General features: G+C 40.1%; 2 protein-coding genes and 3 long non-coding RNA genes across 10 annotated transcripts; 2 read left to right on the plus strand and 3 right to left on the minus strand.

The window, feature by feature from the left end:
• Positions 1 to 7,314: 7,314 nt before the first annotated feature.
• On the plus strand, positions 7,315 to 12,406 carry LOC149918868 (uncharacterized). Its single transcript, XR_016463998.1, has 3 exons — positions 7,315 to 8,102; positions 10,875 to 11,049; positions 12,019 to 12,406. It is a non-coding gene; the product is annotated as an uncharacterized LOC149918868 (long non-coding RNA).
• Positions 12,407 to 14,279: 1,873 nt separating this feature from the next.
• Positions 14,280 to 30,400, plus strand: LBR (lamin B receptor). 3 transcript variants are annotated; one of them, XM_031596455.2, is made up of 14 exons: positions 14,280 to 14,429; positions 17,912 to 18,091; positions 19,114 to 19,302; positions 20,231 to 20,314; positions 20,737 to 20,917; positions 21,402 to 21,598; positions 22,350 to 22,404; positions 23,804 to 23,998; positions 25,233 to 25,336; positions 25,708 to 25,833; positions 25,935 to 26,103; positions 26,602 to 26,682; positions 26,787 to 26,909; positions 27,991 to 30,400. In XM_031596455.2, exons 2-14 carry the CDS (start codon positions 17,927 to 17,929, stop codon positions 28,149 to 28,151), a joined length of 1,830 nt encoding a protein of 609 aa, XP_031452315.1. In that variant the 5' UTR covers positions 14,280 to 14,429; positions 17,912 to 17,926; the 3' UTR covers positions 28,152 to 30,400. The 3 variants fall into 3 exon arrangements, with proteins under 3 accessions (XP_031452315.1, XP_031452306.1, XP_089991116.1); XM_031596446.2 differs by having other exon boundaries at positions 20,740 to 20,917; XM_090134990.1 differs by lacking the exon at positions 14,280 to 14,429 and adding an exon at positions 14,775 to 15,036 and having other exon boundaries at positions 20,740 to 20,917.
• On the minus strand, positions 25,716 to 41,495 carry LOC149918869 (uncharacterized). Of its 3 annotated transcripts, XR_016464000.1 has the most exons (7): positions 41,041 to 41,495; positions 38,309 to 38,459; positions 36,414 to 36,565; positions 36,065 to 36,116; positions 34,771 to 34,897; positions 32,471 to 32,552; positions 25,716 to 25,853 (listed from the first exon to the last, which is right to left on the minus strand). It is a non-coding gene; the product is annotated as an uncharacterized LOC149918869 (long non-coding RNA). The 3 variants fall into 3 exon arrangements; XR_016464001.1 differs by lacking the exons at positions 25,716 to 25,853; positions 34,771 to 34,897 and adding an exon at positions 30,644 to 31,740; XR_016463999.1 differs by lacking the exons at positions 25,716 to 25,853; positions 34,771 to 34,897 and having other exon boundaries at positions 31,766 to 32,552.
• A 332-nt stretch (positions 41,496 to 41,827) lies between these two features.
• Positions 41,828 to 43,137, minus strand: LOC149918870 (uncharacterized). The gene is made up of 3 exons (XR_016464623.1): positions 42,792 to 43,137; positions 42,056 to 42,170; positions 41,828 to 41,930 (listed from the first exon to the last, which is right to left on the minus strand). It is a non-coding gene; the product is annotated as an uncharacterized LOC149918870 (long non-coding RNA).
• Positions 43,138 to 44,871: 1,734 nt separating this feature from the next.
• On the minus strand, positions 44,872 to 53,971 carry DNAH14 (dynein axonemal heavy chain 14). Of its 2 annotated transcripts, none has more exons than XM_031599781.2 (9): positions 53,823 to 53,971; positions 53,194 to 53,361; positions 52,176 to 52,288; positions 51,069 to 51,196; positions 49,968 to 50,096; positions 48,996 to 49,129; positions 48,121 to 48,285; positions 46,300 to 46,412; positions 44,872 to 45,026 (listed from the first exon to the last, which is right to left on the minus strand). In XM_031599781.2, the coding sequence occupies exons 1-9, from the start codon at positions 53,829 to 53,831 to the stop codon at positions 44,954 to 44,956; spliced, it is 1,032 nt and encodes a 343-aa protein (XP_031455641.2). In that variant the 5' UTR covers positions 53,832 to 53,971; the 3' UTR covers positions 44,872 to 44,953. The 2 variants fall into 2 exon arrangements, with proteins under 2 accessions (XP_031455641.2, XP_031455632.2); XM_031599772.2 differs by having other exon boundaries at positions 44,877 to 45,026; positions 51,042 to 51,196; positions 53,823 to 53,970.
• Between the last annotated feature and the right edge of the window lie 10,014 nt (positions 53,972 to 63,985).

The following is a 63,985-nucleotide window of genomic DNA, read 5'->3' on the forward strand; positions in this document are numbered from 1 at the left end:
GAAAAATGCATTGCGTAGGGCAGCTAATCTCATCGGTGTGTTTAGAGTCAAGATGTTAAGTGTTACCATCTTGGGTCAAGCCCAGTTGGATGCTGGTAAGGTAAAAAGCTTTGGGGCTCAGTAAAGTTGGTTGTTGCTTATAGGAGCCTAGCAGTGCTATTTGTTCAGCTGAATGCTGGGCCTAATCCACCTGTTGCTTAAACAGCAGGGTGTGCTGGGCACCTGTTGTATCAGCATCAACCCTTTTTGGCACAGACGTGGTCTGCAGTCTCCCTGAATGTCTCTCCATTTGTGAAACTGTCTTCAGAGTGGCAATGTGTTAATGCTGTGATTTGAAGGTCCAATTCCATTTGTCTTGTTACAGCACTGAACCCACAGCTCATCTCTCCTGATGTCTTTACATGTCCTTTGAAACTATTTTTCTTCTGAAAAGTGAAGTGCAGGAAGTCAGGGCATGGTGGAGTCTGTCTCACTGCTGTGGTGAGCTGCTCCTTGGATAAGTTACAGCCCACAGCTGCCAGGCCTCTGCACAACGTTTTGGGCCTTATCAAACTCCTCAGGAGCATAGCTGGCTGTAGGCAGAAATATTGCTGCAGCAGGGCTTCCTCTATCACCCACTAACTGTCTCTAGTATAGGCTAAGACGTTAAGATCAGTTCTTCCACCTTTTCCCCACAGGAAAAGATGCTGAGACACAGCAGGCTGCCCATGACTGAAGGAGCACAGGTGGTGGGATGCCACCAGTGTCCCTGCTTCCCAATGCTCTGCAATGTCTGGTGTTGTCCACTGAGCATCCTTCAGGGTGGATTAGAGGAAGTGCCTGGCATCTGCCACACACAGCATTTCTGCTGCCATCAGATGATACCTTCACTCTTTGCAATGCTGTGGTTTTGTTTCAGTGCTACACTTGAGAACATCTCAGTTTCTGAGAGGGTTGGTAATGCTGCAGGGTTTGGGGGATTTTATTCCACCGACCAATTGGTGATTTAGGTAATTTTGTAGAGTTTCTGGGTAGGTACTATGTCTAAGATGTGCTAGTTAACAAAAGGTCTTCCTTAATGACTCTGCTGTGTATTTTATAACAACTTGACTGCAGTGGCATCTGCTGGTAAGACCTACAACTGCAGGGTTTGCAGCGATAACAGATGGGATATCCACGTGTTAGTCCAGGCATTCAGGAATGTTTTCTTGAGCTATTTAAAATGCCATATCAAGGACATCTAAAGCTCTGAGTGAGCAGGCCTGGCTTTACAGCTCACAGGGCTGTCAGCTGCTGCTTGGGCTGGGCTCCCCAGCTCTGCTCAGCTGGAATAACCCAGTGATGCATTTACAAGTTCAAGCTTTTGTTTTAAAAATCATGCAATATGACATGCTTGCTATGTCTTTAATTACTTATTTGGGGGATTTGCTTTCCCTGAGATGGTGTCAGGGGTAGAACCCCTCACACCTGTTGAAATCATCTTTTCTCAAAGTCCAGCACAGATGGAAAATGTGCCCCATGTGTACGTGATTTCCTACTCAGGCTGGGTAATACTGGTGTCTTTCATTGCAATGCTCTCAAAGAACATAGTTTGTCCTCAGAGGGGAAATGCAGGCAGGAGGAAGAGCCTCAGGAAGTGGGGAGAAGGAGTGAAAGGACCTGAGGCCTGCTGAGGGTACGGCACATTGCTGGCTGTTTGTAAGCAGTTCCCTGGGCTTGTCAGTGCAGTGTGTGCAGCCTGTAGGTCACTGTATGTCATTGATACAGATGTGTAAAGGAGAGAACAGACATAGCACAAGGTACTCTTGAATTAATGTTGCTGTGAAGACCTGTCAAATACCACGCAAGGTTGAGGAATTCCTATTTTTCAGTTCAGCAGGGCACTGATCTCAGGCATTTCTACTTGGGTCTTTGCTAAATTTAGTGCTAAAAACGTCACTTTTTAGACAAACATTCGGTGAGACAAACAAAACAAGCAATTGTTTCTTCTTCTTCTTTCATTTCTTCCTCCCAAGATTCTCCTCCAGAAAAGATCTCAAATTCACTCTTCTGAAAGGACACAATGTAGTGTTGTTGTTTTTTTTAAAGCACAGAAGGGATTCAACCTTCTGAAGGTAATGCAAAAAGATATGTTCAGTTAAAACATATTTTTAAAAATGATGGCATTATATATAAACCTATAAATATTGCTGATAAGTATAGTGGTGAGAGACTCAAAAAGCTACATGCGCCTCCTCCTGTACTACGTGGTAACTCATCAAGAAAGCGCGTTGTTGGTGTGCAGATCAAAGGCATATAAAAAGAAATACTGTCAAACTCTTTTCTGTAGGTTTGCAAGAGCCACATGTACAAGCAACTTATTCTCTATGGTAGGAAACAATGGATAAATTAGGTACAGCAAAGATCTGCTCAAGCTTTCGGAAAGCTGTTGTGCTTAGTCTTGGTGCCATGTAAATGAAGCTGTTTTCTGAAGGGCTGTATTACATTTCAGAGCTACAACAACGTAAACCCAGAAAAACTGCTATGATTTTAACTGAGCGTAATTTGATCCTAAGTGGTGTTTGAGGTTTGGAGGAAACTCAATAAGATTGATGCTCTGATACAGTATATTCCACTCTGGGGATACTACAACGGTTTCTGTTTTTGAACAGTACAATGAAAGCCCTGCAGTGGTTTAATGCTGATCTAAACAGTCCGCTATATTATTTGAAAGCATGTTTTGCTGTACTGTCTGGGTGTGATTCCTGACTGCAGCTCCATTTGGTTTTGACCAAATGTTCACTTTGTTGTGAGCACTTCAGCAACAGCACAGAGAAATTAACGGGCTAAGGCAGCGAGCAGGAAATGATCTGAAGCACAGAAACCGCACTGCTGGGACAGTTATTTGTGTGTGCTGCTGAAGGCTTTCATTTGTCACGGTGGAAAAAAAAAAAAAAAAAAAAAAAGATGAAAAACAGAACAACCCCCTGCTGCTTCCTCCCCACCTTTCAGAAGGCGTTTGGCTTGTCTTGATGGCAAACAAGAACGGAATGGGGTTGGAAGTACTGCTGCAAGCCTTCACACCGTGTCGTAAGCATGTGCGTCTGCTTGGCATAGCTTCAGGAACCCAAACAAATTCATTTCCTTATGAAGGACTTGACCGTGGACCGTGTCTGGCTCCACGTGAAAATTTTAGTTGTGTTTTATATGAACTTTCATTGAACCCAAGCCATAGTTCTCCTGGTTACCATCTCCACCGCTTGCATCAGTAGACAAATCCTTCCGTCAGACAGAGCTCTGTGCAGAGGTCTGACTTGATGAAGCCCACGTGCAGAGATGGGTGTGCCAGGCCAGGATGCACAGCTGGCACACAGACACAGATTGTGTGCTCCTCTGCTACACACTGGGAGTCCTGCACACACCTTCCTGCTTCCAGACATGCCGAGAGTGGGAGATCTGGATTTCACCTGACTTGCTGAACTGGAATCTTGCTGTTCCTAGAGGCAAATTGAACCTCACTGGCTTCTCTGTAATGCTTTTCCTAAAACACTGCATGGTAACAGAGGAATAATGAAGAAGCTGAAGAATTCTGTCAAGAATTGTCTCCAAAAGTGACAGAAGTATTTGTTTTGCATACGTTAGATGTTTAGAAATTCAGATACATGACAATGAAGCGCATGCTACTTTTCTTGGGGGGGTGGCAGGGGGTTAGGAAAGACAGCAGTAAATCAAAAGCTTTCTACAGAGGACTGCAGGTGTACCTGGATCCAAAAAGTCAGAACTATTTTTTGTTCCTTTTTTCTAAGGAAGGAAAATACTGCAAAAGCTGATGTTGTTTTGCTGTTTATCTAGAAGTGTCCACTGTAAATGGGATGAAACAAGAACTGTCAGGTTTTAGCATAAAATGCTGTCTCACCCTGAAACCAAAGCTTGCCCCCGTGCTACCAAGCACAGCCAATGAGGCAGTAGGTGTAAAAATTAAAGAGATAACACTGGTTTGTTCATATAGAACTTCTGAAGTGTTCAAAACATTCATTTTCCAAAGACTGCCATTACTTCTGAAATCTCTTATAAATTCCAGTGTTCCATAATTCATAGTTTCAGTGACTTGTGGCAACTGAGGATGTGAGAGATGGATCAAGAATTAAATTAGTATTCTGCCCCTTGAGGCTAAGCCTCAATCAGAACCACTCTGAAATGTTTTGCTTCGCAAAAATGGCCCAAGAAATATTCACTTTTTGAACACTTTCTGCGTGTTATGGAATGTTGTATTTTAAAGTGTTTCTCCTGAAGTTGAGTTCTGAACTGAACTAAATCAGTTCTGCAGATGAAGTGTATGTGGGTGGGAGGTCCATTGGGATTTGAATTGGACCCAATCCTAAACATATAGATTATAGCTGATGTCGATCTTGAATCAAAAGAAATGCCAGTTTGATCCCCTCCCATCCCAGTTCTCTTCCTACTCCTTTAAACCTATTTCAGTAATACACTTGTTATTTCCCTCTGAGTTACTGTATGCTGGTATTGTTCTTATCTATATGTTCCCTTGATTACACGGCTGTGTGCTGAGCCTGTCATCGCTGTTGTGGTTCCATTATGTGTGTAATTATTTCTCGGTGGGCTGCCAGAACTGCTAATGATGCTGCATCAACTGCTGCTGCTGTGAGAGCCGACGGCTGCGTGTTAACTTCCACAGAGTGTAATTAAAGGTAGTGCCTGTATGGAAAGAGCAATGTGGGTCAGTGCATTCTCAGGATTCGCTTTGTTGAGGCACTGATGGAGTAGGGGGTTTTGCATCATGTTCCCAATAATGTGCTCCGTGAGGGATCTCTGAGTCTCCTGTGCTTACACAGCAAACATCTTCTTGGTAGCTTTTGGTTTGTGCATTGCATGTAGATTGAGAGTTGCTCCTTCAGTGTGATTGTGATGAGTAAACTCAGTTCTCCAGAGCCTAGCATTGATTGCTTTGCTTTTCTCTGGTCTAATTGTAGCACATAAACCAGAAGAAATGCCGAAAACTCACAGCACGTGCTCTGGCTTGCACCAGAGGTACCTGTAAATAGTCCCTTGTGTTTTGAGCCTGCTCTCTTTGTTGTTGTCCAGAGTTGCTGTGGAAGAGTGATCCTTTGGGTTTTTTAAGACCAAACTCCTTTAACATGGAGAAACGGAGTGGCTCCTTAAACATGGAGTGGTTCCTTTAACATGGACATACCCTTTAGGATATAATACAACACTAACACTGACCCAGGGTGGCCTTTTCAACTCGAGCCAGTGCTGCCGGCATCATCCCAGATGTGTGTGACAAATCCTCATTTCCACATCAACCATGGAAGTACAGGTTTGCTAAATATCACCCCTCGTGTGTCTGTCCGTGTGAAATGCTTGTTGTGCTTGAGATCACTTTCAAATGGCTTCCTCAAAGATCAGAAACAACAAATAGATGTACTGAGGAGGTGCTGGATGCGGGGCTCAAAAAGCAATTGCCTCATGCAATCATCTCATTCTGGTTCAGCTCACAGGTTAATTCTGCAGTCACTGGGCTGTGTTTCTAACCACCCCAGGGCACTGCCCTGCAATGAAAGAGCAATGAAAGCTCTTCAGGTGCCACTGAAGCTGTAACAGATTGAATTTGCAGCTGCAATTTCAACAGACAATGAGAATTTAGAAGGAACTCTGCATAAGCACTGGAAAAAATTTTTTCTTCTCACATTAGAGAGGTCTCTAGGTTTCATCAGTTCAGGCAGAGATCTTGCTCTAGTTAGCACATAAAGATTACTCCTTAATGTACTATGTGTTGTTAATTTTGCCCCCTAATACTTTTATTCTTCTGCATTGTATATGCCAGAAAGCAAAAGCATCCTAGGCTTGGTTATGTGGGTCAGACTGTAAAGATATTGGATCTGAGAATAAACAAGCTTAATGCTGTGTAAAAGATGTATAATTCACTGCAGAACTTCTATCTGCATCCTCCCATTTTTTTCCTAGTTACCTTGCAGCCAGCCAATGCCTGAAATAACAAAGTGATGGCCAGAGGCAGCTGAGCACAATGTTGTTGTGGGAGGCTTCCTTGAAACCGGCTCTGGAAATTTTTTTTTTTTTTTTTGAGCTAACAGATTGTGCATTAGTGAAATAAAAATCTCTTCTGTTCCAACTTGGGCATCTCCCAGGCTTTCTTCCTTCCCACTTTTTCCAGGTGTGGCCCTGTATGCTGTGTAGTAGAACTGTGAGAATGATCCCAGTTTAAAGCCACTTGATATTTTGGGCTGGAAACACATTTGTCGTGTTGCTGCTGTCACACTGCTATGGGGACAGCAGAGTGCTGCTTTTCCCTCGTGGTTTCCCTTGCTGCATGGTGCAGCCAAGCACCTACACCCAGAAGACAAAATCCAGTTCTATTGGCAGCAGCTTAGGAGAAGTGGCTGAAATAAGCAGAGCTCGTGAGGGAAGTATCCCAGAACTGCAGAAGTGGGGCGGATGCTGGAGATGCACAGCACAGGAGTTTTCCTGTTGGAGAAGCAAAATAACAAGGCATGGACATGTTGCTTCTGGAAATGCTCTCAGGGAAGGATCTTACTTGCTGAATGGGGTGAAGCTGTACAGTAGATGTTAATGGTGTTGTGCAGACTGCAAGCAAAAGCTGCTTTCCAAAATTCCTGTGAAAGCTCAGCCAGTTTTACCAGGTACAATTTAACTCTAAAATTTGTTTCTTTACATTACAGATATTTGCAATACATAAATGCATTATACAATAAGTTTAGATTAAATATATGCTAATTGTGCACATCTGTATGTGATTACCAATTCTATGCTAACTATATATTCAAAAGATGTGCAATATGTGGCATATATAAATCTATATTCATACATGTCTCAGGTAATTGTGTACACAACATCCTCATGTTTATAAACACAAGATGTTTATAGATAATTATTGCCAAAATCACTAATTTGCTTGGCACCGTTTGCCAACTACCAAGCCAGGTAAGACTTTGCTATGGTTTATGACTCAGCTCCTCTGGACCTTTGGGAGCTATGCTATCTTGTCTATCTTCATGCACCTTGCTACTGCTGTTCTTCTCTCTGATATTTGCATGTGTGCTAATAATAAAAACACATGGAAGAAATAGGGTAAGTATGCTGAAATCCACAAAGACAAAAAGGACTCTCAAATGAAGGTTGCTGGAAATCACTTTTGCTTATTCTCATCTCAGCACCGGAACTGAGGAGAAAAGCAAACCCAAAGCAGAGCTCCTGTTCCTCATCATACAACGAGGCCAAACAAATGACGATTTTGCTTTTTTTTTTTTTTTTTTTTGGTCTTAAACTTGTAAAAGTTTAAATAGAAAACCTGGACGATAAGACAGGCGTGCTGGGAGGCTCTCTGTAGTTCAAGAAGAGGAAATTCTCACAGGAAACTTGCAGCACTTGAGAAAGGTCATGAAGCTGCTGGCAGCTGTGTGCAGGAAGACAAAATCAACTCGTCTTGAACTTGAAAGCAAAACTTGATTTCAAATGAGAACAAAATCAGCAGTGGATTGGCCAAGCTTACAGCTCATGACCCATGCAGTTTGTTGATATAAAAGTTGGTATGTAGAAAAGAAAGCACTGAGAGAAAGATATTTCCCGGAGGTTTTCTTTTTGAAGTGATACAAGAAGCCTCTCCATGCATCGTGCATTCATGAAATAGATGTTTGTGAGATGAAGGGGGAAGGAAGGTGAGACTGCAGTGAGGGTGGTTCGATATCGGCCTCGGTGCCCTGAATGCCGTGTTTCTGGATACCCTGAGGGGGAAGTTTCTGCAGCTGCACCCTACCCCCCACCCCAAGTGTTTGTGAAGCAACAATAGCTAGTTTAAAGATGTGTTATTGAGTCAGGGCACTGAGTTTGCACAGAGAAAAAAAAAAAAAAGATTTCTACTCCAAATGAGGAAATGCTTTAAAACCCCAGCTTTGAAGCAAGGCTGAAGGATTCAGTGATAATCTCTTCGTGTCTGTTCAGCCTGGCCCAACAGCTATATGGCTTTTTTGGCCAAAGGCAGCTGCCCTGCTATTCCATCTGGGAGGCTGAAGAGTCCAAGCTGCCATTTTGCATCTTCACCAAGAGGATGGCTCAGTGGTGGTCGTAACTTGGGGAGAGGTGTCCAGGTAATGCTTTTGTAAACGGCTGATGGAAAAGGAGGATAGAAGGAAGGTAATCAGATGCCCTGCTGAGATCTGTGGGTCCTCCAGCCCAGGCAGGTGCTGGATGGGCAGCATCTGTTCTGGACAGCTTACAAGAACCATTCTGAAGGGAAAGAAAACTAAATGGAGTCATATTGACTGCTGGCAACAATGCAAAGCATGTCCGAGCAGGAAGCAGCTTTGTGTGCATGCAGAGGAGGGTGCTTTCGGGTCAGATTTGCACTCTCTGTGACCAGCAAAATGCTGGCTCGCCCCTGCTCCACCACTAAGGCTGGGGAGGAGCCTGGATTTCACACAGAGAAAGTGTTAGTTGTTGTTGTTTATTTGTTTGGTTTTGCATTTGACGCTGTATTTCCTTCTGGCCCTTCAATCCTCATCAAAGCTCCCTGAGACTGCACAGTTCAGTGTGGGCTGGGGGGAAGTATCTGTGGGCTGAACAACCCCCAGGACACCGAGCCAGCGTGCTGATGTCTGCACACTGCTATCTTAGAGAAAAAGTGTAGTTTCCCTTTGTGTGTATGTGATTAAGCAGCCCAGAACAAATAAGCATTGCGTGGGTTTACATAGTAACAGAAATCTTCTACTGGAGAGCTTGGAAATGCCTGGGGCTGCTCTTGGAAACATGAACATTACATATACATCCATGGTGGGTACAAGTGGCTGCTGCACTAACAGTCAGGGATGGTTCTGCTTTTAATGTTTAGCATAAAGAAGAAGTGTCTGAAAAGTAACAGTCTACCAAATGCCAGAGCTAATTATGAATTCACTGTTTAGAACAGCTTGGGCTGGAGAGCAGCCTAACTATCCTGTCTCCTTTGTTTAAAAGAGAAGTGTGGCAGTAGCTCTGCCTCTGGAGGTCACGTTTTGGGCTTGGCTCAGCTTGCCTTGCAACTGGGAGAACTGGGAAGGAATGGGGAGGGAGAGAGAGAAAAATAAACAGAAAAAACGAGAAGACTGCAAGTGAAGTCTGCAAGTATCATCAGCTCTTACTTCTTTCCAAGTTTCACTGAAACTTATCGTGTTATTTCATCACTTCTGTCCCAGAGGTTATTTGCTCAACACTCACTTAGCCAGAGCTGGGAATTCTGTTATAAAAGTCCCCATAGAAAGTGATGGCAGTAGGACAGATATAGTCTTTAAAGGGTAAGGAAGGAAAGTAAGAAAGATTTATGAAAACAAGGGAGGGGTAGGCAAGCCCTGAAGGGTTCTGATTCATTTACTGAAATTGTTCCTAATGAAACTAACTTTCTGTGGTTATTTTTATAACGATCTTAGAAGTTGAGCACTGAAAAGAGTATGGGAAGGATGACCTACATGCACTGAGCTCGGCTCTAATATTTATTAAATATAGCTTCTTACAGCTGCATGATGTTATGCGTGCTATGCCAGCTTGGTTTTTAGAAACAGTTTTTGTCCAGCTGGTTAGGGCAGTTTCAATGGCAGACACCAGAACAATGTGAAGTGAGCCCAGGTGTCATATGTGGGGTTTACAGTTTGGGTGGCCACGTTTGAATGAATCTCCCATATATTTTCTTCTGTTTGCTTCTTGCCAGCATTTCTCTTTAAACACTTTGTCTTGATTAAATACACAATGGAAAACCTATGTACATGTATAAATGCTAACATGTTAGTAGAAACATAGCTGTTGAAGTTTAAAGGTAATTAAGATTAAATCACTGTATTTTACAAAGTAACACACAGGACTAGTTGAACAGGTTTAAATCGAAGAAGTCAATTTAACTGAGAGCAGATATGCAGCAATAGCAGCTCATAAAGCCAAGGTGTGTGAGCTCACCTTCCGTGAGATACGCCAGGCTGACTTCTTTGCTTATTGTCTCTGGCTTGGCCTCCATGTTGCAGTGATTGGATTTTGTTTGGTTGTTTTACTGGAATAAGACGACGAGAGGCATGAGAAAAGTAGGAGCACCATAGAAAAGAGGCTGAATACCAGCACCATGTTAAATAGAACCAGTTGTTTGGTGTCTGTGGTCAAATATTCTGCTCCAGTATTTCTCTTCAGAAGTAGAATGCTTTCTCTTTTTAAATTATATTAAAAACATAAAAACCTATTTTTTACATTACTTTGAAAACTGTCACTGAGTGTAATGTCTGTTGCTTGGCCTGACTTGGTCTGCAGCCCTGCGTGGCTCAGCACAAGCAGCTTTGCAGACTGTCACTCTATTTGTTAGCTTGTTACCAGCAGGGCCTTAATGATTTGGGGATGTAACGTGATTAAGGTCTATAAGTGGGGACCAAGGCCAAATTTCTCCCTTCCTCCAGTACAGGTTGTCCCACAAGAACCAGAGGAAAGTCACTTCTGTCGCTACAGCATCTGCTGAAGTCACAGAATAATTGAGGCTGGAAAAGACCCCTAAGATCACTGAGTCCAACTGTCAACTCCTGCCCACTAACCCACATTCCTCAGTGCCACATCCACAGTTACTGAACACCTCCATGGATGGTGCCTCCACCACTTCCCTGGGCAGCCTGTGCCAGTGTGTCACCACTCTTTCTGTGAAGAAATGTTCCCTAATATCCAACCAGGACGTGCCCTGGTGCAGCTTGAGGCCATCAACTCACGTCCTAGTTGCTTTCTGCCTCGTGATGCCTTACTGAAAACTAGGGGGGTGTGGATTAAAATGTCAGAAGCCTTCTGTGAATCTGCTTGTGAGTCTTGGAACCCAAGAGTGCACTTAAGAATATCTTTAAGTAACTAAGTTTTCTACTTTATTCTAGAATTAAAACCACATTCTGCTTAAACGTTTACAACTCTTCATGCACACAACTCTGATGTGCCTTACAAATACTGGGAAATACTGCAGTATGTGTTTTTTTGCAATCCTTCAGAAATGGACAGTTTCAAGGGCTTACTGCTGGAGTAATTTAACAGTCATGCTGTGAAAATGGGAAGGTAAGCAGTTCAACAGAAGGCACGGTAGCCAAAACTCTTACCTCACAGCTTCGAGAATTGCATCAACTTCCCTTCAATAATGAACCTTATTTATAAATTCACCGACAATACAGAAAGGAAGTTCTTGAGATCAAAGTTTCAGTGTGCTTTTTTTCTGCTTCTCTTTAGAGAACTGCTGTTGGTATGCATGTACCTGTATTCCTCTCCTCACTGCTGAGCACTTGCAGATAGTTTTGAACACGTTCTAAAAGCTGTTTCTATAGATAAACACTGCAAAACTTCCCAGAATGCAAATGCTCAGCTTAATTTATTCCCATCTGTACCGTTTGTTAGTGTGCACTTCCTCTGCATGGCTTTAAATTCAAATTTGATGTACTATGAATTAATATATAATGAGAAACTTCTTCCACAATGACTGATACATAAACTGATCAAAACAAACCCAAAGTGCCTGTGCACATTCACATTCCTCAATTCTCACAAAAGCTTTAAAAAAATGGATTGATCTTAGTCTTTCAACAGCAGTTTGAGGTGCAGAGATGTTTAATTTTTTTGGCAATGCACAGAACAGAGTCTTTCTTTTTTATTTTTACTTTTTTTCCAAAACATACAGTGCACAATGTTCAGCTCTCTGATGCATGTTGTGAAGGCGGCAGTCATCAGGGACATCTCCTCCTCTACTGCAAACAGCAGAGATCTTCTCACAAGAACAAGCTGGGATGCTTTGGTCATATACACTGCTAGAGAAAGAGAAATAACATAGCAAGTAGATGACTTCTATAGTCTATATAATATATGCACATATATATAGTGCGTGTATGTATATAAATGAATATAAACATTTATGTATACAGTACATATTTTTCTATAAATGCATAGTATTTATAGTATTTCTATTAAATGCATAGTTTTTATAGTAAGGTGGGTTTTTTAATAATACAAGAGTGTTATGAATGTTTTCCTCCACAGAAGCAAATTGCTAATCAAGAGAGGAAATAGAAGCAAATTACCCCACCCACCTCCGAAGCCTCTGCTGACAGCATTTATCGTAATGTTTCTCAACCTGCTTAGGCTGGCAACAAGATAGAAGGTCTGTATTTTAGAACCTGTATTTTAAAAGTTTTGTTAATTCTCTACTCGTTGAATTTGGATAAGCATGCTCAGGAGGTAGGATTTATTTTGTAAGCCAGACACTTTTTTTGTGTGTGCAAGATGCAAAAATGCAAGATAGGCATTTTATATGTAAACACTATTATGTAGCAATGAAAAATAAAGGCCAAAGGATTTGTAGCAAAACTGTTTCAGGAAGTGTTTACAGATCATTAAATAAAGCAGACAGGTTTGGATACTACCTGAATTTAGTTCCACAGACTTGATTAACTCAAAGCCTCTACTGTAGGACTTGAGTTTTCATACAGCATTCAGAATAGATACATTTAGGAGCTTCCAGAGGTATTAAGCTTGATTATCAGCACATGCAGTAATATCAATAATTAAGAATATTACAGGCAGCAATAACCTGATTAATAATTCAGGAAATTCAAATGGGCACCAAGTTGGAGTTGTGAGTCTTGTATTAACATCTGTTAATATCTCCAGACTTAAATCTTTTGATAGATTAAACTACGGAATTAAAGAAAATACAACAGCTGAGATACTAAATTCCAGTCTTGGAGTCACTATTTGGACAGAGGTCCCCTATATGACCAAAACCAGCTGCTGTATCTCAACTTCCCAGGACTACATACGTAAGTAAAATCATGTAAGCATAGTATATGGAGGCCTTCATAGTTGATAGTCAAAGTTAATTTAGATTTCACTCCTGCAAATAATCTCAAATTCCCCATTCCTCTTCCCTCCTCCAGCTGAGGAACGTTTTAGGGATGACACTCAGGAGAAGAAAAGGTGGCAGATACCCTCCATGGGACATTCTCCAGCAGCAGCAGCAACCTCTCAGATCCCTCCTGTGTTTCTTAGTGAAATCAAAAGGTTGAAGTTTCAAAGGAATAAAAACTGAAGGGAACAGAGTTGTCTTGGTGTTTTCAGGTAGATGTGATACTGCAGTGCTTAATGTTTATTGTTAAGATGAAAAGCTGGAGAACCCTTTATTCAGTTTTATACTGTGAGATCAAGACGCTTTGTGTCGATGTACAAATTTCTCTGCTTCTGAGTTCTTTGTAGAGACATAGAAAACTTATAGCAGTGCAGAGGTGGTGTTTTCATAATTGTTCCATTTAACAGCTGATCCGAGATGGTTCAATCCATATATATCCATATTTCAACCCTGCCAGCGAACCTGTTGATAATAAACAGTTCTTAACGGCCCAACTGCTCTCTCATCCAGGCTCAGTAAACAATTCCAAAAGAAAACCACTACTCAGAGAGAATGTTTGTTCTCCAGATGAGATCACGGCTGAAAACCTTCATATTTAAGCATATTAATTGTAGGCCTGTGCCAACAGAATAAAGCAGACTCGTTCCAGGCATTAGCTGCTGCAATTAAGACGTTTACTGAAAACAGTTCTTAATGTTACAATTGTAAACTGTGCAATAATAAACCAACTGAAAGTTAGCTGGAGCCAAAACCATTCATTATTTGCAGCCAGAAATGAAGCTTCAGTTGCATTCTCACCTACAGCAAATTGTTACCTATCTCCCTGATAAAGGCTGATGCGTTCGCACAGCTGCAGAACAAACTCATTCTGACCGCACTTGTTTAGCTCTGCGCTTTAACCTGCCTCTGTTTTTACTGGGACTTTAACCTCGCTTAGATGCCTTTTTTTTCAGGCCTTGTCAGCCTGCGTCACAACACAGACAACGCGGAGGGCCTTTAAAGTCGGTACGGAAATAAAAGCGCGGGCAGTTTATCATTAAGGCTGGGCATTTTCCCGAGATCCGAACGCCGCGCACGGGGCGGTTATTCCACAGCTAAACTCCCACAGTCCCCGCCTCAGCGGGGCGCTCCCGCCGCCCAGGCCCTCCTTGTTTACGGACGGCGCCCGGCCCCGCGCGGAGGAGGCGGGCTGAGACGCGCCCCGCACCGCCATGGCGGCCGCGGCCCCGCATCCCCGCTCTTCCTGCCCGTTATCGGCCGCCGTCAGGGGGCGGGCTTCTCGTCAGCGGCACGGCGCCGGGCGCGAGGACCGCGCCATCGCCCGGCAGCCAATGGCGTGGGGCCGGCAGCGATTCAAACGGCCCCTCTCGGCCAATCGGCACGCTTGGCGCCGGGAAGGGGCGGGTCCGGGGGGCCGGACCGTCGCGCGGCCCTAACCGTCGCTCAGGGCGGTCGTTCCCGCGGCTGAGGAGCACCGCGCTCGGGGCCGGGACCCGCCGCACCGCGGAGGCGCCTCCTGCCAGGCCCGGGGGGGGGCGGGCGCCAGGTAAGGGATCGGCGGCCCCGGGGCCGGCGCCGAGCGGGACACACCCCCTCCGCGGCCTGCCCGGTGAAGAGCGCTCCGGCCAATCGCCGCCGGCGGGCCGCGGCCTCGCGGAGGCCCCGCTAAGGCGGCGGAGGGGCGGGCGGCCGCGCGCGGGGTGGGCCCGGGGGGCCGCGCTCCTCGCTTCGTTCGGGCCGCCGGAACGCCCGGCCGCCCCGGGGCCGAGCAGCCTCGGAGGTGCGGCCCGCCTCCGCCGGGCCCGCCGCGGCCCCTCCCTTCCCCTGCGGCGGGGGCCCCGCGCCAGGCCCGGGCCCGGAGAGCGGGAGGGCGGAGCGTGCGGCCTGCCCGCCCCTCCGGCGACTCCCTTCCTGTCAACAGCCCGCTGCGGCCCCGCGGGCGGCTCGCCGTGAGGTCTCGCTCTTTCCGTTGCAAACGCTGCCTGAAGGGAAGCGATTCGTTACCTTTGTGGTTTTGCTTTTTTCTTAGGACTTCGTACGCAGTTTCTCGTTTATTATTTTCGAGTGCCATATCTTTCCTTATAGCTAGTGAGAGCGTCGCTAAGGAAGGACAGAAATGGGTGTATGTCCAGGGCAGTGGGCAGTGCCCCGGGGTGAGTTCAAGGAGCGCTTGGACAGCTGCACTCTCAGACGTAGGGTTTGGGTGGTGCTTTGTGGAGCCCGGGGTTGGATTCAGTGGTTCTTGTGGCTCCCTTCCAAAGGGGATATAAGGTGTTTCTCTGATAGCTTTGTCTGCAGCATTCCTCTGATTGCTTAGTTTGTAGTTGAATCCTCTTAACAACCTTAAGATTCAGTTCTTTACAGAGAGAATGGTGAGGTGCTGGCACAGGCTGCCCAGAGAGGTTGTGATTGCCCCATCCCTAGAGGTGTTCAAGGCCAGGTTGGATGGGGCCCTGGGCAGCCTGGTCTAGTATTAAATGTGGAGGTTGGTGGCCCTGAATGTGGCAGAGCAGTTGGAGATTCATGATCCTTGAGGTCCCCTCCTACCCTGGCCATTCTGTGATTCTGTAAAGATTCATGGGAGTTCTCCGTGAATTGTCTCCAGCTTGGTGTAGGAGACAGGATCCTTTTCAGACATTTCCTTAAATCTCAAACTCCCTAAAGAAATACATAATTCCAAAATGCCATGAATTTCATATCAGGAGTAATTGAGGATACTTGCACGTGTGTATCTGTACAGTGCAGCATTCCTTGTATGAAAGAATTGCATTTTGAGGTAACACGAGATGTATTTTGAAGCCCTTTTGAGTTAAACAGTTTGCATAGGACTGCAGGGAATGGTAGGCTGATACCCACACTGAAAATCAGCAGGAATGTGTGTTGAACTTGAAGGAATGATCATTGAAAATGTAACTTCTAAGATGCCTGATTTATTTATTTATTTTTATAGTAGTATTATTTTTAAGTCATCCTGTTGTGGGTTTTTTTTTATGCTGGCAGTGATTTCTGCTACCTGAACAGATGAAGGCTGCCTTTAAAATGCGTAGGTTTTTTGAAGTGGGATATATGGAATGAAGATTGCAGATCTCCCTCACTGTGGTACACCAGTATAGAAGAAAGTGGTAGTTTTTTGACAGGATAACTTGTAATACATTTTGTTTAGTGTTTAAGACTTGTGCAGTTTTATTATTGAAGGAAAAATGGAAAAATAAGATCTTCCCATTACTAATACTCTTAATTGCTTTCAAGTCACAAAATAGTATGTGCTTAAATGTACCTATTAGACCATATCACTGACATCTACCTCAGGCTGAATAATGTAACACTTTGTCAGTTTCATCTCCTTCAGCCACATTTTCTAGCTTCTGCACCATTGGAGAGCAAGGCTGAAGGAGGTGAAGGTCATCCTATCTTGAAGAGTAATTGCATGTCCTTGGTCAGAACACAGTGAAAATGTGTTTCTCTTTTTTAAAAAGGAGTTAAGCACCAAGGATTCCATTCTTTGTAGCTTTGCTCTAGGATCTGGTATAGCTGAGTCCTGGTCGGACTCCTGAATTTACAGATGATGCCTGAGGTGTTCATGATGGAAAGAAGAAACAATAGGCTGAGGTATAGGAGCTACAGAAGCAAAAAAGGTATAGGTCAGGTTAGGACATCTGGTCAAAGCTGTGGCTGGGCTTGGTATACAGGTCTAGAGCTTTGTGTTTGGAAGAGGAGGAAGAAGCTGGAGCTGAGAGAGTCTGGGGGATGAGCAGCAGTTGGCATGGATCTCTGACCGAGCTGACTTCAGGGTGAGCAAACCAAACAAAATGATGTGGCACTGGGATTGGACCTGGAGTCCAGAGGTGGTGAGGAGGAACTGGAAGTAGTTCAGTGAGGAAGGGCAGAACAGGTAGAAAACCCCTAGGGAATTGAAGGGGGGCAAGGATAGAATGAAGAATTTAGGATGAAAATATGGACGTGGTATTTCATGAAATCACACACGGAGTGTGGATTTGAGGGGGGTTAAACTAGGAGGACAGAGGCTTGAATGAGTTGAAATTCATAAGGAATAAGAAAGTAACAAGAAACTAGGACAGGAAAATGTGGGTAAAAGATGGATGAGCTGGAAGAGCATGTGCCTAAAGGCATAGTGGAGAACTCTTTAGATTGTGTAGGTGGTCATTTTCCTAATTAGCAAGTGTCAGTGAAATTAAACGATTAAGCTTAATCTTTTCACTCCTTCAAATGTTATACAGGAAAGGAGATGGCCAAGTCCTTCTGTTGTGAAGCAGGAAGCAACACTAGCAATAAAATCCACTCAGGGCAATTTTGTTGAGATTTTTGTTTTCTCCCTTCTGTCTCAGAGAACTACACATGTAAAATGCAGCAGCAGCAGCATTAGGAAATGCCAGTTAAAGCTGATGGAACAGGCTGGTTTGGTTCTGTCCCTTACTGTGCTAGGCGGTCTGAATGCGTATTAACAGTAGTTTTTCTCTTTTTGCCAAAGATCCTCATTTTTTGTTGCAGGTTAGTTAATGTGTAATGTATAAATAGCTAGTTAAATATTTGTTTCAGTCTCCTTTTGTGTGGCTTCACATTTACAGCAAACAAGTTAAAATGCTTTGAAACAAAACTTGCTGATTTTTCCTATTCCAAGTTCCAATGTTCATCATACAAGTGTATGTGCATGTAAGTTTATGTGCATTTTACCAAAGACTTTTAAAATACCCTCACTCTATATATTGAGATCTGAGTCAGAACTTCAGGTGATGTGAATATCTTTTACTATGGTTACCTATTTTCAGATGGCAGTGGCTTAATATCTGACTCTTGTCAAAGTGCTGTGTAGGGCTTTACATTTAAAAGCATAACATTAAGTTGCAGTTGTCACTTCCTCGGTGCCTCAGTATCCTGGATCAAGGGTGGTGGTCACTTAAAGCATATTCTGCAAATATCGAGTAAATCTTCTGATGCTGACTGGGGTAAAATTCCAGGATCTAAGCCTAATACTTAGCTGTGATATCTATTAATTCATTTATTTTCTAGGTATTGTTTTGGAAAATGCCAAACCGGAAGTATGCTGATGGTGAGGTGGTGATGGGTCGTTGGCCAGGAAGTGTCCTGTACTATGAAGTACAAGTGACTAGTTACGATGATGCTTCTCATCTTTATACTGTGAAGTACAAAGATGGTACCGAACTTGCTTTGAAGGAAAGTGATATAAGGGTGAGTATGCCTGTTTATTTGGTGATGTAGGTAAGAATGCATCTTACAAATGGGTAGTCATTAACTATCTTCAAAGGTTGGTGCTAAATAATATCTTTTTGCTGTGTGACATCTCATAAGACATTCAGCATGCTGATTGTATTTATAAAGAGACCCCATTGTGTTCTTTAGGTTGAAAAAGCAGCGGTATGATTAGGGGGAAAAGAAGTGCTGTCTTTCAGAAGCTCTACAGCATGATTGTTTATAAAAAAAAATTGGTTTTGAGTAGCGTATAAAGCTGGTAATTGGAGGTATTAATTTATAGGAACTATGTTATACCTTTTTGGCAGCAATGTACATGACTGGCTTTTTCTTTTGGGACAAAATGTTTCTACCTTGAACTACAGGCATTTCATTGTTTTATGTTTAGCTTGTTTACTTTGTGCTCACAGGTCAGCTAACTCAAGCTGAAAAATTACCTTCTGTTGTAGTAAAGCATTTGTGTCTTATAAAAGTCATGTGTAAATTTTGAATGGGAAGGTTAGGATTGCAGGCTTCACAGAGAAATTAACATGTATACTTCCAGGGAAATTTTATGATGCCAGTTTTCACATCTAATTTAACAATTTAGCTCTTTTTTTTTTATGTTGATACAAGCTATACAAGCCTCATTGCACCTTGACATGCCAGATGTACAGATAAAGCCATGTAAATGAAATGGTAGGCTTTCTTTTAAGCCTCACGCTTAAGAGGATGTTAGGCTTATGAGCTCGGTGCTCACATTGGTGGCTTCCTGATTTCTGTAGCTTTGGCAGGAATTGTCTTCAGTTGAACTTGGAGCAGGATTATTTGGGTGCTACCTGCAAAATGAGTTTGCTGTAATTGCTCTTTGTTAACCAATCTCGTACAGCATCAGTAAAGAAACAGGAGGCAGTTGTGTGGTTTTTTGGGACGATGTCTCTGGCACACAGTTTCACGCATTTTCTAAAGCTGTTTTGAATGTTGAAGGTAAGATATTGTTTTTTTCCTCCTCTGTCTGCTAGTCACAATCATCATTCAAGCAAAGGAAAAGCCAGTCTTCTTCAAGTTCTCCTTCCAGAAGAAGTAGAAGCAGATCTCGATCCAGATCTCCTGGTCGGCCAGCAAAAGGCAGACGTCGCTCCTCTTCCCATAGCAGAGAGCACAAAGATGACAAAAAGAAAATTATTCAGGAAACCACTTTAGCTCTACCGGTATTGCTTTGTTTGTTCTTCGTTGCATCTTTTTGTTGTTTTTTTTGCCAGAAGTTGTTTTTTAATGGATACTGGGATTGTTATTGGAAGAGCCAGGTGTACTTCATATTTCCTGAGCAGCGTAATTAGCTGCGAGAAAGGCATCACAGAAACACCTTACTCCTTAGGAAATAGGCTTTGTAGCTTGCCAGTTTGAGAGGAGATTATTGAAATGTATTTTATGTTCTGTTTGAATATGGTGATGCTGTCAAGTTCTCAAATTAAATACTTGGGCTTAGTTTAGTAAATTACTTCTACTGAAAGCATCCTTTGGCACTGTGAAATTACTGTGGTTTCTGTTTTGCAGTGAACTGCTTTTAGCTGTGTGACCAATAGCCTGTGGACCATATGCTCATTTTAAGTAGTTTGTAGCCAGCAGTTACACTTAACTTTGGACAAAAAGGTTAACATATTTTTAATGCTCTTCTCCCGGCTTTTAGTTGAGGAATAGGATCGATCTGTTGGGTGTGGGGTTTTTTTTGTTAGTTTTTTTTTGTGAAGAGAATTTATTTCTTAGAAAACCAAACTTTCACAGTCCTGCAGAAAGTGTCATATATAGAACACTGAAATTTCCTCTGCTTTCACAAGTAGAATTACTAAATATGTGTGTACTTTGTACTTGGCACTTCCTACTGATGAGTTAAAAACAGAATAGTTTCCATGTTACCTCTTAATTTCACTGTTAAATTTAAGAAAAAAAAGGTTTTTTTCCCCTATTTTGAATGGGTTTTCCACCCTTCTTTTTGAGCAGAAACATACTTGTTTTCACGCAGAGAAGGCCAGAACAGCTGCAGTTGGAATAAATTAGTGTTTTTAGTTATTCATTATGTACTCACACTTAATGGAGATAGTATTTTCAGAAAGATAAAACTATGTCTCTTTTAACCAGAAACCAAGTGAGAACAACACCAAAAGGTACAATGGTGAACCTGACAGTACGGAAAGAAATGACACATCCAGCAAACTCTTGGAGGTATGACAACAGAATATTGTTGCATGTCTTAGTTTTGTGTTGTGTTCTACCTTAGCTTTCTCAGAAATCACTAGGAACAGGCAATACAGTAATCAAGGAGAAATTAGAATGCAACATAGAAAATACATTTACTGTTCAGCTGACTGGAGTTCAGGGGAGAAGAAGCTGTTGGAAGGTAGAGAACTGATGAGAGTTGCATGACATAGATTTTTCTTGCTTGTTTTCTCATCAGACCTTCACTGGTTACTTGTGTTCTACTGGTTTTTGGAGAGCCTTCATTTAAATGTATAAGTTTAAGAGCTGGGTAGAAGTAGAACACATATTGTTGATTATTTTATTTTATTTTTTTAATGTGAATAATGTCCAAAATAAATTAAAATTGCTCGGATTTTGTATTTTCTTTCTAAATGCTTTTTCTTTAGCAGCAAAAATTGAAACCAGATGTGGAAGTGGAGCGTGTGCTCGATCAGTACAGCTTGCGTTCAAGAAGAGAAGAAAAGAAAAAAGAAGAGATCTATGCAGAGAAAAAGATTTTTGAGACAATAAAAACTACAGAGAAACCATCATCAAAAACAAAGGAGCTTGAATTTGGTGGAAGATTTGGTATGTGTGCGCACATTCTTCCTGTTTGTGGATCCTACTTGCAGACTCCAGAACCATGTTGGTACTTAGAGTAGTCTGTGATGATGCTGGCAGAAGTCAAAGAAAAGCCCTATTGCGTATGCTTCTCCTGTGAAATGCAGTGGAGGTCTTGCACAGTGAGCTTGAAATGTTGCTTAAATTTTAGTTGGAAATAACTAGCAAAAGTTATGTTTTCAAGAGCTTGCTCAGAACTGAAGTATTCTTTATACAGTTTTTTGGGGGCAGTTTTAAAGTGTTAGATTCAGTCCTTCAGTTTGCTTCATTCCCCTCTGTAGAAGTGAGATGGCTCTGTATCCTCTGATGTGACTGGGAGACTGCTGCTGTTTTGCTGCAGGGATAGATAATGATCTCTTATTTCCTACTGATCCAGATTTATTGTTGGTAATGAAATGATTTTTTTATTTTCCACATTTGTCTTCTAATATTTCGTCATGTCTGTTTACAGGGACCTTCATGCTGATATTTCTCCTGCCTGCTACTGTATTGTACTTACTGCTAATGTGCAAACAGGATGACCCCAGCCTTATGAATTTCCCTCCTCCTCTCCCAACACTTGAAAGTCTTTGGGAAGCTAAAGTGTTTGGCGTCTTTCTTCTGTGGTTTTTCTTTCAAGCTCTGTTTTACTTACTGCCAATAGGAAAGGTAAGCTAGTTAGTAGCAATTAGGTCTTTGTGGATAATGAATTTGTGGGTCAGACTGAAAGGTGGGCTATGTTTTTAGTGCGGTGATGATGAAAGTAGATTAAATCCTTTGGTTATTGCTGATTTTTGTGAGCTTAAAATAACACAATTTGTTAAGATTTTAATGGCAGTGCATTCCATAGACCTACAGTGGAAAAGGCAGAAAACAGTGTATAGGAGTTCAAATCAAAGTATGGATAACATCTGCTTAATAGAAGTCTAGAAGAATTTCAGATATCTGACTTCTAAACCTGAAGATTTCTTAATACCCACTGTTCTGCTGATAACCAGTAGAAAAAATATTCCTTGCTTTACAATGCAACTTTCATTTCTGGGAAGTTGCTACTATTTATTCTAGCTGTACTGATCAGGTAAATGGCCTATTATACTTTTTTTGTGACTTGAAGGATACTGCCAGGTTCTGAAAGAATAATAGATTTGTCAATCAAACTGTTCTATTCTTACACTTTTAACATTAGTAAAACTTCTGTTTCCTTAATGCTGGTTAGGAAAAATGTTTTTTTATTTTAAACTGTTACCCTTTTGATATCCAAGATGTGCTTTTGAGAACCAAGTATAGTCTTCAGATTTCAGTGTGTCCAGCTAGTTAACATGGTTGAATGTCTTTGTGCTGGAGACATCCCAGATTTTTCTTCCATTCCAGTGCTCTTAGATAGTATTTCATTGAAACTTTAGTACTTTCTCCTCCCTAGGTTGTGGAAGGCCTGCCTCTTTCAAATGGAAGGAAGCTGCAGTACCGGATCAATGGTAAGTGTGTTGCAATTGCTCATTCAGAAGTACAGTACACCTACCACATTTGTGGTACTCAGAACCACAAATTAAAGATAACACATGAAGAAGGATGCACTCTGTGGTTAGACTAGGTATCTGCAGAAGCAGTGGATCATATTTATGTTGCCTGAAAACTTCTGTTTTTTGACTTGCATCTGTAGTAGTGGCATAGTCCTGCATTTATTTTTCAGTTTTTAGTAAAGGAAGGAAAGAAGCCATGTAGTTTGGATGGATCCAGAAAGCCATTTTCTTGCTTCTTCAAAGGCCAATTCACAAAGCAACTTTGAAAACATTTTTGAGAAAAGGAAGCTGACTAGTGACAGGGCAACACACAGAGGACGCTGAAAGACAGGACATTTTGTTTGAACATCAGGAAATATTTCTTAACTGTGAGAATGACTAAGCACTGTCAGTAGTTGCCAGAGAGGTGGAGGAATTTCTATCTTGAGATGTTCAAAAGTTATCTGTCTGGCTGTGGTCCTGGGCAGCCTGATCTTGGTGGCTCTGCTGAGCAGGTGGCTGCACAAGTTGTCCTCTAGAAATCCCTGCCATCCTCATCCAGGTCTGTGAAAGTGCTCATAGGAAGCACATGTGGAATATCTGTATGCAACCGCCTCCTTTTATTTGTGCATCGCTCTACTGCCTGTGGTTTTGTATTCTCAAAGTACAAAACTTCTGTGCTCAGATTGTGACTTGACAATTATTTTAGTGCTTTAATTACTGATAGCTGTATCAAGGCATAAGATAATATGAGGATAAATAAACACGGATAGAAGAAAAAGTGTTTCCTGAGCTGTCCCACAGAGGACTTTTGAGACCTCCTGCCATTATCCAGTAGTGGTGGTACTATCCATTGTTAGAGTAGGATTTGAAATGGAATCCTATGTTGTAAAAGTTAAGGACTGCTCAGAGCATTCTGCTGTTTAATTTTTTGAAAAGGAATGTCAGAAAATATATGGAATACCTAAAGTACACTGTGCTGCCCCAGAAATTTGAAGTCAAGAGCATGGGATGTGGAACAAATTATAGGAATATAGGATCATAGAATGGCTTGGGTTGGAAGGGATCTCAAGGATCATCAAGCTCCAATCTGCCCGGCTGCAGGCAGAGCTGCCAATCTCCATATCTAATACTAGACCAGGCTGCCCAGGACCCCATCCAATCTGGCCTTGAACACCTCCAGGGACGGGGCATCCACAACCTCTCTGGGCAGCCTGTTCCAGCACCTCACCACTCTCTTGGTAAAGAACTTCCCCCTGATATCAAACCTAAATCTTCCCTCCCTCAAAGTGAAAGTGTGGGAAGGCTGGACAGGGTAGGTTCTAAGAATGATATTTCTGTTTTAGCTAATATGTTTTTCTTCTGTATCCTTTAGGGTTTTATGCTTTTGTTTTGACTGCTGCAGCTATTGGAACCTTACTGTATTTTCAGTTCGAACTTCATTATTTGTATGATCACTTCATACAGTTTGCAGTGTCAGCTGCAGCTTTTTCTATGGTATTGAGCATTTATTTGTATATTCGGTCCTTGAAGGCACCTGAGGAAGACTTAGCACCAGGAGGAAATTCTGGTGAGTTATAATTATTTTGGATAATTTATTTACGGCTGTTTGCTACAGTTTGATGGTTATATTTAGGTTAGATTTAAGGAAGGTTGTTACAATATCTTGACTTTACTTTTACGTTTGGAGAAAGTAAATGTTGCAAGTTGTGGCTTTTTTTTGTTGTTTGTACACAGGTAGTGTAAAAAAAAAAAATGCTTAACGTTCTCTTTGGGTTATCTTGCATAGGTTAAACCCCAGTAGGCAGCTAAATGCCACACAGCCGGTAGGGTTGTATTCCTCCAGTGGGATGGGAGAGAAAATTGGAAGAATACTCAAGTGTTGAGATAAAGGCAGTTAACTTAAGAGGAAAAGAAAGACCAGATAAAATAAAACAAAGCAAAACCAGCATTTCAAAGGTAGTGTTTATTTTACTGCACACTTGTATATCTGGTTAGAGTTTTTAAAAGGTAGTTTTGATTCAGTCATAACCTGCAAGTCTGGAAGTTGTCAGCTGTACGCACATGTCTTTGTAGGACAATGGATATTGAGAAGAAGTCAGCACTAAACATTAAACAGTGTGCTTAGAAAGGGATCATAGATTAACTTAGAGAGTTCATAGACAGAATGTTTAGTTTGTTGGGAAGAAGTGTTCAAATATCCTTAGTTCTTTTGTCAGTGCAACATATATATGTGTGGAGGGAAATAATACAATGATTTTATTTTTTTCTTTCTTCAAAGCAGTTCTAGTCTTGAAGAGGCACAGTAACGTTCTGCTGCTGTTTGGCACACTGTTTTTTAGTTGCTAACCCAGCACGGGCTATCTACAAGTCAAGGCATTTCCTTCTTGGCCATCTCCTTTGATGGTGCCATTGCTAAAGGAATTCTTAGTCACAGAGAAGAGTAAAGTTGTAGGAGGAGAGGTGGAATTAGTATAAGATCATTATGTTCGTGGAAGCCATGATGAGAGCTTTTGGATAAAGCTGAAAAGAAGGACCAAAGTCAGAGAGAGATGAAACTACAGTAACTTGTGCAGTGTTTAGTCTTTCTAGTAACTAAAATATTTGGACTTCTTAAAATACAAACCATTTAGGTTTTGCTTCATATTTTGCATATACTTCCAATCTTTTTTTTTTCCCCAAGCTTAATGCTTTTTCATTTATAATGAGAGAACTTCAATAGGGAGTAGCAAGTGCCTTGCAGGGAATGTAGTTATGGATGAAAGGAATAGTAGTACTGACAAGGAATGTGTCTCATCTTGCAGGATACCTTGTTTATGACTTCTTTACTGGACATGAATTAAACCCTCGTATTGGCAATTTTGATCTCAAATACTTCTGTGAGTTACGTCCAGGATTAATTGGCTGGGTGAGTCAATAAGCTGAGCTACTTTACATTTTCTTCCACGAGTGGTGTTAAGGATACAAAAAGTACTTAAAATCAGTAAAAGAAAATAGATTTTTGTGTTGATAAACTTTTAAGGATCATTTTTTGTTTGCCTTAGAACAGTTCCTTCATTGTATCTTGTTTGGTTTGTGGGGAATGAAAACCCCTGTGAGAGTATGAATATGCTGATGCTACAGCTTTGGAAAAGTAGTTAGTACAAACTTGTTCATGAAACAGGATTTTTTACAAATCTTAAATATCATTCAGAACCATCCTTATTAAAATATTCTATAGCATAATAGGAAAAAAGTACTTGTTCAAGGAAAATTTATAATTAATTTATTCTTAATTAGGTTGTTATAAACTTGGCGATGCTCTTGGCTGAGATGAAGATACATAATCAAAGTATGCCATCGCTGTCAATGATACTCGTGAACAGCTTTCAGCTTCTGTATGTGGTGGATGCTCTTTGGAATGAGGTACAAGATATTCTTCAGCCCTGTGTAAAAATAGTTTCAGGTTAACTAAATTGTTTAAATAATGAAGTTTTGTAAATTCTTAATTCCTTTCTCATTTCTAGGAAGCTGTTTTGACTACAATGGATATTATCCATGATGGATTTGGATTCATGCTAGCGTTTGGAGATTTGGTGTGGGTTCCATTTGTCTACAGTCTGCAGGCCTTCTATTTAGTTGGACACCCTATTGCAATTTCTTGGCCCGTTGCAGCTGCAATTACTATTCTGAACTGTAAGTTACAGTAAATGTTATTGTTACTGATAGTAACAATATAGTAGTCTCTTCAGATCACTGTCTGGTTCGTTTAATGTTGTGTACTTGCAGTGAGTCAGTCAGTTCATGAAATATGCACTGGGTCAATAGAATAGGCACCTCAAAGTTCTGGGCTGCTAGCAGAGCTGTCAGCTGTGCCACATCACTTTACTTGGATTTCAAACTCAGTGCTACATAAATAAACTATAAGTCAGTTATAAATGGAAAGTTAGACGTGAAAATGCAGCTTCTCCAAAGTCTTAAAAGTTAGTCATTAACATGCAAGAGCATATGTGACAGTTCTCCAGTAGCATCTCTAGCTTGTTAGAGCTCTGGGAACTGGAGAGTGTCACTTCTTCAGAAACAGAGTTGATTTCAGTGCAGTAAGAGTGACAAGGAGCATGTGAGAGCTTTTGTTGAAGGACACAAAGCAGTAGAAAATACTGAAAATGCAAAATAAATAATATTTCTTTCTAGGTATTGGGTATTACATATTCCGTAGTGCAAATTCTCAGAAAAATAATTTCCGAAGGAATCCCGCAGATCCCAAGTTGTCCTGTAAGTGCATTTTTTAAAATTTATTCAATTACTTTACATCGTCCTTTTGAACTCGTGACATGCACATTTCTGTTGTTGTATTGACTGCAATGCTTCATTCACAGATCTGAAAGTTATACCCACTGCAACTGGAAAAGGGCTTCTTGTCACAGGTTGGTGGGGGTTCGTTCGTCACCCCAATTACCTTGGTGATATCATCATGGCACTTGCGTGGTCCCTACCCTGTGGTAAGTTGCTAAACTGAAGGGAGATTCTATCTAAAATGGTTGTATATTTGGGCATCTGACTTGATTTGAAATGTAAAGTGGTAAGTGTGACGATAAAAGGTTTAACTGAATTAATGGCAGATTTCTGAGTTGCAAGCTTGATGTGACTCCTATTTTCTCTTAAATCTGATCCTTTGTGTAATATAAACTTGATATTTATTTCTAACGCTTTATCATTTAGTAATGATGGGACTTGTTTGCTAACAAGTTCTTCCTTCCTTTTTCATTTTAAGGCTACTATCAGTGCTGTCATGTTTTCAAAGGCTGTTTCTATAAAGCTGGAAAACTCATGCAAATTAGAAAAATGGCTTTAGGCTCCTCTCTTGCCTGAAGAAGTTTCCTTTCGATACAGGCACACTAGTGAGAATGACAGATGTTCCAAGGCAGAGCTACTCAACCCCATGACACAGTTTGGCTTCTGCAGGCCGTGGGACATAGGGAATTGTGGCAGAATGGGTCTCTGACCAAATAGTTAAGGCCCTAAATATAGGCAGAGACCAGGAGTTGAAGTGAATGTGTAGGGATTTGGGATTTTAAATTGAAAGTAGACAATATTGGTTTGCAAAAACACTTGTAGGTAGTATCTTGGAAGAGGATTGCTGCAAAAAAATGAGGAACTTGAATCCTCTTTTGGTAGCCACATGGTGGGAGTGGGAGGGGATCGGGTAAGTGGTGCACTCTGAGTAGTTACCATCTACACCCAAATCAGAAATCCCTGTGTAGTCTGTGGGGCAGCTCAGAGCTGTGAAGACTTAAATATTGCTGTGGTTTTGGTAGCCAAAGAGCTTCAACATGTGCCAGCTTTGTATAAACAGAGTGAAGTTAGTTGGTTTGAGACTGAATATAAAGCTTATCTGGGGAGTCCCCATTTACACATAAACATGTCGTGTTATATGCGTGCTGTCCTGTTGAATATTTGATACTTTATTATGAGCAGAAAGTGTTTTAGTCTCTTAAATTCACGTCGCCACATGTTGTTAACAGCTAAAATTTTCAGAATTGTTCATGTATTAAAATTGATTTTCCACATTTTATTTTACAGGTTTTAATCACATTTTGCCGTATTTCTACGTGATTTATTTCATCTGCTTGCTTGTTCATCGAGAAGCTCGTGATGAACATCACTGTAAGAAAAAATATGGTTTGGCATGGGAAAGGTATTGTCAGCGTGTACCATACCGCATATTTCCTTACATCTACTAGAGCACTCCAGATACCTGATCTGCAAATTGAAATATACCTCTCACCTTTGCACTTGGTCTATTTGTTATCTAGGCTTTAAACATTAAATGTGACCAAATGATGGAGTGCTTCAACAAGTATTTGCAAGTAATCCTAAATACTTATGAGTTATGTGAACTGACTGTCTATGACCTCAATTTAAGAAAAAAAAAAAATTGTGAATTTTAAAAAGTCTTGGAGCCCTAATTTTTCAAGTTAAATTTTATCTAGAATTCTGAGTTTACATTTTTTTTTTTATTGCATTAATTAAGCACTGTGATGTAAAGTATATTATTTTCTTAATACAATAAATACAGGTGTTCCATCCAGTGAATTTTTTTGGTGTTACTTGTACCATCTAACTTCAGATGTCTGACTGAGCTGTCTGAGTGCAGAGAGCAGAGGCTCTGGGCAGTGGAGCTGTGAGCTGAGGATTCAGCTCTCCGTGCTGTTGTCCTGTGGCCCCTGGCTCTGGGTAGTGGGATTTTTGGTCAGGAGGGCTCTGAATGGCCCCTCCTGACCTGTCCTGCCAGAGGATGGACGGAGGGGAAGGAGGGCACAAATATCCCCTCCATCCTGCCTCCCTGAGGCAAGAGGGAGCTTGCTCTGCTTGAGCTGCTCTGTGCCCCAGCCCCCCTACAGGGGCTCAGACCCCTGAAGGTAGATGATACAAAGGCAGAGCTGTGGGAGCGGTGAATTCTAATCTGGCATCTTAACAGTGAGCACAGGAGTAGCAAAAGGTGCAAAGCATGCATATTTGACAGAAAAGAATAAAATGACCACAGTTGGCTTATTCTGATCTTTGTAAAATATGTCTTAATGTACCATAGCGTTTCCCAAGTATGTATAATAAAGCTTCCAGGTTTTTTGCTGTACAGTGTTTGGATTTGAAAACACGCTAACTTTTTTAGGAACAAGGAGAAATTTTTAACTAAATCCATTTCCAGTAATTTTTTAAAAATGTTCATTTAATAAAGATTTTTTGTAAATTAATGTATTAATTCTCAAAACAATTGAAGTGTTCATTTAAATATTTGTATTGACAGATATGCTATGAAAATGTGGTAAGTGCTCCTCTGTCCAAAGTGGGTTTTTTGTGGTTTTTTTTTCAATTTGGCATTGCTACCTCATATGTAGGTTTTGCCTTTTGTACTGTTGCAGATAGAGATAATAGCTATTTTTTTGCTACTGCTATTTAAACCAACATTTTTTACATGAGCCTGTGGTTCAACTCAGCCACGTTCTAATATATTTTTGTATATATTTGAATTTCTAACTAATGTATGTGTTCCAGGCATTAGTTCTTTTCTTTGTCTAACTGGCTGTAAATCGGATGCCACTTAAGTATTTTGCTTCATAAGTAGAATAACTTTATATTTTACTGAAATAACCTTGCGTTAACTAACTAGAGCTAGCATTTAATTCCATCTTCACCAGAGTTAACTTTTCACATACTTCCTATGTGAGATTTATAGCACAACTTCTCCCCAAGGTTTATTAGAGTCACATGTAGCAGGGAGGGAATTGCAAGTATGTCTGCAGCTGCTTGCAGGAAGATTACTAACAAATGAAAATGTTGCAATTGGTTAATTATGTTCAGTTCTTTTTAAATACTGATGTAATTGAAATCTAGCATGTGAAGGGGTTTTTGTTATTAATTAAAAACCCTCTATTTTGCACACATGCATTTTTAATGACAATTGTACATGTAAAGTGTATATAATGTAGCTTGCTGAGCTTGATTGTGAGTGTCTTCAGAAAAATCTGTATTTTGGTCTTGTAAGGAACACATGTTAGGACAAGTATTCTGATTTCTGCAACAAATAGCAGTGCCTGTAACAACACTGAACAGCATTCACTTGTGTGAAGCAGCAGATTAAACTGGGCTTTTTTTTATCTTTTTTTTCCTTTAATGATTGCTTATTGGATTAGTAGGAATAACAGTCGTTCAACTGTCCTGGCCTGGAGCTGGTGTTTTAAAATGTACTGAAGCTGGGGACAGTTTAACTCCTCAGCCCTTAAGCTCTGAGTTGCTACTGCTATCCCAGTTTTATCTGTTTCCCACACAAGATTGTTAAACCGTAATTCAGACCCTTTCTTTTCAGAAATGGGTCTTGATTGATAACTTCAGTTTTGTTTATATGCTGAATTTGATGTGAATTTGATTTTGAAGTAACTGTTTTTAATACAAACAAGCATACAAGCTAAAATAAAGCTCTTGCTTAAAATTATGTAGTGCATTTTTTTTTTTGATGGTTTAAGATGTTGTCTGATAAGAGTTCACATTGATTCATATTAGTAAGTAAAGACATCTGTTTGCCAGGGTTCCTTTCTCATTGGTGGTTGTGGGCTGAGTGTTATAAGGTCAGGGAAAAAAGACAGAGGTGAAGCATTGGAGACAGACTGCAGCTCCCATTCCTCATTTCACTATGCCTTTTGGGGGCAGGAGATAGAAGTGTGTGGGGGGGGGGGAAGGGTTGTTTAGTTGACTTTTAGTTTCTCTCTGCTCTCATCTTTAGTAAGAGGCAGTTAACTACATCGATCTCCCTCTGGTCAGCCTGTTTTGCCCATGATGGTAAGTTATCCTGTTATTATCTCAGCCCTTAAGCCTTTTTCATTCTATTTTCTCCCTGTGTTCCTCTGGGGAGAGAGAATGAGGGAGTGTTGTGGTAGAGCTGAGTTGGCCATCAGGGTGAAACTGCTGAAATACCCCTAATTAAAAACCTTGCCTGAGAACCATCAGGTGCCTGCTGTGCCAGCTCTGTGACTCATGTTGTGACCCAGTGACTTTATCTTGCTTGCTTCCTAGGTTGGCTGTTAACCTGTAAGTACTCTGGGATGTGAAGGAGTCCTGTAAAGTAAGCGAGGGTAATGCAGAGCCCTGCTGGACACACAGAGCTTGTGTTAATATGAAAGCAAAATTAATAGAGCCTAAGATACTACCAGGAAATAAAAATTGCCTTGATATGAACCAAACAGGTCAAAGTGAAATAGATAAGTAAGGAACAGTCATAGTTTTGACTGCAGAAAGCTATTTACTGTAAGTTATGCAAACGCTTACTTAGAGTGGCTCATAATCCAAAACAATTCACAAACCATCTCAGAAGCACAGTTCTTAGTTCTGTGCAGGGAAGGCAGGTTCAGGGAACGAAGCCTACCTGAAGGAAGGGTTCTTGTAAAGTCAGGAGTTTTGACCACATCTGTCCTAAATCAGTTCACAACTTACCATGAAAGTGTGGTGGATGTACTCATTGTGTAGTGCAACTAAATAGAATTGCATTATTTACAAACATTATAGGTAAGCCTATGTATATAAGAACAGGGAATCCTTACTGCTACAGGAAAAACTTAACAGCGTGCTATCATCTCAAATTTCACTTGGCAATAGGATTCTCATCGTGGAGTCAGTATTGCTGAGCATTTGTTGTTCTGCTTGGTTTGCTGCCAAAGGAGTCTGAGCAGAGTGGGTGCTGCCAGCACAGGGATGCACATCAGTCTGAAAAGGCTGCTGGAAATCTGAGCAGGCGTGTGACCTGAGCTCCATCATGGTAATGGTAGGTACAGACAATGGCTGCAAGTGAAGTTAATTTTTTTCTTGTTAGGCCAGAATTAAAACTTAATTTTCTGAATGAGAAAACCTTTACATTCAGCTTCAGAAAATGTGGATTGCTCTGTGAGGTACCACAGAATGGAGAGCTGTTGTTGAACATTGCATTTCAGGTGAGAAATGAGTTCCTCTGCAAAGGACATTCCTCACCACTACAGGAACTTAGGTTTGCATTTAATGTTGGGTTAATATTGAACACACAAGGGGAAATCTGCTCAAATTAACAATTAGTTCTTACTTTTAAATCATACTACAGAACACAGACAGGGAAAGGAAGTCAGAGCCTGAGTTAGACTACACAATGTAATGTTAAGGTATTTAATATCCTATTCTACTCTATGTCCAGGTGGCTTTCAATATCTCCAAGGGGACCCCAGAGCCTCTGGGCAGTATATGCAAGTGCTCAGATTGACCTGCCTGTGTTCCAGGTTCTGCCCACTGCCTATTGGCCTGGCACAGCCACTGAAAAAAGCCTGGCTCAGTCCTCTTTCATAGAATCAGAATCACTCAAGTTGGAAAAGACCTTAAAGATCATCGAGTCCAATCATGACCTAATCATACTACCAAACACCCCTCTGCTAAATCATGTCCCTGAGCACCACATCCAAATGGTTTTGAAACACATCCAGCGATGGTGACTCAACCACCACCCTAGTCCAGTGCTTAACAATCCTGATATCCAAACCAAACTTACCCTGGCAAGCTAAGTCCATTTCCTCTCATCCTGTCACCTGTCACCAGTGAGAAGAGGCCAGCCCCGCTCTTGCTGTAAGCACCTGTCAGATACAGGAAGAGATCAATAAGGTCTCCCCTCAGCTTCCTTTTCCCCTGACTGAACAGCCCCAGTTCCTTCAATCTCTCCTTATAGGGCACATTCTCCAAGCCCTTCACAAGCCTTGTTACCCTTCTTTGGACCTGCTCCAGCACCTCAATGTCCTTTCTGTACTGAGGTGCCCAAAACTGAACACAGTACTCGAGATGAGGCCTCACCAGGGCTGAGTACAGGGGCAAGATTACTTCCCTGCTCACCACACCATTCCTGATACAAGCCAGGATGCCACTGGCCTTCTTTGCCACAGGAGCACACTGCTGGCTCATATTCAGCTGACTGTCCATCATACACCAAGGTCACTTTCCATCAGGCAGCTTTTCAGCCACTTCTCCTCAAGCCTGTAGGGTTGCCTGGGGTTGTTGTGACCAAAATACAGGATCCAGCACTTGGCCTTTTTGAAACTCATGCAGTTTGCCTTGGCCCATTAATCCAGTCTATCCAGGTCCCTCTGTAGTGCCCTTCTCCCCTCAGGCAGATCAACACTCCCTCCCAACTTGGTGTCATCTACAAACTTACTGAGGATGAGAGCGTACTCAATCCTCATCAAGATCGTTAATAAAGATGTTAAATAGAAGTGATCCCAACACCAAGCCCTGGGGGACACTGCTTGTGACTGGCCACCAACTGGATTTAACTCCATTGACCACAACTCTTTGGGCCCGGCCATCCAGCCAGTGTTTCACCCAGCAGAGCGTACACCCATCCAGACTGTGGGCAGTCAGCTTCTCCACGAGAATGCTGTGGGAGACAGTGTCAGAGGTTTTACTGAAGTCCAGGTAGGTCACATCGACAGCCTTACCTTCATTCACTAAGCAGGTCACCTTGTTGAAGTCAGGTTTGTCAGACAGGATCTGCCATTCGTAAACCCATGCTGACTGGACCTGATCCCCTGGTTGACCATTAACTGGTCCATAATGGCTCACGAGATTCACAGAATCACAGAATCACAGAATCGTAGGGGTTGGAAGGGACCTCCAGAGATCATCGAGTCCAACCCCCCTGCCAAAGCAGGATCCCTAGACCAGGTCACACAGGTAGGCGTCCAGGCAGGTCTTGAATATCTCCAGAGAAGGAGACTCCACAACCTCCCTGGGCAGCCTGTTCCAGTGCTCCGTCACCCTCACCGTAAAGAAGTTCTTGCGCACATTTGTGCGGAACTTCCTGTGCTCCAGCTTCTGGCCATTTCCCCTTGTCCTGTCTCCGCACACTGCTGAAAACAGTCTGGCCTCGCCACTTTGCCCCCCACACCTTAGATATTTATAGACCTGGATCAGGTCCCCTCTCAGTCTTCTCTTCTCAAGGCTAAACAGACCCAGATCACTTAGCCTTTCTTCATAGGGGAGATGCTCCAGGCCCTTCACCATCTTTGTGGCTCTCCACTGGACTCTTTCCAAGAGATCCCTGTCTTTTTTGTACTGAGGAGCCCAGAACTGGACACAGTACTCCAGATGAGGCCTTACCAGGGCAGAGTAGAGGGGGAGGATCACCTCCCTCGACCTGCTGGCCACGCTCTTTTTAATGCACCCCAGAATGCCATTGGCCTTTTTGGCCACAAGTGCACACTGCACTGGAGATTATCCTTTCCATAACCTTCCCGGGCACCGAGGTGAGACTGATATGCCTGTAGCTACCAGGATCATCTTTACGGCCCTTTTTGAAGATGGCTGTCACATTTGCCAGTCTCCAGTCTGCTGGGACATCCCTGGTTAGCCAGGACTGCCAAAGAATGATGGAGAGTGGCTTGGCAATTATATCCGCCAACTCCCTCAGCACTCTAGGGTGCAACCCATCTGGCCCCATGGACTTGTGAGCATCCAGCTTTCAAAGCAGGTCCAGATCCTATCTCATCATGGATCATGCAGGGCCTGTTCTGTTCCCCATCCCTATCTACCAGTGCAGAGGGCTGTGTTCCCAAGGAGTAACAAGTCTTACTATTAAAGATTGAGGCAAAGAAGGCATTAAGCACCTCAGCCTTATCCTGATCCTTGGTCACCAAGTTGCCCTCGGTGTCCAACAAAGGATGAAGATTCTCCCTAGCTCTCTTTTTGCTGTTGATGTATTTATAGAGATTATTATTGTTTTCCTTTACATTAGTGGCCAAATTCAGTTCTAGCTGGGCTTTGGCTTTTCTAATTTTCTCCCTGCACAGCTTCACTACATACCTGTAATCATTACAAGAGGCTTGCCCACTCTTCCAGAGACCATAAACTTTCCTTTTGTTCTTGAGTTCCAGCCAAAGGTCTCTGTTCAGCCAGTCTTCCATGACTTGGGGATGGTCAGCTCCTGCACCTTTAAAATAACTTCCTTAAAGTACTCCCAGCCTTCCTGGGCTCCCTTGCTCTCCAAAACTACATCCCAAGAGACCCTCTCAACCATGGTCCTAAAGAGATTAAAGTCTGCCCTCCAGAAGTCCAAGGTGGCAGTTATGCTGACTGCCCTCCGTGGTTCAACAAGGATCGAGAAATCTAGCATCTCATGATCACTATGCCCCAAACAGCCTCCAACCTTCATATCCTCTACAAGACCTTCTCTGTTAACAAACAGCAGGTCCAGGATTTTGCTTCCCCTCATTGGCTCCTTCACCAGCTGTGTCAGGAAGTTATCTCCCACACACTATAGGAACCTCTGGGACTGTTCCCTATCTGCTGTATTATAAATCCAGCAGTGCTCAAGACATCAATGTTAGATTCAGTTTTTAAATCTTGCCATGCATTAGGATAGATATTATCTTATTAGAAAGAACAAACAAAAAATAATAATCATACTGTGTCTATTTATTATATATAGCATCAATTCCTGTGCTAGCCCGTGCAAGTGATTGTATTTGCCTAATACTTGTCATTTCCTAGCTGAGCAGCAGAGGGCTCTAACATGTCAAGCTTTGAAAGCAGCTTGGAAGAGTCAACGTGGGGATAGAGATTTTCTTCTAAGGAAGGTTTACTTCTGTCCTTTTGGGCTGCTTTCTGCAGCTGATACTTTCTTGTGCAATGTGAGGAAAGGCCACAGGCTTTACCCAGAAGCCTTGTGGCTGCTCTAATGTCTGTGGACACATGGGGTTCCATTTCTTTCATGCAGTTTGTATTTTACAAAGCACTAGGAAAATGGAAGAAAAAGCTTAACGTTGTAACCTTTATTTTGTTAAAAGTCCACTGGGTGTTATTTTATGCCATTTAGAAAATGGAACTAAAAAAAAGCTGGTACAGAGGACTTTGTGTCAAGGATCTCATAGCATGTTTGCACGTCACTTATGCAAAGGAGAAACTCTCTTTAATGTAATATATAAAACTTAGGACTTGTCAGAGTCTGACACTAAAAGATAAGGGAAGCCTTTAAAGAATCGTGTTCTGTTGGTATAAAAAAATAAAGCACAACTAATATTTGATGTTTGAGAGAAAGCTCCCACAGTAAATTCATATGATTTTGGAAGAAATCACAGCAATTAATTGTGTGACTTACTTGGAATAAGGATGTGTAAGATGCTTGAGAGTATCCTGAGCATTACTTCACCCTAAAACCAAAACAAAAAATCATTGTAATGACAAATAGCTAGCAGAGTGACAATTCTTTTTTTCCTTCTCTAGCAGATAAATTTTCTATCAGAAAAACAAATGAAGATAGGAGATCTTGGCCATGGGATCAAGCACTGCTAAGGAATAAATAGGATTTCCCATAAAATTGGTGCCATTGGTGGATGGGATTAGCAGGCTTGAACTAACTCAGAAAACTGGCACGAGGGAAATGGGACAGACTCTAGCCTGGAGAGATAGGACAGGAAAAGCAGCACAGTGAACCCTAAGCAACTTACCAGAGACCTGATGCTTTCAGGAGGAGGTGCCATAGGTACCTGATTGTAAATGAGCAGCACTTCCACAGAACAAGCTTTTCTTGGCAGTTTCCTCATAACAGCAGCATGCTGTTATGGCAGCTGAGTACCAAGCCTGGCACTGTCCCACATCCCTGTCAGGAGAACACAGAGCCTGATGTTTGAGCTGATCTGTTTGGAGCTCACTAAGCCCTGACCATCTTATGGGTGTGTGCTAACCAACAGATAGATGGCTGTGTCTGTATCCCACTTGCACAGTCTCCTTGTGCATGGTTAAAATTGCCCCAGCAAACTGATCCAGAGGAGTATTGCTGAGAATGACTGTGTTAAATTTAATAGCCTGTCTTATGAAGGTTGTCCATTAAGGCACTAAAAATATCATCCCAAGCAGAAACAAAGACTGATCTACCCTAATGCTCTACCTTTTCTTAAACCTCCTATTAATTTGAACATGACTGTGTAATCCCCACAATGACAGACACGGCTTGAGGAAGATGATCTGGCACTTTTTCCAAGATTAGAAAATAGAGAATTACTCATTGGATTTTCTTCTGAACTGTACGGGATCATACTCAAATAGAAGGCTTTTAAAAACCAGTCGTGCATATTAATTAAGGGTTTGGGTCTTGAAAAAATGAAATGACATAGCAGAAACCCAATAATATTAATGAATGACACGCCGTATATTTAAAATCACGAAGGGGCGGTTCTCCTTCAAATCAGGCATACACAAGGCTATTGAAACTAGATGTTGCTCATGTTGTTTTTACCAGTCTCATACAGCCTGTTAGTGCCGATCAGAGAATCTTCCTCATAACCATCCTCTCCTTTCAAAACACCTCCAGTTTTCTGGAGGTGTTTTACTCTCTTCCTCTTAATCTGCCTCTTAATCACTATTAAGAGGAAGAGAGTAAATAAACTTGCAGCACTGCTGCTAACATTGAAATATGTGTGTGATGATGCACTCCCATGAAGTTGTAACTTGTGCAAAAATACAATTGGAAATGATTCTTTGGCATTTATACAAAAAATTGCATCCTCCTCCAAACTTCTTTGAAACAAACTTTCAAGATGTTCTACATCTTTCTATGTAATTATTCTGGACGAGTCTTTATGTAACATTGCCATCCTCCATTATTTTTGTTCTTTAAGTAAAAAGACAATGTATTTTTCAAGACGACTTCAAAAACATTTACAATCAATCTCTCTCTCTATATATAATAATCAAATCTAATCTTAATTCCCTTTGAAGTAAATGCTTCGCCTCAGAAATTCCAAAATGACCATGAACAAACACAAGTAAGCATTTAAACACTGGTTATTTAAAGTCACTGCATTAATATTTACACCTCATTTTCAAAGTGTAATTGGAAGAAGAAATTGGCAGATACCTAGCTTTAATCATGACACCCCTTTGCTACAACATTTAACTGGCCCTTAGGGGAGAGTAGATTGCTTTTTGTATAGGTAAGAGAAGTCAAATGACTGCACTGCAACACAGTAAAGGAAAAGTTGGGCAGGATATGCAACAGAGCGTGATGACTTTCAGTCACTGCACTGCCCAATGTCTTTGCAGGGATGATTCCATTTGTTGTTCATGGTTGTGACTTTGGTGATAGTTGTGTCCATCCCAGCAACGTTAACACAGACTGTAAGGCTGGGGTAGCAAAAGAGGGGATTAAATTAAACAGGTGCTAGACACACGGGTAGGTCAGAGTAAAATAGTATGTGGGTATATTGTAGAAAAAGTACAACCTGAAGATTGTATTGTCAGAAATTTACCTGAACTTGTCATTTATCGGCTCACTGTTTTTGAGTCTCATCAGATTTTTCCCTTCAAAATAATAAATAAAACAAAAAAAAGCTTAAATTCTTACCAGAAAACCGACTGCATATCCACTGGCAGTGAGATAGCTGCTGGGAGAAGACCATGCACTTCAGACACCATTCTGACCCCTGCTGGAAATTAACTTCCATCACTGGCCATTGGCAACGTCTGCTGCAGTTCTTAAGTCTTCTCTGCATCAACTGGAACAAGATTAACCACAGTCAGTCAGGATTTGTTCCACTTGAAACTAAGCTTATCAATACCTTCCAAAGGCAACCCACTGCCCAGTGCATGTGGGCTATTCACCTTGGCTGTAATCACAGCAGCCAACCTACCAGTTCCTACAATTTCTACTGTCACACTGTATGCAGATGTGTACGTGCACATGCACATATACATGCATACAGAACGTATATAAGTCTATGAACTCACACATACATATATCTCATATGTCCATGATAGACACAAAGAGCTCATAATCTGCCTGGCAGCATTCTTTTGGGTATTGCAAGCAAGTTACAGACCATTCCCTGTCACTAAAAATTTCTTTTATAACAACCACCTATTTGATAGCTGAAAAATGTACAGAAAAACATGTTTTTCTGATGCTGTTTTTAATTGAATGTCGTGCCCTGAGAGATGCATCAGAAAGTGAAGACATTGCTGTATTTATCTCTATGAAAAGAAAACCTGGCATTCCAACAAGCTTAAGGATTTTAATTTACAAATACAGTTGTCAGAAAAAAGCTTTCAAAAAGAAAAAGAAACCCTTCTGCTGGGTTTCCTGCTTGAGAAGAGAATCCAAGCTTTACATTCAGTGCCATGCACACATCCCCTATTGTCTGTAAAAGCTTCTTAGTGGAGGAAACAGAGCTGTAGAACCACTGAATCAGTTGTGTCTGATTTTGACACTATCTTCACTGTCAGACAGGTAGCAGCCATTCTCAAAACCTGCATAGGTAGAAGAGGCATGAGAAGTTCTTAGTATTTACAGGTAGAAGCATATCTACCTAGAATTTTAAAGCTCTCTTCTTGGCTGATAAATATTCTCTGTAAGGGAGGTTTCTAATATGCCTGAAAAAGAGCTGTGTGTTGTTCTTGAGCAGTAGCTCAAGAAGTGGCTCTGGTGCCCAGACTACCAAAAGGAGGAAGTCCAAGGAGCTGCCTGCTCCTTTGACTTGGTTGTTATTATTGTCATACAACACTGGCCAAAATCTAAAAAGAAAATAATGATGCCAGAAGTAAGCTGTGCTTCTATGAATGGATAAAGCAAAGCTAAACCCAGTCTTGTTGTTAAGGTGCACTCGATTCTGCTGGAAAGCTGCTGAAATATGAAATTACTCATAGCTCTTCACTAACCCCAGGTTGTACTTCCAAGGAAGCACAGCTAAGAATATAACAGGTTATTGAACTGTTATGGACAACATAACATCTGACTGTGAAACTTGCTAACCTTGCCTCCAGCATGGCCAACTACCAGCAGCAATAGCCGCCCTCCTCGCTGTCCTGCATATAGACAAGATGGATGTGGTGAATACCATAAGGATACTTCAAAAACACCTAAAAATGTCAAGTAACACATTATGTTTTACCTGCATTTCATTAAAAAGCCTTTATGAAGTGACAGCCATTTCAAACACAAGATTATATTTGAAAAGCAGCACTAATATATTTGAAGATGTTGTTCTTTCTGGATTGCAGCAGGCTATTATATTATCCTCTTAAAGCATTTTAATGTAAATTTGAAGTTTTCAATGAGAATAACAACAGCTAATGTCTGATTGTTTCTCACCATACATTTTAGAAGTTTTAATGCATTTACATTGAGAAATTTTTAATTATCTGTCTGTACATGTTTTCATTTATCTGTCAATACTGAAAGTGGTTGTGGAAACTTTCTCTTAATTTTTATATGAAAAGAAGATCCAGAAATCAATTATATGTAGAGCAAAAGATGCCTTCAGTTTCCAAGCTTATCTTTTCACCTCTACTTTTATGTACTTATAATTTCTCAGAACAAATTGGGCTACTCTCTATTTACATTCTGTAAGATTTTGAGCCTACAAAGATTTCAGCGTAGCTGAGGTCAGTAAGATACCACACATTCTTCAAAGAAAGGGCAGATGTAATACTCAGTGACATGGGTTAGTGGGCAACATTGGTTGTAGATGGACAGTTGAACTAGAAGACCTCAGAGGAGTTTTCCAACCTCAGTGATTCTATGACTCAAGCTTGTATCAATCTAAGTAGTGCTGAAACCCTAAGTGCAGGAAAATATTTTCAGTAAGATCACTTAATTCTAATTTAAAAGGGCTGGATAAAGATTGCTGTCTGTATACACAACCCCCATCCCTCCAAATATTACCAAAAAGCTAGGCAAAAGCATTTTGGATGAACAAAGAGCTCCTGGACAAACTCAGACACGAAAAGAAAGCCTACAGAGGGTGGAAAGTAAGGATGCGTAACCTGGGAGGAATAGAGACACGTTGTCTGAGCAGCCAGAGATCAAATAAGGAAAGCTAAAGTCCTGACGGAACTGAATCTGGCTAGTAAGCCAAGTACAACAAGAAAGGCTTCTCTCTCAGTGATAAAAGGGATAGAAGGGAGAGTAGGGAAAATGCAGGCCCTCTCCAGAAATAAATGGGAGACCTGCTTACCCAGGGCACTGAGAAGGCTGAAGTAGTCGACTTTTTTGCCCCAGTCTCCAGCAGCAGGTGCTCTAGCCACATCACACAAGTCGCTGAAAGCAAAGGCAGGGACTGGGGGCGAAGAACTACTCACGGTAGGCATCAGAGGAACATGAAGGTGCCCAACTCCATGGGACCTGATGAGATGCATCTGAAGGTCCTGAGGGAACCAGTGGGTCAAGCTTGGTAAGGCACTGTCCGTCATGTTTGAGCAGTTGTAACAGTTTGGTGAAGTTCCTCTAACTGGAAAAGGGAAAATACAATTCCCATTTCTGTAAGAGGAAAACAGGAAGACCCGGGGAACCACAGGTCAGTCAGTCTCATCTCTGTGCCAAGATCATGGAGCTAAGCTAAGGCACTTGGAAATCAGAGAGGTGACTGGGGGACAGCAAACATGAATTCATTAAGGGCAAATAATGCCTGGCAAATTTGGTGGCCTTCTATGACAGGGTTATAGCATTGGTGTATAAGGGAAGAGTAATGATGTCACCTATCTGGGCTTGTGCAAAGCATTTGATCATAAATATTGGCATCGTTATCAAAAAGAAGTGTGTGATTCTAAAGTACCACTGAATTTTAAATATGGATATTCTCTTGCATCTCCATCAGTGTTTATGCCTTACCAACCATAAATCTGCTGAGCTTCAATATACGTACATTATTGTCTTCGATTTCATTATTTGTAGACAATGTGTCATATTAATCAAGTCATCAAAATACCGAAAGCAATCTTCCTTTTAGTTCAAGTTTCTGTCTTTGATCATACAGTGTATTTTGTAGCATTTGTTCCTACAACTTATTTCATTTTATTTGCATACTTACTTGGAATGGTATTGAAATCTTTCAAAGAGATTTCTTTTTCTGTTGTTGATTCTGATGTTCTCAATTTAAATATTATCAGTCATTCTAAAATAATAATACAAACTGTCTGCTGCAGGATTACACTTGGGACATTGAGCTAGGAAGAGACAGAAGACTCACCATCTGCAGATTTAACATCAAGAGAGCAAAAACTGCAAATTTTATTCTGTACAATGAAAATGCCTAACTCTTAAGAGCAACCAAATGCTTACTTAGAAACGTTAGGATTTTGATGGGGTAAAGATTACCTTAACACACTTGCAATTGCAGTGTTCCTGAAGCATGCTCAGTCATACGTAAGATGAGATGGAACAAGCAGCTCAATTTCAGGCAATTACTTAAATGCTCTAAATTACTGCAGCTCTGAAAAACAGCATTATCAAAAAGATACTACTGCAAAGAGCACCAAATTATTTTCTTACATAAGAAAGTTCAACTTGTTATATTGCACAAACATTTAAAAATATTTTAAAGCCTGCTTAAACGAAACATATTCAGTATTACTTTACCTTCAAGTTTCCCCTCAATGTTCTGTTATTATAGTGTTAACTTATCAGGACAGACACTGCTTTGTTTTATATAACTGTGCACATACCTCTGGGGCTTAAATATAGACTTGCTGAAATTATTCTTCTACAGTTGCCACTTAAGTCACATCTCTTTGTCTTTCGACACATGCACAGTCTACTCCCAGAAGTATTTCCTGATGGGAGTCATGATTTTAGGCAGTTTTCCTTCTAGCTCATCGTCTCTTCCAGAATACTGCACTATTTTATGTCAAGGCTAAGGAAATACTGACAAATGTCAGTACTGCCAAAATGGTATAATCTAAGCTGGAAAAGAACTACTAAAAAAATTGAGGACAAATGTATATATTTAAATATATATTGATACATAAGTAAAATGAATAGCATGAATCATAGAATCAATAAAGATGGGAAAAGACCTCCAAGACCATCCTGTCCAACCCTAACCCATCCCTACCAACGTTGCCCACCAATCCATGGTCCTCATTGCCACATTCATATGGTTCTTGAACTCCTTCAGGGACACACTGAGTAATTCAAAACCTGAGGATATAGACATAACAAAATGATGCCAAATGTGTCTTAAGTTAATTGATAACTGCTTCATAATGACACCGTTAAAATAGTTTGCACTGAGTCCCAGGAAGGACCTGTGAGATGACGCTGTGCATTTGGTTGAAGGCATTGAGGTAATTCAAGGGAGGGTGTCTCCAGAAAATGCTCCTGAGAATAAGATCTTACATTCAAGGTCTGTGGGTGAATATGCACCTAAAAAAGGAGTACTGTAATGGGCAGATCTCCTATGTGAGTGGTCTACAATCAAAACTTCTTATTTTTGATAATAAAGCCATTATATGGTCAAAACAGACTTTTTTTTCCCTTTTTTATGTATGTGTGAAGTAGTGCTTACACTTTTCTGTAGGAGTCAGAAAGGAGAGCCAACAGCCAATGTGTGGTTCAAGCAGGTTTGTGTTTCACTATAGTCCTTTGAAACTCAGCTTTTAATGACTCTGATGTACTGAATAGCTTAACCAAAGTTACTTATTGCATGAATGGTCTTCAAAGAGCTTTCCCTTGACATCACATTTAAGAAATACTAACAGTCAGAACAAATCCAGCCGAATAACTTCTAAATTCCTTTTCTTAACGTGTAGGGATCTAAACCAACAGAACCCTTGAAGGGGAATAACCCAGTGCATAAACAAACTGAGTAGCCAAGATAGAAGTTGCACTGTGATTTCCTTTTGAAAAAGTCTTCTGCTCAAGGCTACCTGTGTGAAGGACCAATAAATGCCATCATATAAGCAGCACTATACATAGGAATGCAAACAAAACCAAAAATTCAACACAACAGATCTATGGGCTCTGTAGGGACTGCACTCTCTTTCACCATCTTTATATTTATGGGAACATCTAACTCACAAATTTAATCAAATGCTGAAGTTTGGAGAGCTTTGACCACTTTCTGGACTACCTATAGGTTACTGTTTAAGGTTGTATGATCTCAGGATAGAAAAACATCTCAGAGGACATCTCCTTTGAATTAGACAAAGCTGATTTTGACAAAACATACTAAGAATATTCCATAGTTAAATCACTTAAAGTGTTGAATGTTGATGAACTTCTACCAATGAATATTCTGCTTTTAGGGAAAGTATCAGTATTAATGTATGCATTAACAAACAAGTCTGACTAATGCAAAGCAAAGAGAAAATATGATGTTTTTTTTCAGAAGACAACTCATCATATGTTGTTTTTATTGATTCATTCCATAAACAGCTGCTCTTAGGTATTATGTTCTTATATCTCCTATTTATTCCAGTACCTTTCCCATCTCAATAGCTTTAAATTTTGACAAAGTACTACTTGATGGTCTATATCTTTCCCACTTCACAGTTCTAATGGAAGAGAAAGGACATCAGCCCTTTTCAGGTCCCTGCTTGGCATATGAGTGAAAGATTGAATGCATGTGCTCTTAGCACAAACTTTATCATATTGATATAAGCTCCAGAAAAAGTCTCTTCACAAGACAAGGACTAATTAAAAAGTTATGAGAATAATTCTAACTAGAGGGTACATTTTCATGAAAAGGGGGAAAAAAAAATCTCATGTGAAGAATAAATAATGTCTTTTTCATCAGCAAACACAATACAAGTATCATTTATACACCAGTAATAGAAGTCTTAAAGAGAAAAGGTGTAGTCTTAAAGAGAAAGGGTTTTGTTTACTCACTTAATATATGGATGGAATTCCATCATTCACTCCATATTCAGCATAGATTTGGTGCATTCACTCTCATTTTACTAAAGAACAACCTAGTAATTATTATTTTCTATTGCTGAAAATCAAGTTCAGAATCCTACAAGGCACTAGCCAAACATCACTTTAAAGCACATTTTTCTCCAGATTAAAATTCCAGGCTCCTTCACAGCATAAAAGTTTAATTAAAAAAAAAATACTAGAGCAAGTCTTTGATGCTGTTATCAGCAGGTACTCTAGCATGTTTATAATGTTGGGGTTTTTTTGCTACATCAAGCATTTAAGGAAAAGAAGATACACATTGATTAAGTGTGCATCAGAGGATTCTTTAATTCTTTTCACATGCACAACCACCTGCATTCAGGCTGATTTGCTCCTGTTCACCTTGCTTCTTCCAGCATTGATTTTCCAGTGCAGAAAGAATTTCTTCATTCTAGAAGCAACGGAAATAGTTATTTATGCATGCAAAGTTTGCAGACCGTCACAACTGCTGCCACAACAGCTCATTAACAGCACTTAACACTGTTGGAAGACAGATGCAAACGTAGGCAGCCATTTTCTGCCTTTTAACATTGCCTCCTCACCTCTCCAAATACCTTAATGGAGACATTTAATGTGTAGCTAAAGCCTACTGTTCTTGCAAAATGCAAAGTACACTAAGACACAAGTGTTAGCTGGTATTAACCCAAGTACTAATATGCCATACTAAAATACCATAACTGCAAAGGTAATTTTCTACACCATAAACATCATTCTGCCATTGCCAGTAACGAGGCAGAACATTCAAGCTAACTGTGCCTGATATAGCAGAGACAGAAGAGGCAGAATGTGTTCATTATAGTTCCAGCTTCCATGGGTAGACAGCTTTTAAATCTTACCAGTCTTCCAAACATTCCTATTGTACCATCCTTAATTCTCCAGTTAATAATATACGTAATGAAATAAGGTCATGATTATTTGGTCGGTTTTTAAATGTGAAATGTGCTCTGGCAAAACTAAAATGCATTTTCAAACAAGGAGTGAGAGATGTGATGCCTTCATTGCAATGACTGATGCACATGCAAAAACTTGTGTGCGCAAATTGCACACGAGACACACGGTCAAAGAACCAAAACTGAATAACTTTCAGTAATGTTGCTTAGATGAAAGCCAAAAATAAATCAGAAACAAGTATCTGCCATTAAAAGGGAATAATAGTGAAACAAACACTTAAGAAGTGGATTATTAATACAAGTTTCTGCAGGAAGATAAACTTCAATTACCACATTTTCACCGGTTTCCAAAACAGCTGATCAAAGGAATCTGAAAACTTTACAAGTAAATGTTTTCTTCTATTTTACACCATATGCTCTGCTCGAATACATTCTATACAAGGTGAACGGTATCTGCTATCTCATACATTCTATGTAATGTGAAAGGTAGGGAATGAAAGAATTAACTTTCCTCTTAAAATTTAACATATATATAGAAAGTAGAACCAGAGATGTTCTTACTTTTTCTAGCGTTACATAAGCAAGGAAAAAACAAAAAAATAACAAAAAGCAAGAGAATTTTTGGTTCATTCCGTATTTTGAGTACTCTTTAAATTATTGAAAATGCCAATGCAGGACTTAACACACTATTAAGCTGGCATTTCATCATACAGAGACAAGTAACATTATTAATGGAACTGGTTAACTTCAATTATTCTTTTCTTATTCTCTTACCTGAAATTGGAAAATAAGTTCAAGTTGAGTAACCTGTAATACAGATGTCTTTCACGCAGCCATTGTGGTACTGGTGTGGCCTCCATTTCTCCTAATTTCTGGTTTACATGAAACTGGGGTGGGAAGAGAAAAAGGAAAAAGAAATGTTACACAGCTGCTTGTTAAAATAATTCAGTGTTTTCTGAATCTTCGTTATCACATACGTAGGACAGAAGTACTGATGACCTTGGCAGTGGCAACACAAACAATACTGAATAAGATGAAAAGAGAATAAAAGCCTTTTGGAAATATTTCCAATACAGCATGGGCAGCTGTATTCACCTGAAGGATGCTCAACATGCTGCCATTTGTCAGCAAACTCCCCAAAAAACTTTCGTTAACCTTTCCCCTATCTTTCAGGTAGGAAAAAAGCATCTTAAAGTAATAACATGCTAAGCAATCAGATTTTCATTCTCCAGAGAGAATGTTCACTCCCGTACAAAGGGACATAAAATTTCAAAATCGTAAATTAGTTTATTTCCTTTTCCAGTTATGGACTAGTGTCTGGCTGGCACAAATGCAGTAAACTGGCAATGGAGAGATGCCCTTATATAGGAATTTTCATTATCATCATTATGGAGTATATCTCTTCATTATAGGAGCATAAGAAAGGGAAAATTGGGTACTAAGTGCTAAATAATTGTTTAGAATGAATCATTCTCTGGTTTAGCCAAAGCAAGCAATTGATCTTTTATTACAAGACTTTGGAACAAATAGCTTTGCCTTTAAATCAACATCATATTTCAAATTTACGTACTATAGCAGGCATCCCGAAGGCAAAGAAATAAGTTTGCAGCCTTGTTTTCCCAGACAGGTTGCCAACATTTACGCCCTTCTTCCAATCCAGTTTTATAAAAGCTCAGTACATCCACTGGTAGCAAATACATCTCCCCCATTTTGACTCAAGTAATTGCATCTGTTTCTAAGCTGTGCCTGTAATTGTCTGACATTCAAATAATGTATCATCTAAAAGTTTAACTTTAGCAGCCAGCAACAATCCAATTATGTACATTATGCAAATTATGCAATTATCACTTCTTCCATGCAAGGTTGGTGTCATACTTCTTCTAAACTTCGCTGATGCTTAGGAGAACAAGGGATTGAAAACTGAGGAAGAAATCCAGTTTCCCTCTTTACAGAAACATTTAAGAACTGATGAAACCTCATGCAATGTGGTGATCATATTCTTAAAGGATATTATTTTTAGTGTTTCTTTTACGCATATCAGTAGTCTGCACTCCTGGTGAGATGAATTAGCTCTCTGATCTGACTGAAAATTAACATGGCAAACAAAATGAATACACATATATAAAGTATTTTACTTCACTTTCAGCTAAGTGATTGAGATTATCCAATCTAGTCACCAAGAAATCATCAATGCCAATGCAATGGAGAGGGCAGCTTAGAGCCCAGGCTATCTGAAGGCTTATATAGGTTTACACAACCATGAAAGCTCACTCTGTGAGGAGAATATACTTCAGTATTTTGTTTCTTTGTTTTGGTGGTTACGCTTAGCTGGTTACTTATGGAAACGTTGACAAAACTAAAGAAAAACCAATCAGTAAGTCACAGAGAACTTGCCTATTCACAACACAAAGAATAAAAGAAAAATGAGTAAAAGGATCATCAATGTTAAGCCCAAAGCCAGCAGAAGGCTCATCTTTAGGAGGGACTGGCAATCTATTCAATGAAGAAGGCAACATAACTGGGATTCGGTAATAAATGAAAAGCAAAATGTTCTTTCTATGGAAATCTCCAGTTTATTTTTGTACAATCCATTACCTTAGACACGAATGATGCTGTAATAGTCCAATATTCTTTGCTGTGCATAGCTGTATTTGTAGAGACAGCCTGTAAATTGTATGGGTTGTAGGGAACTCGAAGATTGTTTTTGTATTTTTGAAGACAATACATATATTCACCACTATCTCTTGGCAATAAAGGTCTCTGTCAAAAGATAAAATTATTTATAAGTACATACATAATTCATTTTTTCATGACGACAAGCTGTACGTCTCCAGATTATAACATGAGAAGAAAAGGTACTCGATTCTTCTAATAATAAACAACACAGAATTGACCAGAAAGCCATGCTATTATCATCACTTTTTGAATTCTATTATTTATACTCATAACAATTATTTCTCAGTTCTTCCAACTGCAAGCTAAATGTTACTTTTTCTTGTTGAGAAAACAGTCTCATGGGATCCTATTAGCATACTGCAAATTTTTAAATCCAAACTTGATGAAACTTTTCTGTAATTTCACTACTCCATGTTATCTTTCTCCACCTATAAATACAGCATATGTGTTTGTCTTTGAATGCAACAAATAAGAGAACACAGGAGGTGCCTGTTTGGCCACAGGAAGAGCAGAAGGCCCAGTCTCACTCATAGGCCTGATGCTTGGTGTGTCTGATCAGGACAGGCATGGCCACAGTTCTACTTAATGCTAAGAGATCTGAGCCATGGGAAGCACTGGCTAAGTGCTAAGTTCCCGTAACCGCTATGCATCCAGAGGATGTAAGGCTCTAAGGCAAAATGTATTGTTTTCAGAGGGGAAAAACTTCCAGGAGATAAGTCTTTTAGATATGTAACCAATGCCATTTCTGGAATGTGCAGTTCCATAGGATGTGGAGAAGGGAAAGCAAAAATCACCGTAAGTGCGAACTTCTGAAGCCTGGCCACATCAGCCTCTCTAGCTAAATGCTCGCAGGATGGTAACTTTGTTTGCCAGCCAAGTTTGCCACGAAGCCTCAAAATGTGCATTATAATGTCATCATCAGTTGGCTCTGGTACATCAAGAAAAGCAAAGAAAAATAGTAATTTCTTTTGCCCTTAAATATAAAGCCTTTTGATTCAATGCATATAATAAATATGGAGCATCAGCGTAATGACGTTCAAAATAAGGTGAAAGATGCTGAAAACACGTCTCAGAAAGTCTCTCTCAAAAAAAAATAACAAGTTGTTATATATTCCAAACGTATTTTGCTGTAATTGAAGAACAGCAGTTCAACTGACTTCAAAGTAATTTCATTTTCCAGTGATTTTACACTAATATTTGGTGTATTTTACACAGCAAAATTCAAAGTACTCACTAAAAAAAAAAAAAATCTGACTTACTGCCCAAAGGTTTTACTTAAGTCTAAAGAGAAAAAAGTTAGCAAAAAAAAAGAAGAAAAAAATATATATATCCACTTGTGGTACCAGTCCCTCCCTCCCAGTTTTCAGAATCAGCAACAAAGATTAACAGAGAAGCAATGTTCAAAATCTATTTTTCTCCATGATCATCTTGGAAGATAAGGAGGAAAACACACCTACTACTCTTTGAGAATCTTTTATTTAAAGTAATTTTTAAAATGTTGCTAAATATCAATTATAAACAACTTTAAGTATTAAAGTACTGCACAGAAACAACTTACAGTACAAAATCAGTTATGAAAAATGTGGTGAATATGGAAGATGAAGTTGTCAGACTTTCCCCTGCACACATACTTTTACTCTAAGTGCCGAAGGATGAGGAAAGGGAGTAGCAGTTGCATATATTCTTTATTATATCAATGGAAATCTGACAGAAATGGACACACAACTATGAGCACAGTCATCCCCACGGGGCTACCACCTGCATACCTGTTTCATCATATGAATAAACTTTTGCTCTTATAGGCTTCTTCAGAGAACATTCAACATTTGGCTGCTCACAAACCTTTTTAAGGCAACTTGGTTCCAAAACAGACTTCTGTATTTCAGTCCTTCTATCTGCAAACAACACATTAAAAAGGAAAATATTATGCCTTGAAAGCAGATCACTATGCACAATAATTATTTAATTCAAATTAAGCTTGCTATAAATTTACATCTCTACAACTTCTACTACCACTCAAAATACATGACAGTCTTAATATTATTTTTACAGAGACATACACACACAAGACACTATTTTTGTTGAAAACACAATAAAAATATACAAAATATCATAAATCGGCATCAGGTACTTCAGTATGGTTGGATAAGAAGTGTAATGCTTATTTTTGTATTCCATGAGGTGAGACATCCACTTTCATCATGTGCCAGATGAGAAGGGCTTTGGCTCTGTTTATTACTAGAAATGCTTTTTATCCATTCTGAAATTGAATCTACATAATCCACCTGGTGGTCCTGAATGAGCAGGGGTAGGACCAGACCAGCTGGCTCCAGAGATCCCTTTGGCCAGCTGCAGTCAGTTTGAAACTTGTGATGACATTTGAAGAGCAAGTTTTTGCGTGCAGTTTCATTTCCCCATACTTACAACTTCCATCAATTATGATTTTGCGTTTTAGAAAGTTGATCTCACTTCATGGTTCAAGAGAATCCAATGTGATCACAGGAAGAAATGAGAAACAGCCATATCCAGGGGGAAAAGCCTATTCAAGAACCATTACATGGCTTTCTCATTTAAAGAAGCTTGGAATAGATTAATCTAGACTGAAAAGAAGTGTGGATAACTGTAATTGTTTAAAAACACAGTAACACATACTCATGCACTTTGCAGTTGCCAAACAGAGGTAAAGTCTGTGTTCCATCCTCACTATCCCATTTTTACTTTATTTTTTTCTTTTTTAAAGATGCCAGCATTTGCAAGACTGTTTTGACATATTTATAACGATAAGGAAAGAAAGTCATACTTATTACTACTGCACGTTTCTGTCATTTTATGGACTTTACCATATAGAGTTGAAGAAGGTGATGTACCGCTATTGTCCTCGGAGGTTGTGGATGCCACTTTCACTATGCTCCTCTTCAGCTCCATTGCCTCATGGTCAGACCCTCCCGTGGGCTGACAAACAGATTCTTCTCTTTCCTCATGTTTTTTTGAGAGTCTAAAAACAAGCAAATGTAAGGGGAAAAAACCCCGAAGATCCAGTCATACGGTAAAATAGAAAAATCAACTAAACTATTACTTGTATCATAGTATGCATTTATGATTAAAGTGCAGCTGTCCTTTGGTACAAATTTAGAAGTTTATTGTTATAAAATATACAGTGAGGGTGACATCAAAATTAAAGATGTTCTCCAGACCTCGACATCTCCCATCAGATGTTAGAGGCAAGTGATCAATTTGTCCAAAATCCACTGTGAAGAAACCAATGCATAAAATTACCCCAAGGATAAAAACAACCTGACTGTGGCTTTAATCCAACCCACAAAATTCAGGAATGGAGGTTTGCATGTAAGAAGGCATTCCTGTCTCTTCAACATGGGAAAACTGCTTTCCTTTCTTACCACCTGTACAAAAAGGAAAAGGAAACCAAAAGACGGCCCACGCCAGAGGTCAGGGGATTACAGGCTTCTAAAGCTTTCTGCTCTGTGTAGCTGTTGAGAAGGACAGCACTGGGAGATTCAGAAAGGGAAGAAACAATGAGCCTGCTCTTCACGAGTTTGACTCGTATACAGCAAAGCTGCAGCCCCAAACATCCAGAATCCAGTATTTATGGATGCTACCATTAAATCCGAAGTATACTCATCTTTGTGCACTTTTACATAGACAGGTGAAAGTAACACAGTATATAAGAATAGTTCTTGTAAATTTCCCATTTTACTAGAATCAAAAAGTACAATGCAACTAATCTCTATTTCTTTTATAATGATTTGCCTGCACTTGTCCAGATTTTCATGGACATAAAGAAGATAGGTCTCTATTACAATCAGTCAAAATTATAACGGTTATACCAGAGTGTTAATCCAGGCTTCACAGAACTCACAGGGAAGCAGTCACACAAGTCAGTCCATTGCTGTTTCATATTTCAACTAGCAGAGAACCAAAACTTATCACAAAGAGAGAAATATGAGTTTACATACACTTTACTAGAACACACACCACCTTCTTCATTTATTTCTGCTGTGTGGTTTGTTTCTGTTGTTGCTCTATAAACTGCCGTGTGAAGAACGGAGTACTTCTCTACTGGAGATGGCTGGGAGCAAAGAACACCAGTGTATAACTACTGAGTAAGGGCTCACGTGTTATACTCCCCAAAACAACAAAGAATAAATTTATCTAAAAACTACGCAAAATGTTTTCAAAAGTTAAAGGATACCCTAACTCAGCTTTCATTAAAGAACATTTCTTAAAATATATAACATTTTATGTGCGTGAAAATTACTTATAAAAAAGAATCCTGATAAATAGCTTAAAAATAACGATACGCAAAGCACTAAAATTAGTATCTAATGTTTTCATACAAAGTCACATGTTAATACTTCTTTTTCCATCAGCCCAAGCCTGAAATAGTTACAACCTTCAGAAAAAGAAAAAAACAGATTTTAAATTTAGAACAAGGAACCATAGTTTTGCAGGAAACTTGTGCCAAACATTCAGTGAACAGATTGCCATTAATCATGGAAATTAGATTAATTTACTGGCATTATAGATGGAGTAGTAGGTTAACATATATAAAACATAGAGGACTGACTTCTGTTTGCATATTGACTTCACCCTTGTGCAACAGAACTTTGCTACATTACAGGAATGACTTGGATAAACACTTTGGACCGTATAAAAAAAAAATCTAGGATAAAATGAGTCATCATGCAATGCCTCTGCTTCAAATTTGACAGCTACAGTTTACTGCTGTGAGAAGTATTTTAATAATGACTTATGTAGTAGCATATTTGGTAGGAGTAATTTAGTAAGGTGAAGCTATCTGCTAAGTCTGCTTTGAAGAGACAGAGGGTAACAAGTCATGAACGAATTCAAAAGATTTTACTTTTTTCTATCTTACAAAACACCTCAATATGCCCCAAAGTGCATCAGAAAACAAAATCTGTTCTGTAAACAGTAATTCAATGCTGATGTTGTTGCAAACATGCCCATTCTCACCAGTTCACTGCTGCCCTTTGTCCTGATGCCTGGCAGCCCACACAAGATACATCTGCATTTTGCCATAAGCAGCACCTCTGACCTCTCTGCTTCAAAACGGAGACGAGACTCTAACTGTTCTTTCAGCATTCTGTTTTGCCCATCCATCTGTGGTTGGTATCCTTTGTCCTAACAGTAAGAAAACATCAACTAAATGATATCTGCAATAATGACCGTTTCTGCGCTGTGCCCTTAAAGTGAACTTCACACTGGAGAAGACCTGCAGGCACCAACAGAAATCAAGTAGCGTGGGAACAGTTGTGGATATTAACATAGGGAAACATAGGATTTGTTAGTCCCAACCCATGTTACAGATAGATACCTTAGAGCCCATGCACATCAAAATATAAACATAAGTGCTAATAAAATAGTGTGCTGGAAGCTGAATAAAGATGAGGCTGAACATCCAACCCCACCTTTAAGATTCATACACGTAAAACAGTTACTGCATCTTAATGAACTAATGCATAGCCAGTGGATCACGAGCATATTTTAGCACAGCAAAGACTGAGGTGAAACAGGCTACCCAGACTGGGTCAGGTTTACCAACAGAAAAACACATGGTCATTGGGAACCCTGGCCTTGCTCACCATCTCCATGGCTGTGATGTCCGACCAAGGGCACCTGTGTGGGATGGGCAGGGTCTGCAGAGCTGTAAGGGGTGATGGCAGCCCTCACCCCTCTGCTGTTCCTTCTCCAGTTACTAGAGAGCCGTTGGGGCCCAGAGGGCCAACGGCTGTACCTGCGGGCCCTGCCTGGCCACGGGTTGGCTGCCCATTGCTTTGTCCAACCCCAGTATCAACATCTGAGCTGCCAGCTGAGTTAAGCTACCAGTTGTAAACCTACGTATTCACATAGCTGTAAACTTATGTATTTACACAGATGTGAGAGAGCACATAACTAGCTGGGGTTCTTTTGCAATAAGCTTTTCTATGAATTCCTTGAACTTTCCAGCCATGGTTAGTGGATCTTGCTGGTTAGTTACTCTTGCTGTCTGCCAGAAAGAGGGAGTCAGCAGGCATGTCACAGTATTCCTGCTGTGATTGCACCTCTACTTCAGGGTGCTTATTCTTTAGTAGTCTATAAAAAGCTACAGAAGTTTGTTATAACTCTGTAATATATTCAACGAAAAAAAAAAAATAGTTTGACAAAATTGATTTTCCATTTTTTTCTGATGCGTTTGAGAAGTTTCCACCAGCTCTTGGATTTTCCAATTGTAAACGGCTTAGTTAACTTCTTTCAATAGTTTCAAGATGACATGAGTAATGTAAATACTTGGATGAAGTAATCAGATGTCAGTACACCCCCACCAAGCTGGATTTTTTTAAAGATAAAACTGCTCAGTACTTCGATATCTTGAGCCCAGTCCACTTTTAAGTTTTCTTGAGCTCCTACTGCACACAGATCCTATTCTTTCACTTGTGTTTCATTAATAGTAAAATTATAACAGAATTAAAATAACAAAGTGTATTTCAAGAAATGGAAATAGATTTTATCTGGATTACCAGACACAGCTGGATATCTATAGAAGATAAGCAGTTTGCTCAGAACAAACTCAAGCATACATGATTTGACTATACAAGGCTTTCCTAAAGATTTAAATCATAATTAACCCTTCATTTGCCAATCTGAAACCATTATACCCAAACAAAATAAGATCTTTTTAATCATGTCAATATGAATAATTCTGACTTGGTGAGTGAGTAATAAGTGTCACAACAAAGAAATTGAATCTCAAATGATACAAAAAATAAAATCCATGCACTTATGCACAGGAGATTTACATGCAGAGCCCCTGCTGAAACTACTTGTTGTTATAAGAACAAGAAAAATTGGAATTCTGAAACAGATTTGCCAGACGTAAAAATATGTGACCTAATCAATACCTGCAGATTTTTCTGTCTGTTTATAAATGCTAGGTTTTATGAAAGGTTCAGAAAGGAATGACTCCTGAGAATGGGGACTTCCACTGTTATCTCATTATTCTAGGACGGTTTCAGTTGAAAAATGTTCACTTTTAATCAAAGAATAAAACTCCTTTTCCTAAATGCTACTGCTAAACTGGACGCAATTAATTTTAGTAGCAGTTGCCACTACATAAGCTGGCAGAAATAATTCCATGAATCTGGTTAATAATTGAAACCAGAAGCATTCTATGTGGCTTTTACATCAAATGCAAATGTTTTATTTCTTTTTGTAACACATGCTTGTATTTACACATTTTCTGTAGGTTTACGAACAGCAATGTCTTTTTGCATGAGACTTTTGTGTCCTCTCTGTGCTAAGATAAATAGCATTACAGCAACAATGACTGAAGGGTAACATGCTCCAAACCAAATAAAGTGAATGAAATTAAAATTAACTCCTGCTGACAAAGTTATAGTTTGCTAAAGCAAGCACTCTGCTTTGTTAAGAGAGATGAGGAAATGCTTTAAAACAATTTTCACTGTAAAAAATTAAAAAACAAATCTAAGGGCAAATAGGAAATGCTGGAAAGGTTAAGGAAGTTCTAAGAGGAGCCATTTTTTCCCACTCTGATTATAAACATATTTAAACATAAATCTCACATCTTTAAATAGACCATTCTCTGGGTATAACTGAAAATAACAAGAGCACATTAATCAGCAAAGCAGCCTTGATCCACCTGAATCCTACTGATTTTTTTTTTTTAATTATATGGAATTCTGTCATGATTATCAGACTCATAGAATCTTTAAGGTTCCAACTGCCAGCCCATCCCCACCAATACTGCCACTGACCTTGTCCCTCAGTGCCACATCCACAGTTCCTGAACACCCCCAGGGTAGGTGCCTCCACCACCTCCATGAGCAGCCTGTGCCAGCAATTCACTGCTTTTTCAGAGAAGAAATTCTTCCTAATGTGTAGCCTCAGAAGGACTCTTTATAGCTGACATAGATCCCACTGTACTGAAAATCCCAGGAAAGACATGAATAAATAGTGTTTTTGATGAGTCCATAGCTATTTACAATTCTATACATACATATGCACATACATATATTTACATACACACACACTCCTATAGCAGTTATATATATAGGAGTATATAAAAAGAAGTATATATAGAAATATATACATATATCCATGCTATAGGAGCATGGATACAAAAATTTTTTTACTCCGTGATATAAAATCAAGAAGCCAAAATCAAATGCAATGTACTGGCAAAAAACAATACCCTTTGTGAAAAAAAGAGCCTTTAATATTTTCAGACTTTAATGCCCTTCACACGTTTAGGCAGTCTCAGGATGGATAAAGACAGGTGGCTTTTCAGTAGCTGCAGCAAACTGGATTCTCAGAACTCTCCTGAAAAGTTTCCCTGCAGGCTGAGGGGACTTTGCTCCATATTCTAAAAAATCCAAATTCTTATTTAAGAGAAAAATGCAGTGAGTATATTACTTGAATAAACACAGGATAATAGGTTACAGACTGAAGTGTAAATTGATGGAGGTAGAGAAAGGAATAAGAGGGAAAAGTGAAATTATCACCGAAGAATACAGATGTGGCATACACATGAAATAAATAAAGCACCTTAAATAAACCAGCAGAACATCCTAAATTCATTTTATAAGGTGAAAAATGAAAGCCAACCATGCACTTTGGGACCAGCTGACACACTCAGCCCAAAGCTTGGTTTAGAATGAAGCACTGGCATTGTATTTTTGTCTCTGTCAGCTGCAGCTATTTCTTCACAGGGAATCATGTGGTGAATAATCTGAGGGCTTCTTGAACTCCAGCATGACCTTCCAAGAGGAATTTTGAGAGCCCCTGAAGACCTGTACAAGGTTTGAACACCCTCTTCATCCCAGAAGGGAATCTAAGCTTTTTTTTCTGGAATTCTCACTTGGTAAATACCAGCACCAGTACACTGCCATGATACCAAACCAATATTAATACTGGGACCATCTACAATAGTCAGATCTCAGATGGAGAAAACGCATCTATTTCAAGAGAAGGAAAAATAAAGTTAAGGAATGGGATGGTGCCCTTAAACAGGATGATATTAAAAATGTAAGAGTATGTTGCACTGACATGGAAAATTTTGAAGAAGTCCATAACTTCTCTGTGTAAGAACTGAAAAGTCTGCAAACCAGACTGTTCCCTGATAAAAAATTCATCATTGTCCTTATGAAACATCAGCAGTACTATTCTGTACTCTTTTCCATATGAATTAAATACATCTATTATTCCATTATTAATGTTTTAGTCACATATCATTATTTCAATATGAATTTGATTTATGGTTTCTTCCTTATTGTGAAGGTGTCAGCAATATGGGTAAAGCCCATTGGAATTGGCATGCAGGCCATTACTCCTGTTGCTCAGTCCCTTCCATTTTCTAAACAAAATTCAGGCTATGTTGAAGTCAATGCCAAAATAATAATGGTAATAGAAAGCCCAGGGCAGAACTGTGCCTCCCTCTCTTCTCTGAATTGTTTTTTTTTTTTGCCCAAAGTTTTTCCACACACAAGTTTCTCCCTGGTAGAGGAAGACCTTGCATGTGCACTTTCTCTATCACTTTTGAGCTGTTACATCTGAAATCAGAGATATGATCCCAAAAGGCTGGGAATTCCGTGCTGTACCACTTGTGTTCTTTCAGGTATTCAGATGCTATGCAGCAGCAATTACTCCCATAGATAGCTCATCAGACTTGTTAAGCTTAACAAAAATGAGCGGTGTGAAACACTCAGCTGTTTGCTCACTGCATGAATGAGTCTGAAAGGAACAGGCTGCTACAGTACAAACAACAAATACCAAATACAACTACCAGCAACTTTCTAGAGAACGACACATAACCAAGCAGCCTGAGCTCAGAAACTTTGATTAAACAGTGAAAGGAAACCAAATGAAAAACAACTTTACACCTTACTTTAATGTCATGCAGTGTGGAATTTCTAAGTAGGTAAACATTTAATAACAGATACCAAATGATCAGACTTCAGTTCTGACAGCAGCAGGCTCCTGCAATGCTTATATTTACCTTTATTCTGTGGCACAGGACAGCTCTGACTGCACATTGAAGTCAGGAACTCAGCTTCAGGGCCACACTCACCACCATGGCACTTTGGTAACTGCAGGTTCCCCAGGCTCCATACTCAGAAGTGAGCTCTCTTGCAACTCAGAAACATACATAAGAAGAAAGAACACATTTTTTTGTTGTTTTAAAGCCCCCCTCCTACTCACCTGTTCTCTCGTTAAGTGGTCATTTACCTTTGCCCCATCAATTAAGGTTTCTTGACTATCTTTCTGCTTTCCTTGGCATCTTGATTCTTTTCTCCTAATTGCAGAGCACAGAACTTGCATTTATTTATACCTTAATCATCAGGTCTCCTTCTAATTCAGACACTCACTGGATATTTGTGGGATGTGCTTAGATACTGCAGTACTACGCAAGGCAAAGCATCTAACTAGCCTCTTTTTATACAACAGTAACTCACTCTCTCATACTCACAGGAACTGCACAGCTGCATTTCAACACGCAGTTAAGACAGATCATAAGCTAAAACTACAATTCCTATGTAGCATTTCCTAATTTAAACCATTAATATAGTTAAAATTATAATAACTTAAAAAAACCCAAATCTTTAAGTTTTGTCAAACGTTTCCTTTGATTTCATTTACAGTGTAAGAAAATAGCTGGGTTCATGCAGCACTTGAAATCTTTTCATACCCTTCTCCCTCCTGGAAGCTGTCATTCAGCCTGGGATAAGAAGCACAACGCACGCATTAGCATTCAGCGTGCGCTGCGACAGTGACCGACCGTCACAGGCGGTTTTAGTAGAGACAGGTGGATTAAACTCCATGGGAACACAGAACTTAATCTGGGGCAATAACGGATGAAATCAAATCAGAGGTAAAGAAATAAATAAATAAATTACATCCTGTTTGACCACGCGGATCTACATGAAAAATAACATAACCATCACAACAAGCTGTAAATCATGTAACGAGTCAATGACATCATTCTTGTAGTCTCCCAGAGAAGGCTGTTGGGCATGGTTAGGGGACAGCTGATAACTTTGTTTAGGTCCTCCATTACTCACTGCTTAATCTCAGGAATGTCAGATGTCATCACTTGATGGAATGAACAACCCAGATCACAAGTACACAGTGTCCATTCTGTGCAATGAGGAGTGTCACTGGAGATAATGTTTGTTTGCTTCTCCATACAGGAAGATATTAATATTTCTCCCATAGAAGTTCTCTCCCTGAAGATAACCACCGCAGTTCAAATTTTCTCATGTGCAATCATAGGAAATTTTATACATATTTCTTCCTTCATGTTATCCTTCCAGCTTAGAAACACTTGCTCTTTCAGATCTAAGTGGTATGTATTACAAAGTGTTGTACTTCTATTAGATCAGGGTTGGAGCTAGTACAGTAATCAGAACTACATCAAGACATCAAGATTTCACAAGTTATTTTCTCTAATAATGCTCCTTGTCTTGACAAAGTAGGCTACCTACTCTCTTTAGAGCAAATTCCCACTCCAGATAGGGAATCAGAGGTTGTAAGTCATGTTTTTACAGAATCACAGAATGCCCAGGGTTGGAAGGAACCTCAAGGATCACGAATCTCAACACCTCCGCCACATGCAGGGCGACCAGCCTCCACATTCAATACTAGACCAGGTTGCCCAGGGCCCCATCCAATCTGGCCTTGAACATCTCTAGGGATGGGGCATCCACAACCTTTCTGGGCAGCCTGTTCCAGCACTTCACCACTTTCACAGTAAAGAACTTTTTAGACTGAATATAAGGAAGAAGTTTTTCATAATAAGAGTGGTGAGTCACTGAAACTGATTGCTCAGAGAGGTGGTGGGTGTCCAGTCCTTGGGAACATCCAAGGTCAGGCTGGAGGGGCTCAAAGTACCCTGGTCTGCTGTAGGTGTTTTTGTTCAGTGCAGGGGAGTTGGACTAGATGGCCTTTAGAGATCCCTTCCAACTCAAATGATTCTATGATTCTTTGAGGTCCTTTTCAACCCAGGCCATTCTATGATGGCAGATGAATGAAGCAAAAAAGTAGGTGACCATAATATAGATACAGAGAGTTTTTGCTCTGATCAGCTGAAGACATTTTTAATGTAAACATACAATAATAACTGAACACCATTTACACCTCCACCTCTCATCATTCACCCATTCCTCTTGACATCTAAACAGCCCTAAGTACAGAGCTCCATGGATGCCGTATCTCTTGCCATTAATTTGTTGTTTCCTCATGAGGTCTAAGATGAGCTGTCTGGCTTTTAGTAGCTGTGGATATTCAGAGAGGAACACAAATTAGTACACTAACTACTCAAGGATGAGGAATTTTCTCCCATTAACGCCTAATGATCAGCCCCTCCATACTACATTCCACTACAGAACTATTTTACAGACTGCATTAATTATCACCTCCTTCATCTCCTTCACTTAATGAATTTGAATAAATCCATTTCAAATAGACTTCAATAATAAATATAATAATATAAATAGTATATGTTACATATAACATATATAACTTAATATAATACAATAACATAATATATATCACAAAATCACAGAATCATAGTGGTTGGAAGCAACCACTTGGGATCAAGTCCAATCTGAAGCTAAAGCAGGATTATAATAATATAAGTAATAAATAAATGAATTTAAAATAAAACTTTAAAAGTTTTAAAACAAAATTCTGGTAACTGTCAGTCAGCTAATATATTCCTGGAAGCTCACAAAGACTCATGCCTGAAATGCTGTGTGTCATAATCCACAGATCTAAGAACTACTTGAGCTGCTAACAAAATGCATTAGATTTCTTAAACACAGGAGCCTGGCTGATGAACTTGTTGGGCTATTATGCAAATAAGGACAAACAATTTATGAAACCAACACAACTCACTGATATCATTTAAAGACGTCTGCTAAGGAAGCACCCTTTGTAAGATGACATGCAAGATGTTAACCATTCAAAATCCCCCAATTTCAAGTCAGCTAGCATTTGTGAGCTGTGGTATCGATACTGTTCTTTCCTCTCTGACACTGCATCTGGAAGTTTCCTCATTCATTACAAAACTGCAATTTTCAACGTTTATCCAGTTTTAGAGAGAGGGAAAAGTCAATGTTCTTGAAAAAGCAATGCCTCATTGAAAATAAGTCATTAGGATAATTGGAAATAAACGTAAGCTTCCCTGTGATGTACTTAAAATATTAAACTATGCTGGCTCTCTTTAATAGAAGAGATTTCTTGTGCAAGCCAGATACGTCATATACACAATATTCAGATTTCTTTGCAAGTGATAGACAAACCTTACAGTGCAATGCTCCCTCCTTCCAGTGACTCATCAGACAGCCATTCCTCTTGGCTGGACAAATCAGGATGAGTAAAGCTTCTGTTTGGGGGCCTACGTGCCACACAGCTGCATTTGGTCCACAGAGCCCACAGACCGTGCATCGCAAGGGCTGGTGCACAGATTTATTTTGGTTTAAAAAGTATCTGCTTTGGATTCCAAATCCAAATAAGGAATTGGTTCAACTGGATATCTCAGTCCAGTCTGTCCAGTTGGATGTCTGCCCAAATGGCTATTGCAGTTGGAGCACTCAGGAAAGACTTGTGCCTCCTGGCCGATGTAGTTTAAACACAAAAATTTAAATATGCACATAAAGCACAATAATGAATAGCAAGCAAAATGCTGTTTGAATCAACCAAATTAAAAATATATGCCATTATGCTACCACAAAAGGAGACAGAGGCTCAGATGAGGCATATAAAAATAGGTGAGAAAGTGCTCAGAATCCTAGTATAGATCACTTTAAAAAGGTGACAAAATGGTTCAAAACAGAAATTGATAATGAACACTGTGAAGGTGACACATCAAAATTTTCTGCTTTGCCAATCCCAGAGAATGGAGACTTTTAATGAATCTAGGAATACATTCTAAAGTAATATATATATCTTTTTTTTCCAAACAATATCTAATTAAATTCTGGAGCCCATAGGCAAAAAAAAACCAAAAACAAAAACCAACCAAACAAAAAAAATTCAGTTGGAATAAAAGATTGGATATTTGAATGCATTAAAAAAAAAAAGGGTTGTGACTAATGCTTCAGGGATATTAACTTCAACCAGCAGAGGCTTATACTAATCTCCTTCCGTATGCAGCCAGGATGAGACTTGACATAGTGGACAGATCATAACATCCATCAGCAATCCGTAAGATGTTCCTCTAAGGCTCTGGCCACTCTTGGAATTAGGTTGCTGAGCCAGGTATGTACAGCTGGGCCTGAACACCCACTGCTAAGACCATCCCAGGCACTCGATAGGACTCGGGGTTACGTGGGCACAACAGCTCCTCAGGGACCTCCAGCACTGTTTGCTGAAAAGAAATTTCAAATGATCTTGGAAGAAGTCACTACAGCCCAGAAATACTGCTTCCTCTTCCCACTTAGTGTAATCCTGTAAGAAATACCAACGCTTGGACCTGCTGCGATAGGCAGCATCTGCAGATATATAGATATATAATGCAGACTTAGTCCTATTTCAGAACAAAAAGGATTCATATCAAATTAGCTGATTTGTGCCTAGTTAAAACCAAGTGAAGATGGTTTTATTATCAAATAAATGCCCACAGGCAGACAAACAACGTAGGTACAGCCAGTGCCACCACTTTAGCCTGAGCTCGCATTGGGTGCGACCTCAAAGCAATGCTGCAAGATCAATAAAAGGGGATGCCAGTTGTGTGATGAAGGGGGAGGATAAAAGGTTGTAGCAAGGAGTGGTCAGAAGGGTGCAGCATGCTAGAACGAGTTGCTTTTTTATTTCCTTTATTCTCTAAGTTTTATTGCTTTTTGGCAGCATTGAGTTACAGCCTTATGGAGGGAAAAGCATTGAAGTCTGTCAGCTAGCCCTAAGGCTCAGCAACATACCAGGTCAGGCACTGATCTTAGCGACAGTGGAACAAATGCATTTTGACTAATTCTACTGAATTCAGTTGCTTCCTCCCGTGAGGAAAAGAAATATTAATTATTTACATTATAATACCATCTAGCCCTGTAATTCCCAAATCCAGCTCTGCAATGCTAGGCATTACTTAAAGAAAAGAGCAATTCTATCTCACAAAAGCTCACAGACAATATGAGGGAGAAAAGGAGCACTATCTTCTCCACTTAGGGATGGCGAGCTGAGAGCCAAAGTGCCTGCCCAAAGTGGCAAAGGAACAGGACAGAATTAAACTCTCATTTTCTCAGATCTGATCCCTGAACCATGACAATTTCTTTAAAAAAAAAAAAAACACCTGGTTTTGTCTTATTTTTATTTCCAAGTAACATTGTAAAATACCTGAGCAACACATCAACTATTTTCTGCATGAACTTCCTTTCTGGGTGCTTCCAAGGCCAGCTACTCCTGAAACAGCATACTTTGCTTTATAAGGCTTTAGCATACAGAGCATCAATCACAGAATGGTTTGGAATGGAAGGGACCCCAAAGCCCACCCAGCCCCAACCTCCCGCTGTGGGCAGGGTGTCCCCCATCAGCTCAGGCTGCCCAGGGCCCCATCCTACCTGGTCTTGAGTGCTACTAGGGATGGGGCACCACAGCTTCTCCAGGCAAACAGTCTGTGACAATTATGTGCCAAAAGTCATTTTAACAGTTTTATTCTCAGGGTAGAGAAGTTCATAATTTGAAACACAGTTTCTGGTTCGGTGGGTGGTTTGTTTTTGTGGTCATTTAAGAACAGGATCTGAACACTCGAATGAAC

Source organism: Phasianus colchicus, chromosome 2 (genome assembly GCF_987193195.1).
Source record: "Phasianus colchicus chromosome 2, bPhaCol1.hap1.1, whole genome shotgun sequence".
Classification (NCBI taxonomy): domain Eukaryota; kingdom Metazoa; phylum Chordata; class Aves; order Galliformes; family Phasianidae; genus Phasianus; species Phasianus colchicus.

What these genes read in the sequence shown, in the direction of transcription:
- LBR (XM_031596455.2), top strand. Translation starts at nt 17,927, where the DNA reads ATGCCAAACCGGAAGTATGCTGATGGTGAGGTGGTGATGGGTCGTTGG. An exon ending in AGCACCAGGAGGAAATTCTG is followed by an intron (nt 23,999 to 25,232) that starts GTGAGTTATAAT and finishes CTCATCTTGCAG; the next exon opens with GATACCTTGTTTATGACTTC. An exon ending in CGCAGATCCCAAGTTGTCCT is followed by an intron (nt 26,683 to 26,786) that starts GTAAGTGCATTT and finishes CTTCATTCACAG; the next exon opens with ATCTGAAAGTTATACCCACT.
- DNAH14 (XM_031599772.2), bottom strand. An exon ending in CAAAGGGCAGCAGTGAACTG is followed by an intron (nt 52,289 to 53,193) that starts GTGAGAATGGGC and finishes CTTTGCTCCCAG; the next exon opens with CCATCTCCAGTAGAGAAGTA. An exon ending in CAGCATCATTCGTGTCTAAG is followed by an intron (nt 46,413 to 48,120) that starts GTAATGGATTGT and finishes TTCCCACCCCAG; the next exon opens with TTTCATGTAAACCAGAAATT.